The following is a 64,835-nucleotide window of genomic DNA, read 5'->3' on the forward strand; positions in this document are numbered from 1 at the left end:
TCACTCCATAACCATTAAGTTTCAGTGTTTAAAACAAAAAAAAAAAAACAACAAGAATGAACTACTCTAACTTCACTTTTACAATGGAGAATTACCTAACACCAAAAGATTCAAAGGGAAAGAAAAGAAAGAGACAGGGTAAAAGAATTAAAACCTTTGCAAATCAAATCTAGCAGTAACACTGAAATAAAACCCTAGGAAATGTTTATTTACCACTTCTATGTATATGACATCCAGACCTACATATCTAACCCTAATCTCTCCCTGGAGCTCTAGTCAAACCTGTATCCTCTACTCTTTTAAACATCTAGAACCTATCCTATAAGCATCAGAAACTCAATGGGTCCAAAACATAACTGATTATCTCTCCTCTCCAATCCTCCCCGAGCTGCCCCAACTCCAGCTTTCCTATTACCTTTGAGGGCAACATCCTTCCAGTCACTCATGCTCCCAACTTATCATTTTAGACTCCTCGTTCTCACGCCCCCTGTATATTCAGTATACTGTCAAATCTTGTCACTTATACCTTCCACATTTCTTATTTACATTCATTTCTTTCCACTCACATAGCCACCAAGTGCAGACCCAAAAGTCTTCTAACTCATCTCCTTCCCTTGAGTCCCTACTCACTCTACCCTTCTTCCACTTGGCAGCAAAGTGATTTTCCCAAAGCACAGTTCTGACCATGTCACCCTCCTGCTCAATAACTCTAGTAGCTTCTTATTACCTTCAGGGGCAAATATAAAGTCATCTATTTGGCATTTAAAGACCTTCAAAACATGGCCTTTTCCTACTTTTCTAGTCTTCTTATACTTTATTTTTCTCCACATACCTGTGATTCAGCTACACTGGACTATTTGCTGTCCCTTACACATGACATTCCATGCGTTCTCACTGGGTGTCCCCCATTCCTGAAATGCTGTCCTTCTTTACCCCTTTACTTGGCTTCCTTCAAGACTCAGCTCAAATCCCACCTTCCTCAGGTCTATCAGGGTATATATACTGTATATACAGTTATTTACATTTTGCATGTACATATTTACATGTTGGCTCCCCCATTAGAATAAGTTCCTTGAGGGCAACAATGGTGTTCTTGTCTTTCTTTGTACCACCAGTGCTAAACACAATGCCTGGCATATAATAAGCTCTTAATAAATACTTGCTGGCTGACTGACTGCAAACAAAGTGAACATCTACTAATCCTGCAATGGCTGAACAAACTACAGTATGGGACTATAATGAATTTATTCTTGTGCCATAAGAAACAATATAAGGAATTCCAAGAAATGTAAGAAAACTTGCATGAACTGATGAAGAGTGAAGCAGAACCAGAAAAATATAGATAGAGATTACTACAACAAAAATAAAAATTACACTGATAGGCAGCAAAATACTTATTAATTATAATGACCAATTTGGATCCCAGAAAAGTTATTATGGAATATCTCCCTCTTCTTATCAGAAAGGTGAGGAACTAAGGGCAAGAAATGTAGTACATACTGTCAAACATGCTCCCTTTTTCTAATGGTTTTGCTTTATTACAAGAGAAGGAAGTGTTAAGGGAAAATGCCTTTTGCTTTATACTTTAGTCATCAAAAAAATTTTAAAATATTAACAAATATTGGGATTTACCAGCTTATCATATTTATCAGCTGAGACAAAGGAAGACAAAACAGTACAAAGACCAGAAAAAAACCATAACTAAGAGAATTCCGCTTAGAAATGACACAACACACCCTTATGCTTATATGTCCTGTTTTTCATTTTTTTTAAACTATTTGGTAGTATATGTGAATAAATTAACTAATTCTTATCCTTTTGTTATAAGTATGTCTTTATATAAAATAAAAATGAAAAAGTAAAGAGGGAAAAGATAAATAAAACTCCAAAACACTGATTGTCAGAATTCACTTAAGTATCAGTAAATCTGTGAATATTGAGAATTATAATCTACATATGCTTGCAAGAAAGAGGACAAGATAATTATGTTTCCTCCTCACCTTCACGGCTCCGAGCCATTATTATTAGTTGGCAGATTACATTAACCATTTCTTGCAGTAAGGCAGGGCACTTTTTCAGGATAAATTGCTGATCTACAAAATAATCAAAGATCTCAGGGAAATCTTGCTAGTTTTTATAACTAGATCATCTTTATCAACCGTAGCAACACGAACTATGCAAACTCACTTCCCACATGCAAGAAAAACTTAGATACTTGCTTTGATTACAATTTTATAAGGTTACCTTAAAAAGTCTTCCTAAACTTTATCATAATGAAGTCAGGGAACCCTATGATCCCTCAAATCCAAAATTATAAAGAATTTTAACATGAATCTTAAGCTTAGGAACTTACTTCTCTACTTTTTTCTCTAACAAATTTAATCCTGCTTTACTTCAGAAGCTTGAGTAATTACCATTTGGTGAAATTTCCATGTTAACTACAATTACTGACAGGCAAAAAACTAAGAATAGATATCAAATGAACTCATTCAAACAAAGAGTATTTTTTAAAAGTGGAAAAAGTACTACTCAGAGTAATATTTAACTCTGTCATCCATCTTTACTATACCAAATACAGAAAATATTATTCCGGCATCCATCATATTTTTAACCTACACAAAAATGATTTTAAAAGAAAGATGGACACATTCAACACTGAAAATTGATGAGAAGACACAAATGTTTATAAAGATCTCAGCAGCCAAGGCAAAATAAAGCTTATTTCTGACTTGAGTCAATAATAAGAACTGCCATGTTAATTCATCAATTAATCAGTATTTAACTGTCTAGTTTTCAGAAACACTTATTAAGATTTCTTTTGTGGATTAAAAAAATGTTTTATAAATACTTTATCATTTGTAAAATTTCCATTTAAAAAGATCCTAAAAATAAGTAACTTTCCCAAAATCACTGATGCTTCAAAAGACTCTCCAGTTCACTTTAAAGTGTTTCTGGACCAATGAAAATTTTAATGGGAACTAAGCAAAGAAGCTTCAGTACTGGCCATGGATCTAAAACTATAAAAACGTATCTATAAAATCATCAAAGATCTCAGGGAAACTTTTCTAATTTTTATGACTAGATAATAACATCCACAGAAACATCCATAGGATCCCCTACCCTACCCCAACCACTACCCTCCCACGCTCAATGTATAAGATTGTTTTTGTAGAAAAGAGGGCCATTATTTCAAGGCTCTGAAAGACAAGCTTTTTTTTTGTTCTTTTAAGAAGGGCTACAAATAACTTGAAAGTAACCTTCCCAAAATTAGAATTGTCACCTTGAAACAAAACACTAAATTTTAACACATCAAAATACCTGACGTATTAGGCTATTTGTAAAGTAATTACATAGCATATAGATTCCTTTTTAAAGGGTCCTTGAGCAATTATTTGATTGAGCAGAAATGAATAGCTATGTAAACACTATAGCATGAGGTCTAATTAAATCTGATGTTTTGGTCCCACTAAAGTCTTTTAGATGTTAGAATCATAATTACCTTCTTCAAGTGTTTCAGGAATTTTCATCCTAGCAAGATGAGAGAGTAAAAGAACTCTGGCCTTCAAGCTGTACGGGCAGGTAAGTGGAGGCTCATTCTTCTTTAAATTAATACTGCCAATTTCTCTGATCAGCTAGGTAAATGAGATAAATACTTAACATATTTACACACACACACACACACACACACATACACACATTCACACACATATATATACACACAGTAGCACTGGATTTAATATCCAAACGTTAAGCAAAATACTTTTGGAAATGACCTAACCTGGGGTATTTGAATATTATCAGCTGGTCTGCTTGTGGCATCTTTATTATACTGAGGATCAAATTCAGAGGCTCCAGCTAATACCATTATGAGACCTGCCAAAACAATAAAAATTAGAAAAATAAATCAATTTGCATATTTACTAAATTCCCCTAGACAACTTCATTAACACTAGAGCAACAGATACTACTTTGTAACATACATCATGATACGTTTATTGAAGCTTCAAAAATGGCAGAAACAAATTTTCACTCTTTACTATGTATGCCTAGGGTATTATTTTGAGAAAGAAATATGCCTCACTCTTAAAATTAATATATCACTACAACTCAGCAGAAACATATATCACTAACTTCAGAATCCAAAAGGATCCGTTAAAAATAAACAAATTCTATTCAAGAAGTTGCACCCAAGTGTCCCTAAACTAAAAATGGGATGCAAACATCTCTTTACCCATTGCAAAATAAAAAGTTCATGGAGGCAATAAGCCAAATATATCCAAAATTTTAACCCATATCAACCTAGGTAATACGAAACCATGGTTTCACTGGGCATTGTCTGGGTGAAGAGGAAGACCTTTTTAGCAGCTCTTAAGCAGCATCGATTTTGAAGTTATTAAAACACATGCTACTGAAATATTAAATACAATAATAAAATGTCAATGCCCTGAAAATGTCAGGCACCTGGAACAAACCAGAAATGCTATTACACTATTGTCAAAAACCCCTTAAATTCTATCATAAACCTGCAATACCTTCAAAAAAAAGTAAAAAGCTTATGCTTAACACAAGTCAAGATACTATATTACATAGGAAGACAGAAATCTAATAACTCATTTCTCAAGAATTTTAGATGTGTTTACATCTCAGTCACATGTGCCTGATTATCCATCTAGAAAATTATTGCCTTTCCAATTTCCAAGGAAAATGATGTGAGAATCAAGAACATAACTATAGGTAAGTTGAAGACAAGTCCAAAAACCTGCTTGGCATTTCTGATTTTTAAAAGATACATACTAATAAAATACAACAATGTGAAATGTGAACTTGAAATATTTTTGTTGTCCTGCTAAAGAATGAGTTCCGGGGCAGCTAGGTGGCATAGTGGATAGAGTTCCGGCCCTGCAGTCAGGAGGACCCGAGTTCAAATGCGACCTTAGACATTTGACACGTACTAGCTGTATGACCCTGGGCAAGTCACTTAACACTGCCTCACCAAAAAAAAAAAAAAGAGAGAGAGAGTTCCTCATTCTGCAAAAGGACATATACACAAAAGTGAGTAGAAGATACAGGAAAACAGATATGAACTTATTGGAGATGTCCAGGAAGTGTAACAGGAGACAGTGCCTCAGGATATAGTGAGTTCTTTATCACTGAAGGTCTTCAAGCAGAGACGCCTAATTGGTGAAAGGTTACAGAGGGAATTTATGCTTCAAGTAGGGGTTAGACTAAAAAATCTGAAGCCCCCTTCAAACTCTAAGATTCAATAGTTCAGAAATGCTAGAAGTTATGAATAAAATTTAGAAAGAAAAGTAGTTTTGCAGCACAGAAATGTACCTTTAGTGAAGCATATCCACGAGCAGGAGGAAAATAGGATAGTCACCTTCTTAAGCCCACATACAGTCTAGCAGTTTTCTTTCAATACGCTAAATATCAAGGATCCTTTTATGTTTATTAATACAAAACTGTACATCTAGTTTTTATCATCAAATTTCAGATGAAAAAATAACCAAATGAATGAATAATGCAAATACTGAAATTGAGAAATTTGAAGTATATTAGCATCTTCTCGGAACTTTAGTAATTTAAGATAAACTATTTAGAATAGTCATGATATTGGAAATTAGAATTTCTCCAGGACAAGCATTTCTCTAACACAGTTAACAAACATAAAACTGAATTAACTAAATATAAAATGCTACAGTATTTGTAGATTTTTAAGTACAGAAAGGATGTAACCTAAAGTACAAAACTAATGACAGAACATCACATTTGCTTTACTCACGTTTCATATCCATGTTCCGGGTTTTATACACAAAATATGTATAGATTTGAGTTGTGCGGATTAAGATCTGGTCTCCACTATAACGTATTGATCTATACCACCAAGAGCCCTAAGACATGAATAAAATAATATGAAAGACTAAACTGACAGCAAATTTCTTGGATAAAAACTCCAAAATGAAAACCATGTTTAAAAATAAAAGTTAATGTCATGATTTTCTAAGAGCCAACATTCTCCTCCTTCCTCCAATGTCTCTAAGTCAACAGATAACAACTGAAATTTAGTGTAAATATCAGTTTATTCCACATCAACAATTAGTCGATGCTGACATTAGACTGAATTAAACTTAAGTCTTTTCTGTGTTTATCAATGAGTTAAAAAAGTTTCAGCTAGAATTTGCTTTGAGACAAGAGCATAAGATAAAGCGTGTCCTAAATAAAATTCTAGACCAAGAGTTTAAGCAGAACAATATGTTCAAGAAGTTAATTTTAATGTTAATCAAGTGAAAAGTAACTTTAGATAAAATATCATACAAAATAAGGTTTCCAGCTTTTAAGCTCAAATATTTAATAACATCCTTTGTAACTGAAATTCACAAATATTTCACCCTAAGTTTAGTACTAAAAACATAATAAATTCCGATTTAAAATTCTTACCACTACAACTGGAAGGATAACCATAAAAGCCAACCCATACACAAGTAAAACCTGGGGTGGGGAAAAAAGGGAAAAAGAGTTACCGACATCATGAAGAATACATGAATTATCATAAATGACACATTCTATAGACAAGGTTAGGAAAAAAGAGATATAGAGTAAGAGACACTGTCAGGATCTACCATCAATTGCTAACTTGTTTAGAAACCCCTATATAAACTGCTGAAATGTTCATTTCAATCTCATACATGCTTAATGGTATCCTGATGATTGGCATTTAACTCCACCCAGTAGGTCCTGGATTCCTGGCCTTGGCCTCTCAAATGCATTGTCTTGTCTGGCTAGATTCCTAACCTATCACAGTTCTGACTTTTAGAACTGTGTGATACTTAAATCTTGTCCTATCATTCTAGATTCCTAACCTAGTGCTGCTTCCCCTTATTTCTAATGACTGTCTATAGAGTCTACCTGGCAAGTCCTGTCCCATTCCATGCCAAAGCACAACAAACATGCCTATAGTAAATTAATAAGACTGTAATGGCCAGTTACAATGATTCTTACAGATCTGTCACTCTGCCATAAAACAAGATAATATTTAATAACTAATTACAGACATTTTCAACTGAAAATATTTTTAAACCATCGGATACGAATCAAAGCAGGCTAGTAAGTAAAAATGTTAAGTACGTCACACATAGGATGAAGATTTACGACCTTATGGATCTAGTCCAAGCCCCTTATTTTACAATAACTAAAGATGAAAAAGTTAAGTGATTTGCAGAGCATTTTCACAGAGGTAGTTAATTAGTACAGATGGGATTCAAAACCATGTCCTCTTATTCCAAATCCATTGCTAGCCATTTAACCATGCTGCCTTTCATCTTCTCTATCTGATCAAGAAATAAAGTAATTCCCAAGTTTTTTTTAAAGTTCCAATGACTTCTTATTACTATTTATTCTGACACTTTATTTCTTCCTAAAATTGCCAATAGAACATATTTTAAATTCGGGTAATTTAAATTCCACAAGGCAGGGGCCAATCAATGGGTTAGAAGTTATTCTCAAATTTTCCAAAAGGAACTACCACCCATTTTAGACTTTATGCATACTTTTAGAATTTTGGCCATCAAAATGTACTCTCCCACCGCAGCAGCAATAAAAATGAACCAATTCCCTCGCTCATTAGCTTAAGAATTACACATTATATAACAAAGAACAGATGGTGGTTGTTCAGTTGTTGTTTTTTTCAGTTGTGTCCAATTCTTTGGGACCCCATTTGGGGTTCTCTTGACAAAGATACTGGAGTCGTTTGCCATCTCCTTCTCCAACTCATTTTACAGATGAGGAAACTGAGACAAACAGGGTTAAGTGATTTGCCCAGTCACAAAGCTAGTAAGTGTCTGAGGCCAGATTTGAACTCAGGGAAATTTGTCTTCCTGACTCCAGGTTCAGCACTCTATCCACTACAACACCTAGCTGCCCCAACAAAAACAGGGCAACACACTAAACTTGTGTCTAGCAGTCTCATATCATACACAATCATCATATTTCTTAAATTTTTAACTGAGAAAACTTACCAAAATGGAGTTTTTCTGATCCACAATCCAAGCCGGCAAAGCAATTCCAAAACTTGTGGCTAAAAGAATAAAAACATCCAAGCTTCTAAAAGGAATTTCAACTTGTTATACAAGGCTTTATTAAGGACACAAAAAAAGTAAAAGTACTAGAGAGTACCAAATTTATGATTCTCAAATTTACAAGGTAATAATCTACAGATTTGAATGGAGAATTTAGGACTCAACTTCTTGCTGAACTCCAAAAAAAAAACTAGTTTTTTTTTCTATTTTTGGACCTGAATTTTTGTAATAATTTAAATAGAAGAAATTGAATTTTCAACCGCCTTTCAAGTTAGCTTGAAGCGATTTAACAATTACACCAATTATTATATTTACTTCTTGACTACAGTTTTTCCTAGAAATTTTGTGGGCCTGACTCTTCAAGCTAGTTTCGTGGATAAAGGGAAAAAACGTATTTAAATGACACTTAACTTTACACAGGATATATGTTTCATTCAAGCTTTTGAAATATACATATTCACTCTCTTACCTTTTAAAAAAGCAAAGATATGCTTTCTAATCTAGTTACAAATTTTGCAATATCCACTCCTATAACACTGGAAATTTTAAGAACCATTACCTTGTGGCCCATCTGGATTCCCATATTCTTCCCAATTTTTCCGAGATTCTTCATCAGTTAAACTAGCATTAAAAAAAAAATTCAAAAATCAGAAAGACATGCTAACATTAACAAATACTCACAATAGAGCCACCTTGCATTTCCAAGATGCACAATTTTCGAAAGTGTTTTCACATACTTTGCCTAGCATGATCTTTACAACAACCTTGAGAAGTACACAGGGCTATTTTTATGATTCTTATGTTGGAGATGAGAAGCAGGGAAAAAAAGTCAAGAGCCTGGTAAAAGGAGCACAAAAAAAATGGAAAAAGATGTACAAAAATTCACTAAAGAAAACAATTCCTTAAAAATTAGAATTGGGCAAGCAGAAGCTAATGACTCCATGAGACAACAAGAATCAATCAAAGAAAATCAAAAGAATGAAAAAAAAAAACAAAACAAGAAAATGTGAAATATCTCATTGGAAAAACAACTGACCTGGAAAACAGATTCAAAAGAGATGATTTAAGAATTATTACCTGAAAGCCATGATGATTAAAAAAAAAAAAGAAGCCTGGACAGCACTTTCTGAGTATGCTTCTATTTGTATCAAGACTCCCTCAGTTCTTTCTCTGGGGATGGACAGCATTTTTCATTATAAATCCTTCAGAGTTGTTTTGGATCACTGTATTGCTGAGAACAGCCAAGTCATTCACAGTTGATCATTTTTATTGCTCTTACAGTTTACAACGTTCTCCTGATTCTACTCATTTCACTTCGTATCAGTTCATGTAAGTCTTTCCAGATTTTTCTGAGAGTATCTTGCTTGTCATTTCTTATAGCACAATAATATTTTATTACAATCATATACATAGCTTGTTCAACCATTCCCCAATTGATGGGCAACACCTGCATTTCCAGTTCTTAGCTACCACTAAAAGAGCTGTTATAAATATTTTTATATTTTTTCCTTTTTCCTTTTTTTAAAAATCTCTTTGGGATATACTGGATCAAAGTGTATGCACAGTTGGTATTACTGGATCAAAGGGTATGCACAGTTTTATAGCCCTTTGGGCATAGTTCCAAATTGCTCTCCCAGAATGGTTAGATCAATCACAACTCCACCAACACTGTATTAGTATCCCAGTTTTCCCACATCCCCTCCAACATTTACCATTTTCCTTTTCTGTCATATTAGTCAATCTGATAGGTGTGACATGGCACCTGAGAGTAATTTGCACTTATTTAATCAATAGTGGTTTAGAGAATTTTTCATATGACTACAGATAGCTTTAATTTCTTCATCTGAAAACTGTCTTTCATATCCTTTGAGCATTTATCAATAGGAGAATGACTTATATTCTTATAAATCTGACCCAATTCTCTATGTTTGAAAAATGAGGTCTTTATCAGAAACACTTGAGGTAAAAATTATTTCCCAGCTTCCTGTTTTCCTTGTAATCTTAGTAGCCATGGTTTTTGGGGTTGTTGTTTTTTTAATGAATGCTAAAAATTATCTTTAAGTGTAATTGGGGAAAAAATAAAATATTATTTAAAAATCAAAAAGAAAAAAATAAAGAGAAATGCTGGGGAAACTGAAAATCATTCTCGAAGAAACTGGCCTTGATTATTACATCTTAAACTATTTCTTACTTCATATTTCACACTAAATTCAAAATGAATGTGACCTGAAGATTAAAGATCATATCACATAAAAATTAGAAGAAAAGCAGTTAGTCAATAAATATTAAGTGTATATTATATGCCAGGCACTATGCTAAACAGATTACACACCTTTCATAGCTATGAGCAAGATACATCTGAGAGGGTAGGAGGACAGAAAACTGGATCTCCTCACCTTGCCAAGACTAAAGTAGAGCTGCCACTCAGAGGCCTGACTCCACTACTGATCAGCATAAGAGTTATGACCTGTTCCATTTCCAACCCAAGCCAGTTTATCCATCCTTAAGCAGCCCCTCCTTCCTGGGGGCTTACCATGTTGGTGCCAGACTTAGTGAAGACATGCATTCAGCTTCAGCTTATTGCAGCTGAAAACTCCCAAATTCAAGTAATTCACCAGCCTCAGCTTCCCCAAAGATAATCAATAAAATTTATTTTAAAAAATAAAAGGTTTTATAAATCTTGAAGAACTATGTAAGTGAGCTATTATTACAGCAAGAGACTAATAGAAGTGACTATATCAGGCTGAAGAATTTGAGTGAAACAAAATCATTGCTTAATAGTCACTGAATAAAAACACAAAAGTAGCAAGGTTCTGATAACAAAATTTCCTTGGAAATCAATATGTAAAAGTATTTTGCTGATGACAATGAAAAATACCAAAATTACAAAACTATTTAAATCATAATTTACAAAGTTTTTGAAATAAAGGAATACAAATCAACCTAAACGTTTATGTAAAAAAGTTTTATAACTCTACCCTATACCCTAAACCTTTTGTTTACATCTTTACTATGTGCCTCTAAGCTACAACAGTAAAGGGAAATCTGCTTAACAGCAGATTGTATACATACAGGAGTTTTCTAGTCATATATAAGAATCATATATTCAACACCCCAGGAAATCATCAAAGGACTTTATTTTGACAGTCCTATAACCTCTCCACTCTGGAACACTATGAAAAAATGCTATAAGAGAATGAGAACATAGCTGTCCTATTTTCTATACCATCATTGAACATATAGTTGACTCTGAGCTACTGTAGCAATAATAAGCAAAGGATTAAAATACTATCATCATGCTTTTGCACAAAAGACCTAATTAGACTTGTCAACTGTGACCTGTCATTCCAGCATCTAACTTCAATCTGCAAGTAAATTACTTCTCCACGGACCTTTTCCCAGGAATAGATATTTGGGGCTTCAAGTATATAATGGTGGGAGGGGGAGGCTGAGAAGGGGAGTAAGGACATGGGAAAATCTCGTTTTGTTTTTAGGAGCAGAACTGTGGGAAGAGAACTATGGAGAAAAGAAAGGAAAACACCTTACAGGCAATTTTTTTTTTTTAATTACTTAAAGGTTTAAGACACAGTGACTCTGAATGGTACCACTGGTAACCCAGTGATACAGGGCAAATTATTCTACTTTCTGAGCTATGCCATTCACAGTACAGCAAGTAATCCGCAAAGACTAAACTATTTATTTAAAATTATTTCCATCACAGCATCACTGGTCCTACTTCTTGGAGTAGGAGCTGCCAGCATACAGCATGCATGAATCAAACTCTCCTCAAAATACAACTATTCTAGGCCATAACTATTTAACATATAAGTGAATATGGATAGGAATAAGAAAGAAGAGAAGCTTCTGGCAAATCTATCACATCTATCCAGTCCTGACAATCCCTATCAATCACCAAACTCACTTTAATAACAAAGAGAAAAAGACCCTTTGTTTTCAGAAAAAAATATTGAGAAGAGAAGGAAAAATGGAAATCACAGTACACAAACAATCTACTAATCCTCACCACCATTACTTAACTATTAGATTACCGAAAGGATCTTTTTCAAAGGGGGTAAAGATGAGAGGGATCACAGTAGGGTAAAGTTTCTTAACCTGGGTCTGTGAACTTTCAAAAAAAATTCTGTTAATTGTATTTCAGCATAATTGGTTTCCTTTTGTAATTCTAGGTATTTTATTTTATGCATTTAAAAACAGTATTCTGAGAAGGAATGAAGAAGACTGCCAAGGGGGTTCATGGGAAAAAATGTTAAGAATTTCTGCAACTGGAAAGGTCCCACATATGAAATTATTCTGATGTATTAGCAAATGTCTGCAGGAATCATTTGGCAACAAATACAACTCAATAAAATAGTGGAAAAGATTAACACATATACAACACCTGTACTGAACCATTCTAGTTTAGGCAATGTAGGAAAATCAAATTAGAAGTTTTGAAAGCCTTCTTTTAAGGAAAAACTGATGAATATCCAAAATAAAATCCTAAATACCCAGGTAGAAAAGGAGTAAGCTATCAGAGTAAGGATAACAGAAAAAGTATGAGACTAAAAATAAAAGACTCAACAGCAGATCAGATAGAACTTTTAAAGGAAGAAAAACAAAGAGAATGTATACATCCATCTACACACACACACACACACACACACACACAGATAAAAAGATAAGCTAGAATGACATGTTAGAAAGACGACATTAAAGCTACAGGGTAGAAAGGCAGGTAAGGAAAGAAAAGAAGAAATGGAGACAGGGAGGGGCCTAACACTTCCAAAAAAGCTTAACATGTCATTTTATTTATATCATCATTCAATAATTCATATGGCAAATATATCTGTCAATATGTAAACTAAAGTTACTTGAAATCAAGGCTTAAATAGCCCTTTGGAATAGTCTGCCAACCAGTGCCATAGATGAGAGCTTCAACAACACGAGAATTCAACATTTTATAAGAAAAGTAGTAACCAAATAAGCACTTTAATTTCTTTGAGAATGTGAACAAGATACTTACGCAGCATAGGCCTTTGCTATTCTCATGAACATAACTTCATCTCCTCCTTTATCTGGATGATATTTAAGTGACAGCAAACGATATTGTTTCTTAATTTCTGCTACTGTTGCCCCCTAAAAGAAAAAAAAAACCTTAGTACTAAGTAAACGAGACTGCGCTATACAATCCACCATATTACATAATCTAAAATGCATACAGCAATGAACTAAGAAAAAATAGTTCTATCACTTGTAGAATCCACAGGTGACATTCCACAAAATAAAATATTACACTCAGATTTAAATATCATGGAAGTGGAAGTGTTTTAGAGTAAATTAAAGTTTTTAACTAAAAGAATCATCAAATGAAATAGTTTAATTATCAACATAAAGATCAGAAGACTTATTCAGTTCCATCTGTTTGCCAATATTTCTCTGACCAACTTAATGTCTTGACTAATAATTACTATTAAAAATTTTCTTTATGCTTTTACTTTAGAGTATTAAATTTCCAAAAAGTTATCATGTTTACTGATAATTTTTTCACTTATTTCTAAATTATTTATAGAACAATTAATAAAACCTGAAAATTTCTTCTATGTAATAATACAGGGAACATTTCATAGCATGTAATCCAAACATTATTATATAAACATGTTTTGCAGGCTCAACCTGTGCCACTTAGCAGTTTTTCTGTGTTGAGGTATAGGGAAAGTGGAAGGAACTGGGAAGTAATAGGAAAGAAATTAAGTCCTGTCTGTGCAACCAACAGACCTTGGACAAGTCTCAATTTGAAGGAGGCCTCATTTTCATCATTCATAAGATAAGGCAGCCAAATTAGACCACCTTTCAGACCACCTTTCAGGTCCCTTTCCATTCTACAATGCTAAGCACACTCTAAAAGAAATTTCCAGTTGTTCATCAATCTGAAAATAGCACCTCACATAGGAAGGAGAATGGGGAAGAAGAATATCAAAGGTGAATTTTACATTTCCCCCTATATTTTCCATCATCAATCTTAAGTAATCTTAGCCTTCAAGCGACTCTGGATTTGTCCAACTACTTACTGCAAATTACATCACTGAATCCTGGTCCTATTCATAAGACTATGATCAAACCATAGACGGAATACCCTCCCTACTCACCTCCACTTCTCAGAATGCCTAGTTTCCAACAAACTCAGCTATAGCACTTTTTTCTACATGAAGCCTTTCCTGATTCCTCTGTTGGTGTCTTCTTCCCTCCCCCCCAAAAGTTAACTTGTATTTATTTTTATGTATTTTGAATATATTTATACACATACATGTTCTCTCCTCCAATAAAATGCAAGATCCCTGACAGTAGGAATGTTTTTATTTTTGTATCCCCAACACTTAGATCATAATAGGTGCTTAATAAATGCTTGTTGACTAATCTGTGTTGTTCACTTTAGGTTTAGGTCTCTTCCAGCTCTAAATCTATGATTCTAGCATCTTAGACACCTGTGCACCTCAGATTCTTCTATTCTATTCATTTAACCATCTTTGCAGATATTTAAGAAAAAAAAAAAAACTTCGGCCTACTTAAGTATTTTACCAGCTCACCAAATTCTCAGCAACAGAATAACTAAACAAACAGTAAAAATTAATCCTGATGAAAATAGCCTGGAAAAAAATTTAATACCAGAACTGTGAGTTGCATTTCTAAACTTTTATTTGCCCACTATCTGATTTCTGTTCAAATTTGCATCTACACTAATTGTCATGGGTTCATTAAAGTAATGTGCATTACGCAAAAATCACTACTTACAGGATCCAAATTTAAGACTTCATATGGGTTGTATTCTTGATACTCTCTGTCTGTTTTGGAAACTTTGTATGCAAGGAATAAAAACAATGCCCACCCTGCAAGCAGAATTATCTTCCTGTTTGGGGGGAAAAAATGAGTATGATGTAAACAAATTTATATATTTTGATTTGTTTGAAAACTGCAAGAAAAAACAGGATGATCAAAACAACAAACACAAAATCTGATTCAGTTCAACAAAATTATGCTATAACATTTAAACTCAACAGCTAAAATTATTATTTAACAGGCTAATCCACTTACTAATTATTGGACCTTTTAACAGAAATAAAAACAAGGTGCATACTTGGGTTTGGTGATTTGTACTGGAAACTCGGAAAAGTTAACATAATAGTTCCACATTGGGTATTGAGACAAGGAACTATTGGAATCCAACTAGAGTAGCCTTCAGGGTCTTTCCTAAAACATAGTTCACAAATTACTTGTTTGGGATTTCATACATTTTGTCCTTGCATTAAGAATGGGGAAGAAGACAAATTAGGAACTACAATGATTATTTTTATTTTAAAAACTATCCTAGGATTAAAGAAATATAAAGGTTCATGATGGCTTTTTAACTATCTAAGCTAGTATCAGCATCTACCTTTTCTCTGAAGTTAAACAGCTTTTAAGCTTTATTTTCATTTAAAGTGAATCAGAAACTGTTTAGTGTTCCCAGTAAAGTAACTTATAGACAAAATAACATTCAAGACGTTCAAAATATCATCAAGTATCAATTTAAATACCAACAGGCAGCAGAACGGGAGAACAAAAATGATTTACCTAAATGTCTCATCATAATCTTCATTGAACCATACGTTTGAAAGTCTAAATTTAAAATGCCGCCAGTAAAATGCTATAAACAATTTTAAACTATTCATTAAAAAGATTAATTCTACCTTTTATTTTATATAAATATATTTTAATAAATATATTTTAAATATATCTATCTGAGGACTAAAATAAAGTTAATCCTTTACAAATACTAAGAAAAACCACTTTGAGTTTTTTGTGGGGTTTGATTTCTGTTGTAGTTATTGTTACTGTTAACACAAAACTGTTTTGCAAACGGGGAGGCATTTTACAATTAAGAAAGAAGACATTTCCCTATCTTTTCACACATTTAAAAGAAAATAAAAATTTATCCAAATTAAAATACCTGAAGGTACTAAAATCAGAATGTTTCATTTAAACATTTAGCCTTTTAAAAAAAAAGTCTTGGATATCAATAGTGCTAGAAATTTGTTTTAAAAAGCTTACTTAAATGTATCAATAATAGCATAAAAAAATGAGGAAAAATTTGGCGGTCTCACCTTCACTGGTTCCTTTCACTCTTTCACTCATAAATGTTGGGATTTTCCAAGGTTCTATTCACAATGCTCTTTTCTTTCTAACTTGCTGCATACACTCCAACTTAAACCCCTATGGATATATTCCTAATCTAATCTTCAATCCTGTATTTCTAATTGCTTCCCAGACATCTCTACCTCAATATCCTTGTCATATCAACTCGATTTATCCAAAAATAAGCTCATCATTTTAAAACTCTTTCCCACTAACTACTACTTCCCAAAGTTGTCTGAATTTGTTTTCTCATTTGTACAATGGAGATAATCATATCTGTAGTAACTACATCATGGAGTTGTTTTGATGCTCAAATGAGATGATATAAGGTAAAGTATCTTACAAAATTTAAAGCACTATGTTAGGTATTATTAAGCACCTACTTAAAATATTAAGCACCTACTAAAGAATGCTGTGCTAGGCAATGGGGATACAAAACTTAAATATCAAACAGTCCTTGCTCTCATGGAGCTTTTATTTTAATGGGAGGAAGGCAGGAACGAAACAAAGAGACATCTACAATATATGCCATTACATGACAAACACATTAGAGTTGCTAAGTAAAAAGCTTTGTGAAGTCCAAGGAAGGTTTATTACTGACAAGAAGAATCAGGAACACTTAATAAAGGAGGTGAACTGGGTTTTAAAGGTTGGGTAGGAAATCAGCAAAGAAGAGAAAAGGGCATTCCAGGCATAGGAAACAACACAAACAAAAGGCATGAACACAAGAAGGCTTCTCCTAATGCTCCTACTTCCTATTAATAGCACCACCAGTCTCCCAGGCAGCCAGGATCAAAACATCAATTACCTTTGACTCCTCTCTCTCCTTTAATTCTCCATTCTAGCCACCAAGTCTTTCAACTGATTCTCACCACCATCATAATAGTTTACTTCTTTCTAGAGCTAAGACGCTTTCAACTGATTTCCCTGCCTTAAGTCTATCTGAGTTCCAGTTCACCTTATGTATCATTGTCTCAATGGTTTTCCTAAAGGACAAAATCTTCCCTATCTCCCTTCTCTACCCTCCACAAAGTTTCCAAATTTTTTTTAAGGCAATTGGGGTTAAGTGACGTGCCCAGGGTCACACAGCTACTAAGTGTCAAGTATTTGGTAGGAGGCCAGATTTGAACTCAAGTCCTCCTGACTTCAGGGCCTGTGCTGTACCCACTGCGCCACCGAGCTGCCCCCTTAAAGCATAGGTTTGATCATTTCACTCTCCTACTCCATAAACTCCTGTGGCTCCTCCCTTTTGCCTGAAGGATCAATGGAAACTCTTTTGGGCATTCAAAGCCCTTCAGAATCTGTTCCCAACTTACCTTTCTAGCCTTATTATATATCACTCCCCTTCAGAATACAGTCAAATTACCATTCCTCACACATAACACTACAACCCCCATTTTCATGTCTTTGCCTAGGCTCCCCTCAATGACTGGAATTCACTCCCTCCTCACTGCTACATCTTAAAATCCCTAGTTTCTTTCAAAGCTCAACTCAAATTTCACTTTCAACATGAGGCTTTCCCTGATTCCCTTAACTGTTAGCAAAATTATCTCCTTATATGTTTTCTTTTCCAATAGAAGGTAAGTTTCTTGACAGCAAAGAATATCTCATCTTTGCATCCCCAGCACCTAGCACAATGCCTGGCATATAGGAGGCACTTGTTGAATGCTTACAGACTGATTTATCTACTATTTACTTAAAAAAAAAAAAAAGTCCAAATTCTTAGCCTAGTATTCAAAGTTCTTCAAGGCCTGGTCCTAATCTATTTCTCCAACCCCCTGGCCAAACTGGACTATCTGACTTTCTCCTGATATATTCCATACTTCCAGCCTCCTCTCCTTTGCTCATACTATTTCCTCTGCCTAGAATATCTTCCTCCCAATTTCCACTTGGTTGAAATCCTACACTCTTCCTTCAAGGTGTTACTCAATCCCACGAAGACTTCCCTGATACTCCACCCCAATGCAGAAACAAACCAATCTTTCTCTAAACTTTCACAGTTTTGTCTGAAGCCCTCTTAGAGCACTTATCATATTCTGCCTTTTATAATATTTACTTATGAACATGTTTAATCTTCCAACAGCAGGAACTCAATTTTTTCTCAGCACAGTGCCTTGCACTTAGTAGGCAACTAAATACTTTCTGAATGAAGAATTGATACTTACTTTATTGTGGGAATTACATTCGGCTGTGGTTTTAATAACCGCAAACGATACCATAAACATCTTCCATATACTTTTCTGATATTTTTTAATCGAGTTTGTTCTGTCAAAAGAAAAAAAAAGAGAAGAGACAGTTACTTTTACTTCAAAGTGAAGGCAAAAGCAGTTACTGTGTTAACCTTTATACCATGTTGGGATAAACAAATACTGCTATTCAAATTTTTTAAAAAGATCACAGAATAGTTTAAGATTTCGGCTATTGCCAATAAGAATAAACCATCTATTTGATAGATAAAAATTTGAATAGTCTAAAAAAAATCCAAACTTTAAAAATTATTTTTCCTATGAACCTTGAAACAGAAATGATTATTCTAACTGGAATACTAAATAAATTTATCTAATATTGGCCTTCACCTCAAAAGGTTTTTAGTTGTAAAGCCAATTATTTCTAATAGAATAGTTTATTCCTCTTCAATTATGAAAGAAAGAATAAAAGGTACAAAACATATCAAAGTAGAATTGAGATTTGCTAGAGGCAGCTAGGTGACAGCAGTGCCTTTGGATATGGAGTCCAGAAGACCAGAGTTCAAATTCAGTCTTAGACACTAAATGTGTAACCCTGGGCTAGCTATTTAACTTGTCTGCCTCAGTTTCCTCATCTGCAAAATGGGGATATTATAATAGCACCTACCTCCCAGGAGTATTGTGAGGATAAAATAAGATGACAGTTGTAAAGCATTCTATAAACCTTGAAATACTGAATATTTACAAATAATGATAATATTTATTTTACTAAATAATATTTACAAATAATAACACTGAATAAATGTTAGCTATTATTAATATCACCACCAAGAAACCTGATGAACTGACAGTCTTCAAAAGTGAAAAATGAGGGGCAGCTAGGTGGTGCAGTGGATACAGCACTGGCCTTGGAGTCAGGGAGACCTGAGTTCAAATCCAGCCTTAGACACATAATACTTCCTAGCTGTGTGACTCTGGGCAAGTCACTTAACCCCAACTGCCTCACTTAAAAAAAAAAAAGTGAAAAATGAAAAAGAAAATCAAAGAGCTTATCATGACTTCCCCTATACTAAAACACTATCAAAACACATTGATCAATTTCTTCCAATTCATATATATGTGTTTAGTGCCATTCTGAAACTTTAAAGGAAGCTTTTTATATATGTATATATGTATAGATATATCTACATATTTTGTTTGTATCATTTCATATGTGTTTGTACATATACACATACATATAAACCTAGAGACATCTATCACCAGCCAAATCACGAACAAATCTTTAGTTTAAAATGAGAACTTTAACAGTGATACTGGAAAACTTGGAAAAGACACAATTCTAGTTCACACCCAGAATCTGACTAAAGTAGAAATGTCATATACCACTTCATTAAACTCACTATTAAATAATAAGAAGTAGCATAGTTTAGTGGAAAGAGGGATGTATTTAAAGTAAGGAAACCTAGATTCAATTCCTGCCTCAGATAAGGCTGTATGTCCACCCGACTTCCTCAATATTTCTAATACCTCACAAGATATTCGTAAGTAAAACACTTTGCAAATAGTAAGCCTAATATTAAACAAATTGTGAGCTTATTACAAAGTATACTTTAAAAAAAACAGTATGTAAACTTGGATTCATGAGACTTCAGAGTTCAAATGCTGCCACTTAAAGAGCCATTATGATCCTAAATAAAATACTCATTAGATTTATGGGATTTTAAAGTCAGAGGAATCTTAGAGATGGTTTAGTCCAGGGATTAGCTTTTTTTTTTTTTTTTAATCTCACAGACTCCTTTGACATTCTGGTGAAATCTATGGAACCCTTCAGAATAATTTTTCAAATAAATAAAATATGTAATATTAGAAAGGAAACCAATTATACTGAAATATAGTCATCAAAAAAATGTTTTAAACAAGTTCACAAATCCCAGGTTAAGAACCCAGGATAGTCTAATCTGACCCTCTTGTTCTATAAATGAGGAAACTAGAGTCCTAAACTACAGTAAGGACTATAACTTGCCCACAGTCACACAGATACTAAGTGGGAGAGCTACAATTCAAAACCTCAGGTCTTCTGTTTTTGAATCCAGGGTTTCAAGAAATTTTCGATGACTCCAAAGGGAACAGAATACTCCAAAGCACTATAGCCTAATGTTCAAATCATTCAAAAGTAAAGATCCCTCTTTTATTTGAAAATCTATCTCAAAATAAAATTAAATCTTTTCCATCAAGATCTTTATGAACTGGGCAATCTGCCTTAAGCTAGCAGAACAGTAATTAGTCACTATTAAAAAGTGTCCACAACTCAAGTTTAAAGGCTTACAGCCCTTGAAGTAAGATGTAACCCTGTTACATTTCAAAATACTTCAGAGTTGGTTAAAAAAAAAATAGAAAGAAAACTGAACTAAAAATTAAGATAACCCTGGTTCCATTGGTAGTTCACAAAGCAGCACAGATTTAGGCCGAGAGAAGGAACTTCAGAGGTCACATAGTCCAACCTCCTCATTTTGGTTGTACTATTATTAACTATGTGATTTAATCTTTCTGTGTCTCAGAAATATCATCTATACCTATTTCAAATACTTTAACATTGTCAATAAACATTAAGGATCTAATGTGAACTGGGCAAAGTACATATTCAGAATACAAATACAAAGCAAACACATACCACCTTGTACTAAATACCAAATGAGTGGTACAAACAATAAGTGTAAAGGAAAGAGTAATATTCACTAAGAACTGGGATATCAAAGATTTCATTTGGTAGTTAAAATTTCACCTGGGCCTTGAAAGAAGGATAAGACTTAGCTATAAAAGGAACAATAGGTAGAAAAGTCTGGCTAGAACAAATGTACCAGGTGGTAGTAGAGTGGAAAGTAATAAGTATATGGGGGCCAGACCACATAGATCCAGCAAGCAACAAACATTTATCACAAGTCTCCTTTATAATCAGGTACTATGGTAGGCACTACTAGGAATAAAGAGAAAAAACTCAAACAGTTCCTGTTCTCAAGGAACTTACATTCTCTATCATGGGAAATAAATGTGTATATATCTCTACACAGCCACACACAAAACATACAAAGGGTAAATGGGAGCAGTGGGCACATACTTGAAACTGGAGAGATCTGGAAAGGCTTCAAGTTGAAGGTGGTCTTGAGCTAAGCTTTGATGGAACTAGGGATTTTAAGAGACAGAGGTGAAAAGCAAATGCAATGAAGACATGGGGTGTATAGTCGGTACAACTGCACAGAGATTAAAGACTGAATGCTGTGCAAGTAGAAATTAAGAAGTCTAGTTTGGCTGGATCATAAGAGTATGTGAAAGAGAGTACTATAAAACAAGATTGAAAAGGTAGGTTGTGAAGAGTTTTAAATACCAAATTGAGTTTGTATTTCATCCCAGAGATAACAGGGAGCCACTGGACTTAAGACAGTTCTAAATTTAAGGCTGAGAATACAGGTTTTATATCTGGAAGACTGTAGTGTATGCTAGAATTTGCATGCAGGCTACTTTGTTATGATAACCAACTAGTAGTTTATAAATTTATAGGCCTTAATCATTACTTAATTTTAATTTACCTACAAATTAGATAACTTAAGAGTTTACTTCCAAAGACAGGAAAAAAGAATGGTAAATGGAAGTGGGGGGGGGGGGGACAGGAAGAGTTGCCTATTTCTCTCTCACACACACACACACATTCTCTATATCTATCAGACTGGTATAGTGAAAAGAATACTAAACTTATCAGTAGACTCAAGTTTGAATTTCAGCTTTTACTTACTATCTGCATGATCTCAGTTTAATAGTAAAATGGGAGTAGAACACTTGTACTATTTATACAACAGAACCCTTATAAAATATTTATAAACTCTCCACTCACTCTGCTGCCACTCTAGTTCAGGCCTTTATCACCTTTCAAGTGGACTACCTACCACAACAGTCTCCTTTTTAGTTTCCCTGCCTCAAGTCTCTCCCCACTCCAATTTATTTTCCACACAAAATTCTTTTTCTAAAGCACAGGCCTAATTATATTACATGTACACATACCCTTCTTCCTACTTCCCCTGCCCCCCCCCACACACACACCCTCAACAAACCCCTGTTCCTCTAGGATCAAGTAAATAAAAATTCTTATTTGTGGTATTTTAGTTCTTAACAGCCTGGCCCCTTCTCAGCTTTCCATGCTTGTTACAAATCACTACCCTCTGAGGTCCATCTACACTGACCTACTTGCTGTTCCTCACATATAACACTCTACCCTTCCATTTCAGGGCCTTTGTATTGACTGTCCCCTGTGCCTGGAATGCTCTCTCATCATGTTCAACTTCTGGAATCCCATTTCCTTAAAAACTCAGCTTGAGTGTGGAAAACCTCTCTACATAAAGCCTTTCCTGAGCATGGCTAGTTCATACCTGAAGCATAAAATGAGAAATATTGAACAAAATTCAGGCCCTACCCCAAAGAAAATTAAAACATTCCCACAGGGAAAAAAACTGACAGATTCAACAGAACAAATGAGGAGATTTATGACAGTTATGCAGTCCTGCACATCAACAATTCTAAGAACTAAAATACCTATGGCAAAAATGAGGCTGTGACTACATATGCCCAAATCTAAAGGGGTTGGCATAAAGCTCTGCCTTATTCACTGGGCCATCAATGCTATATGTATCAATACTAACTGATATATGCAATTGGTATATACTCACTGGCCATCCTTTGTTTTCTTACCAAATCATCCATTAACCAATGACTCATTTATAAAAAACTATCATTACCAGAAAAAAAAAATATTAAGCACCTACTATTGGTGGAGCACTATGTTAAGTAAGCATTTCCTTTCATCTTAAACCTCTCCAATACTGGCTTAACTTTCACTCATACCCAGGACTTACCAGTTATGGTGGGGGAGACTGGAATAACTCCTTGTTCCCACAGCCATTTCCAAACTCTCCTACCACCTTCTCTCAGCACCCTCTCCCTCCCTGGGGTTCACGCTATCCAAATTTATGACCTAATCGAGACCTTGGTTACTGTTATAAATTGCTCCCCAGAATATTCTCCTTCCTTCCTCAAGTAGTTCAAAGCCTCAGTAAAAGTCTCACCACCTCAACTCCTGCCCTCTTACCTAGGGAACTTCAATACGCTTAGCTATGTTCCCGTGAAATACGCTAATTACCCAGTTACCCAATCTACTCAATTCCTATAACCTACTACTCAACTCCACCTCAGGTACAAAGAGATGATCATATCCTAGATCTTGACATCACTCATAAACGTTATAGTTCCACATTCATTAACACCAAAACTCTTTAATCTGACAATAATTTTTTATTATTTCATCTTCCCCTCTGCCTTACAACTCCTAGGGGGGCTAGGCAATGGGGTTAAGTGACTTGCCCAGGGTCACAAAGCTAGTAAGTGTCATGTGTCTGAGGCCATATTTGAACTCAGGTCCTCCTGACTCCAGGGCCAGTGATCTTATCCACTGCGCCACCCAGCTGCCCCTTCTCTGAATATATTCTTGATCCCATTTCCATCTGGTCCCCAGTACCATTCCCATTATCTCTTTAATCTTTTAATTGCACCCTTTCTACTAGCTTCCTGTTGACCTAAAATACAGTTTTTCTCAGCCTTAAAAAAATCCTCAATTGATCTGACTATCCCATCAGGATAAACTGCTTACAAAGGCATATATATCAGGTAACTCCTCATCTCTTCTTCCACACTCCCTTAAAATCCCAACTAAAATACAACTCTCTACAAGAAACCTTTTCCAATTCTCCAATGTTAATGTCTTCCATCTGTTGATTATTTCCAACTTATGCTGTATATGTGTGTGTGTACATAGTTGCTTTCACGTTGTCTCTACCATTAGACTGTGAGTTACCAAAAACGAGGGACTGTCTTCTTTTCCCTTCTTTGTATCCCTACCTCTAGTACAATGCCTGGCATATGGCACTTGACTCCACTCTCTCTCCTCTCACTCTCTTCTAAAACCTTCACAAAGTGGTTTCCTGACTCATACAACTGAAATTACCCTCTCAAAAGTTACCAATGTTATCATAATTGGCAAATCTATAGGATTTTTTTTTCCACAATCCTCATCCTCCTTGATCTTTCAATTACCTGTGACACTGTTAATCACCTGTTCCTTCTGTGTACTCTCTCCTCTCTACGTTTTCATGACATTGCTCTTGCCTGCACTTTTCTGATCCCTCCTCAATCTCCTTTCCTGGATCTTCATCCAGCTTATGCCTATTAATTCTGGACCCTCTTATTCTATCCCTGTATATTATCTCTATCACTCACTTTATCAGCTCCCACAGATTCAACTACGTCTATGCAGATAATTCCCAGATGTATATATGACCCTAATTTCTCTCCTGAGCTAGTCCTGTATCACTCCAACACTTGCCTTTTAAACACCACAAAATGGGTGTCTCCCTAGGCCTCTCAAACTCAAAATGCCCAAAACAGAACTTACTATCTTTTTCTACCCTCTAGCCTTCCAATTGCAGTCAAGGGAACACCATCCAGATTCAAAACCACTGTCATCCTTGACTCCTCACTTGCACTAATCCACAAGCAAATCTGTTGTAAAATCTTGTCATTTCTACCTTCCCAACACATATATTTTCTCTCTATTCACAGAAGCCACATGAGGACCTAAAACATGAACTTATTACTTATAACCTAGACTATCACAATGGTTTCTCTGCCTCAAGTCTCTCCCCACTCCAATTAATCTTCCACTCAGCTACCAAAGTGATTTCCTAAACAGATCTGACCATTTCACCACCAATCCTCCCTCATCATGAGCTCCAGTAGCTCCCTATTTCCTGCAGGATCAAATATAAAATGTTATTTGGCATTTAAAGCCCTCACAACCTCGCTTCCTATCTTTCTAGTCTTTTTACACTTGACTCCCTCCTTCAGGTACTCTTATGATTCAGCCTACTCTTTATTCCTCATACCCAAAACTCCATCGTGCAAATCAGATATATGTTAGATATCATAGGTAGTTTTAGATATACTGAATTTAACATGCTAAGTGAAAATATAGGTCTGAAGATGAGGAAAGCACCACTGGATAAGCAGATTGGGAAGTCTTCTGATTAGAGAAGCTACTTCAGGTTCTGGAATTGCAAAAGATTGCAAAAGAAAGAGAACAATGAAGGCAGAAGGCACATTCTTGAGGAACATCATCAAAAGAGATGAGAAAGGAAATTCAGAGAATTAAAAAGAATGTAATAGATCTTGAAAGTCAAAGATGGAAAAAGAAGACAGGGGTGTTCAAGTCTGTCAAATAGCAAAGAAAATCTGATTCAAATCAAGAAGGATTATGACTGAATAAAAAAGTAAGGACGCCACTGGCCATGAATATAGTTGGTTTTAGGATTTCTTAAGAGTTTGGGAGATACGTTCCTAATTTGTGGATAGATGAGGAGTCAAAGAAAAGAAACTGAAGAGGCACAAGAGAACGGGGTTGGTTACTGGTGCAGCTATCTAAAAGAAAAGAGATGAAAAGCACTTAGCAAATGAGTAGGGACAGCTATTCTTCCGCATCAAGAAGGAAGAATTCATAATAACATAGAAGTTTTGAAGGAGGGAGAAGAGGAAGCTCCCATAGAATTAGCCTCCAGTCTCACTGAGAGGATAGAGGATAAGTCATCACCAGTTAGGTAAGAGGGTAGGGGAAATTAATGAAAAAGGAAACAGTTGCTCTGGGCAATGAAATAAAAGGTCAATATGATTAGAACAAAAGTACTGTCAACAAGAAGTATCCAGCATAGCTTATACACCACAAATTTCCAATGGGTGAAATCAGCTATATTTTGAAACTTTCTCCATGAATATGCACAGTAGTCCAAGAGTAATGGTGAAGAAATTTGATGGAGTAATTGGGATAAACCAACTGCATTAGACTTTGAAGGAAGAAAAGTAAAGAAATGGTTTGGAAGCAGCAATTAATATTATTAGTTTATGATGAAACCAATTAAGTATTTTATTTTTCTGTTCTTTATTTTCTTCTGATCCAGGCACTTCTCTCACTTTAAGAATCCTTCTCCATGTATCTAAAGGAACCTGTAAAGCCATTACAAGTAAGTGAACTTATTAGTGCAAAATAACTGATCCATGAGAGAGGTTTGGGGAAGGGGGGGTGAATGTTTTCCTTCTGAAAAAGCCATTTGGGGAGAAAATAAATCTTAGTTGTTTGTGACACACACTAATAAGACAAGAGCTAAATACCTAATATGATAGTAAATTTCATATTTTTAAATTTCACTCCTTTCCTTTTCCCTACAAAGACTTCAAATTTGGGGGGATTTTTCTTTGAAAAGATATTGGTTATTATTAGTCTCCCATGGCAGAGTGCTGTGGGAAATTAAAAAAAAAAACATAGAAAAAAAAGCACTAAATTAACAATCATCAAAAGCCATATGCTACTACTTAGTTTTGTGCACATGAAAAAAATTGATTAACTTTTCTGAGTCTCAATTTCTTTATCTACAAAAAAAGGAATTGGACTAGATCATTACCTAAAGTACTATCTAACTCTAAAATCATGTTGTTGTTTTTTAATTACAGATATGAGCTCCATGAGTTTCTCTAGAAAAGTATAGTCATGGGAAATGGTCACTAAAAGGATCCCAAAAACATAAGGAGCTCTGTCTTTTTTTTTTTTTTTTACTATAAAGAATAAAACCCATAATCTATAGTAGGGGTTTCCCAACCTTTATCAGTACCCCTACCCCTTGGCTTTTAGTATACCTTCCCAAACTCCCAATTCAATGTGAAAGGAAATAAATCCTGGCATTTACCATATATGTGCAATAAAAAATGAAACATTAATTTGTAATAATGAAAACTTTATTCAGTATATAACATTTTCAGTAACATAAAGTCATTAAATGTTTATCAGAACATAGTCAAATAGATGAGTGAGGCCCTTGACTCTGTTCCTTGTCAACCAATAGTTTTATTCTTAGTAAAATTTGGAAAGAAATGCCCATATGATGAATTCAGCCTCCAGTTTGTTTATTGCTTTTGATGACTGTTTCAGGACAGGGAATCTTGATTCACAAAAATTATTATAAATAGAATTAAAACCTTGTGAGAATATTTAATAAGAATATGACATGCTTCTCCAAGGGCATGCCAAAATTTATATAACTTCAATAACTGGAAATTAATTAGCTCATCTTTCACTGGGTCATTTTTGCTGACTTTTTCTAGTTCAACAAGAAAAGGATTTCATATTCCAAATATTATCCATATCCCCTTAACAAACTTCTCATATCGCCTTCAGGTAAAATGTAGTTGGGAGCCTCAAGCTATCACAATACTCCCAAGATACAAAATCAGTGCTCCCACTTACACGTAATTCTCTAAACTATTATTTATTTTTCCTCCAATTTTCTTTTAATATCATGACAATTGTGTCTTGATTGTGGTAGTGTACCAAAATAAGACAAATAGTGAAGTAAGTATAAGTAAGCTATTTTCGTTATTTTAGAATGTAACTACGAAAGTATTCTACTGTCCAACTGAGTTCAAATTTATAGCAATAAATACTTCTTAAGCACACTTACAATCTGTCAGGACAGCACACTTAAGACCTCGAATGAAAATTCTCCTCCCTCTCTCTCTCTCTCTGTCCCCTAGATACTACAATTTTTCTGATCCTTTCTATCCCTATGACACTACTCATCTAACTTGCTGGCTAATCATTATAGTCTAGTTGTGTCCTAGGACTTTAGAGGCCTTTAAACAAACAGAAAAAGTTGTGCACTAGGTCCTAAGTATACACAAATGAAAAATGACCCAATCCATTACTTCTTGGATAAATGGTAGGATGAATAACATATATACCTAAATATCATACAAAGCAGATAAAATATGATACAGATAACTAGAGATCCAGAATATTTTGAAAAAAGGAGAAAATACATTCAACTTGGAAGATCAGGGTTTCATGAAATCTTAGATGAGTCTTACAAAAAGAGAAAGCTTTCTTTATATAGTTCTAGACAGAACATGCCAGACAGCCTTCATCAAATCTTACGAAGGTAGGAGATAAAGAACAAAATCAGGAAACAATGTGACTGGAACATATGAGTATGTGAAGGGAAGTAATCTGAAATAAGGCTAAAATGATTTCCAAGTGGTTATGTCTTCAAGTATGGTCCATTTCCCATTATCTCCTTAGCACTCGCTTACACAATAAAATCCTAAGTCAGCAACAAATCCTCAAGTCAATCAGTTTAAGTACTTTCTTAACAGCATGAGGATTTAAGGATATAACCTATATACAGTAGACAATTACAGATGTATTAAAAAAAAAAAATACAGGGTCTAGCTTACGAGAGAAGTCTCCCCTAGAGGTCTGTCAGTTATAGATACCTCTGTCTAGTTTATTTCTGCCTAGGTCAGTTTTCAAGCTCCATCCTGTTTAAGCTCCTTTAAGTGAAAAATTAGGCCTGGGATGATAATAATAATATTAACAATTAAAATACGAATAGTTAAAACTGTTGTCCTTTCCTTAACTAGAATTATTTCTCAAAATATTTTAAACAGCTTTCATAAAATTAAACTTTTATGCACACACAAGATCATCAGCATAGTAATAATAGAAAGAACATTGAACTATGACATCTGGGTATCAAGTTCTGGCTATATCACATGCAATAAATGCTAATTGGCATGACCTTGGACAGGTCACGTTCTCCCTAAGTCAGAGTACCTTCATCTATAAAATTGCCTTTTAGTGGGCAAAGAGGAGAATCATTTGGACTAGGTCAGGAATTCTTAACCTGGGGTCTCTGAATGTGTAAGTCAATATAACTAGTCTCCTCTGTAAGCTTACATATCTTATTTTGATTTATTTAGAAACATTCTGAGAAGGGGTCCCACTGGCTTTACCAGACTTACAAAGAGGTCCGTGACACACAAAAAAAAAAATGTTACAAATCCCTGGACCAGATGATCACTCAGACGCATTCTAGCGCCAACATTATATGATGAATTTGTAGTATCTCTGTACTTTAAAATGTCAGAAAATTATCCCAAATAGATACAATCCAACAATCTATAAGTAGATCCCTTAACTGTCAGGTCATTTTCTTTATATTTAAAGGGACTTTAGAGATCAGCTAGATCAACCAAATGCTTTAATTTTACAGATGAATAAACTGAAGACTACAGACTGTGATTTACTCACTGTAACACAGTTTATAAAGAGAATACCTAGGAATACAACTCAGGTCTCCTTACTCTTTCCACTATCACACACTTTTCATCAGCATTTGTAAAATGTCATGTTTAAAATTTTTATTTTATTAGTTATTCACAGAAGCAAGTTTCTGAAATATTATATCCATTTCGGTGCATTAGAAAAGATACAAACTGGACTTGGAGTTAAAAGACTTGGGATCAAGTTCTAAGCTGTAAGACCTTTGGCAAGTAACATCACTACTTTTAAGTCTCAGTTTCCTCATTTGCAAAATGGGCACACTATTTGAGGTACATACATCACAAGGTTATTGTGAGAATCAAATGATATATCACTTTCTAACCACAAAGCAATTAATGATCTTAAATCATATTTCTTTGATGTAAGTTACAGTTATAAAGACCAGATTTTCCAGTATGGCTATCTACACTTATCATAAAACCACAGAATTAAAAATGTGCATGCATTCACAAACACATGGCCTGAGCAAATATTGTGGGAGTCACCTCATAATTAGGCTTTTATTGTGAGGTAACTACCATTCTTTATTATTAATAACAAAACTAATATAATGATATTAAAGTCAAGCAATTTGATGAGGATGAGACAAATAAAGATAATTAATTGTTCCTAACAAAAAGTCAAGTGAAATTAAAGATTATAGGCAAACTACATCACAGATAAACTGACTGTGCTGAGTCTATTATATAATGTCGAGTATAGGATATGGGTCAGAAGAACTGCAAACACCCATACTGTAGGACGCAGAAATGTTTATGGGCCATCTGTTATACATTCAGAGTGATATTTGGAAAACAAACAGAAATTATCAGAACTATTTTGAGAAGGAAAAAGGGGAATAAGGGGAGGAAGTTCCAAGAGAATAAGGAAGCTGGATATCTCATCAAAGCATTATTACTCTCTACTCAATCTTTCGTCTTCTCTCCTTTGTAAAATACCAATCTTTGATGAAGTGAGAAGTGGCCTTCTTCAATAAGCCAAAATGGGGGGGGGGGGGTAGATTTGGAAAAGAAGCAGCAGAAAGGGGAAAAGAACAAAGAGGACAGAAATCATAGAAAAAAGTTAAGGCATACCAACTGAAAAAGTAAGTAAAATAAATTTTAAAACCGATGGGGAGTAGAAAAAAAACTGAGCAGAAAAGGTTTAGGATATATTTTTCTAGTTGACGTAATCTAAATCACTGTAAGAAAAAAGTATGCAAATCTATCTCTTAGTAAGATCAAGAACTTCTATTTATCACAGAATGTAAAATGCAAGAAAATATCAAAGTCACCATTTTTAAACTGTCAAAGATGGGACGGGAAAGGTAAAGCATTTTAGGAAAAGGGAAATTGGGGCTTTGAACACCAAAATCCTTACCAGGAAAATAATGCTGTACTAGGAAAATGGAGAACTAGTCTTCAAAGTCAGAAAATCCAATTTCTATTCCTGCACCCAAAGCAATATAGGAAAGAAATTTTTAACAGTGTAAACTGGGTCATCTTGCTACCAGCAATACTTTTTAATAAAGAATGTGACCAGAGTTAGTGAAATGGTGTAACATTATTCCTGAAGTCTGGTATACAGAAAATAGTCTTATTCTCAATATGAAACAAATGCAAAATGTAAGAGGTTTAAAAAAGAAAAACCACTTCTTTATCCCTAGATATAGTAAGATTAAATTGGAAACCACAAATACCTAAGGTAAAGTGAGACTTATCTTTGCATTCTAGGATGTCTTGAGCTCAAACAAGTATATGTTATCTTTTTCAAAAAAAAAAATATCTTTTTACTTTAAAAAGATATTACTCACTTACTAGCTGTGTGACCCTGGACAAGTCACTTAACCCCACTGCCTAGCCAAAAAAAAAAAAAAAAGATATTACTCTGGGGGCAGCTAGGTGGCACAGTGGATAGAGCTCCAGCCTTGGAGTCAGGAGGACCTGAGTTCAAATGCGACCTCAGACACTTGACACTTGCTAGTTGTGTGACCCTACCTGGGCAAGTCACTTAACCCCACTGCCTAGCCAAAAAAAAAAAAAAAGATATTACTCTGGTGTTTTTTGCCAGATCTCCCCAGTCTACTACACAAATCAACACATTACTTAATCTAACAGTCCAATGCAATGTACTGTGAAGCTGGAATAGCACTTAATTCTGAAAAAACTGATGAAGGCTTCCCTTTCATTAAATACACATACAACACATGAAATACTTTTGTAGCAAGACTCAGTACATCTCTGAAATCTTTCATTTAGTGGTAACATGATATAGTAGAAAGAATACTAATTAATATATTTTGAATCCCAAGACCCGAGTTCCAATCAGTTCTTGCCACTTATCAACTTGCAACATTAGGCAAATAATTCAGCTTTCAATGCTTCAGTTTCATCATTTGCAAAAAGGGAATAGTTATACTACTTCCCTTGCAAAGTTGTTGAGAAAATCAAATGGGAAAACATTGAATTCTTTGTTCAATATAGAGCTATTTAAAAATCAAACCAATGATCTTTAAGGTTCCTTCCAACTCTAAAATAAACCAATTATTAAGCACCTAGGCACTGAGGATATGAACACTAAAGTGAAACAGTCCTTGCCCTTGATGTGCTTATATTCTATAGGCATATATACAAAATAGACATAACAAGGTGATTTGGGAGGAAAGGCACTAGTAGCTGTGCAATGTGAATACAATTCATGAAGAAGATAGCATCTGAGTGGGCCTTGAAGGAAACCAGGGATTCTCAGTGCCAAAGGTGAGGAGATAATGCATTCCAGATACGAGAGAAAGCCACTGAAAAAGGCAAAGAGGCTGGAGATTGAGTGTCATGTATAAAAAATAATATGGAAGCCAGTTTGTCTGGATCATACTATGTATGGAGGGGACTACGGTGCAATATAGCTGAAAAGGTTAAGTTTGCTTCTAGAGATAACAGGAAACTTCTGAAATTTATTAAGTAAACGAGTAACATGGTCAAACTTGACTTTTAGGAAAATTCCTTTGGCAGCTTTGTAGAAGGAGCGGAGAAACTTGAGGCAGAAAGACTAGTAATTAGGAGGCTGCTATAATAGTACAAGTGAGAAACGACAAGGACCTGAAGTAGAACAGCGGCTGTGAGAAGACCGAAGGGGGAATATCCAAAAGATGGTATGTATAGAGAAACAAGATTTGGTAACTGACTGGGGGGGGGGGGTGAGTCAGAGTGAGGACTCAAGGATGACACAGGGTTTGCTAGATGGTGGTCCCCTCAATAGAAATAGGGAAGTTCAGAAGAGGAGTGGGTTTAGGGGGAAATATTATTAATATGGCACTGTAAATGTTGAGTTGGAGGTTTGTATAGGGCATCCAGTTTGAAATGTCCAGTAGGTAGATGATTTATGTGAGCTTGATATTCAAAAGAGACTAGGGCTGAAAATATAGATCTAAGATTCACTGGCATAGAGATCGTCATTAAATTCAAAGGAACTGATGAGGTCACCAAAAGAAAGAGCACTGAGAGAGAAAAAGCACCCTATAATGTGTGGTAGAAAAATCATCAGACATGGTATCAGAAGACTGGCTCTGTCACTTAGCACACCTCATGCAAGTCCCTTAACCTCTCACAGAAGCACAGGATGAGAACTGCAAGGGATTTCAGGAGTCACCTGAGAACAATAGTAGCTGTGTAATGAGAATACAATTCATGAAGAAGATAGCATCCATAGGTAAGAAGTAAGAATCCCTTCTACAACAACTGGTAATCAAGTCTCATCCTCAAAATCTACAGGGAATGCAACCTATTCAACTTCTGAACAACTCTACTTATGAGGGTTTTGTTTTGTTGTTTTTTTTTTCCCCTTACAACAAGCTGACATATGCCTCTCAGCAACTCTGCTCCAGTGCTCCTAGAACAGCCCTTTGGGCAAAGCAAAATACATGTAGGCCCTTCCACATGAAACGCCTCTGAAAGGGAGGACAGCTAACACATCTCCAATGAGCCTCCCATTTCCATTAAACACTCAACTTAGTATAGCATAGTTTCAAGACCCAACATCCTGGACCATTCTCTTCAAGGAGCCCCTCAAAATGAACTAAGTAATACCCCAAATGTGGTCTGACAAGAGTCAGTATAGTGCACTATTGCCTCTTTTATGCTTCTATTCACTAAACCTAAGACTGCATTAGCTTTTTGCCTGTTTTGATACATTGTTCCAATCTCAGTTCTGTTGCTTACTAGCCTTAGTGACCTTAGACAAGACAGTTAACCTTCTGAGGCCTCAGTTTATTCATTCACAAAATGAAGGTGTTGGACTAAATAACTTCTAGGGTTTCTTACAGCTCCAAACCAATGACCTATCTGGGGAACTACTCACTATAGGCTTCAGTTTCCTCATCTGTAAAACTAGAGGGTTGTACTAGATGATTTCTAGGGTCCTTTCCAGTGCTAAAATTCCATAATACTATCATATATTCACAATATGCGCTTTTTAAAGCAAAGTCTTATATCAGCTACTTTTTATGACATGTAAAACTCCATAAACCAGTTTACTAATAAAAGAAAAATTAAACATATACCTGCCTCAATAAGGGATTAACACAGTCCATTCTCGATCAGAAATAGCAAAACCCACAGATAAGACTAAGACTTCATTATAGCCAATAGCTTGCTTCAGCTCTCCCTTCCAACAATCTGTTGTGGTGATTCTCATCTTCTTTTCCCTCTCTGGTCCATACCCTGGCAATATAATAATAATCCACATTTATATAGCATTTTACAGTTTAAAGGTGCTTTCCTCACAACAATCCTGTGAGGTAGGTAATGCAAGTACTAAAACTGAGAAAACCAAGAGAATTTAAGTGACTTGCCCAAGGTCACACTGCTAGTTAGGGAAGGAACTAGGACTTACAATCAGAGTATTCCACCAGAGTGTCTATAAATGACACACAAGCTGTGAGCACATTCCAAAAGATAGAAAAAAGGGTATAGATCATCAAAACTACAATAGTCTCAAAAGAGCTGATTTTATGTTAAGAATCTCACTCAAGTTCCAAGGTCAAAGGTAGTGCTCATCCACATTGCTGACAGGAGGAAGTAAGAAAGAAATTAAATTATGAAGTCACTTATGTTAACAATTCTCATATTGATGAGAAGAAAATATAACTGAATTTTACTCAGAATAGATGGCTACCTAACTAGAAGAAAGTAGTAAGGGAAAAATAATATGTTCCACAGAGTCTAACAACTTTGAAACTGGTTAAGTAGTATTTTATATGTATTCCAAATATCTGTTGTAACCCTTAACCTAGGGGAAGAATAAAAAAATATGTCCTTGAAATCTGTTACAAAATCCATACCCAGATATTTTACACTTTACTCTAGGTAAATAATCTAAAAGTAAATAATATTTGGAAAGCTATACCCTCTCTTAACTGTAAGAGTTGAATGCAAATATGTATGATGATCAAATTCGCATGGCATAGCATTAAAATACACATCTTATTTTAAAGGCAATAGATATTTTAACATATTTCTGAAGACAATGTTAAATTACATTACCAACATCCATAAAAAGCCAAAGCATAAAAGTTTGGAGAATGTCAGAAACATTAGATGATGCTGAGTTAAGGTGACACTCAACAGTTTAGGAAATGTCATACAGATAAGGCTCTTAGTGTAGTGCAATTTTACAAACACAGCAAAAAGCTACTATTAAATGATCATGATAAACTAATATTAATCTCAGATTAAATTCAATTCTGAAAAGAACTTATGAAAACTTCTAAGAACGTCACAGTAGTCTCCCGAACTTAGAGCCTTACTCAAGGAAAATTCCAACATACTACACTACCGGAATCCCTATACTTTACCAAAGATCTTTAATCTCAAAAATTAACAAATAAACATTATTAAAGTTATTCATCTTTCTGAGTCTGGCAAACTTTTCACTCTTCCATATTATCACATAAATCAGGCTACTTCTTTAGATTTCACTCTCTGATGAAGCCTCCAGTCATTTTATTGAACAAATTTGCAGGTAACTCTGAGAAAGGAAGATAAATAAAACCTTTCTTTCACCACAAATGTGTATTCGTTACAGTTGCATTGAGCACATCAGATTTTTTTTTAACCTTTTGGGTATCATGGATCACCTTTGGCATCTCTTCTCAGAAAACCTATACCAAAATACAGTTATCAAAACATTTCTTTTAAAGTAAATGAACTCCAGGTTAAAAACCCATGTGATAGAAGGATTTCATTATTGACTTTTTAGAGTCGAGGTAACTTAAATGACCATGCCAGACCTGCCAATGATAAGCCATTTAGCTTCTCCAAACTTCAGCTATCCCAATCTGTCAACTGAGAATGGTACTTAAGGAGTTTTATACACTCCAGAGTCTTATGATTTCAAAACATCAAAGTGATAGGACCATAATGGCAGCCTTGAGAGGAAGAACTACATATAACACAGAAAACTAAATCTTTTTGAAGATTATTAATATTCACTTTTAAGGCTATAACTGCCTACAGAACTGGCTTTTTGATGCAGATGATGGTCATGGAAAATAGACATCTCCAGCTGAACTCTTTTAAAATTCATTTCAGTTAATATTTCTTAAGCTATTTTGTTCTTTTTTAGACTTAATTTATTCAGTTCTAAAAATCAAAATAAGTTTAGTCAAAGGCTGCATTTAACTTACATATGGCAATTTCATGTGAAATTTGAGTACCGTATGCTTCAAGATAGCACAATGCACCAACTTCAAAGTAATATTAATTCAAAATGTGCTTTCTAAGTTCAGAGAAGCATCTTTTTCATACCAGCCTGTTATTATTATAAAGGCAGTCTAAGCTACATGGAAGTTATTAAAGAAAGTAGAAAGAAATGCTGTTCCTACATTTTAACATCTATTATAATAAAATGTGGAATTGTCTTTCTTCATTTTCACTATAATGAAACAAGCCAAAGTCCAGATAGTGGTCATATTTTCACTAATACATTCCCACAAGCAGAGAATGAGTGAAGTACTTAAAGGTAAGGTAAGAAGAGCAAAGAATATTTATTGTGAAGTTAGACTGCCCAATCTTCACCAGCCAAAAGTTCCAGCTGTTTCCAATACCACTTAACCTGCAGGGTTGATCAATTTGAGTACACTTGATAAGGATAAATGGAGGTCAAACTTTGTGACCAAAACTAAAAACCACCATATAAATCTTTCAGACAAATACCAAGTTTCTGGATGCTATAGAAACCACAAAAACCTAAATGCTGACTGATTACTGACCTCTGAAAACAGTGCATGATCCTAACCAGAACAGATAAGAATGGTCACAAATTTTTAAAAAACCAATACACTCAAATATAAATGCAACATCTTTAAAAATGTGATAAAATTAAGCATTCACAAAGAGAATGCTTTCATTGCAATGGGCCTAAGTTTATGAATAGTATACAATTAAAACATTATCCAAAGAACTCAGGTTTGAATGCACTCAGTATAAAAAAACATTATAAGCCCAAATCTATTTTTCCTAAGTTAGCCACTGCATCAGAAAACCATTAAGATTAGTAACCCCAGGCAGGTTTTTGCATTTAATATATAGGTATCTAATCTTATTACAATCAATTAACACAGAGATGAGCACATTCACTAGCATTTGGTTCTATTATATCATGCAAAATTCTATATGGTTCAAACCAGACTGTCAAACCCATCAAGTTCTGAGCTGAATTACAACTCCACTATCATCAACTTTCCCCGAAGAAATGTGTGCAACCTAGACAGCATTTTACTTTTGCAACACCCACTGACCCAAGAGAATTTGAGCTTAAACAGGTTAACATAGTTATTGGTTGAAAAGTTTTTCCTCAATATTTTTAACGCACAAAATCGTCTAGTCACTAATTTTTCTTGCAACCTATGCCACAAACAACCTATTGGGCCCGGAATATTGTTTGTTGTTTAGCGGCCTCTGATAGATTACTTCACTTGCCATGTGTTTTAGAATAATTCACAAATGAAATTCAACCATTATCCCCAAATTTTTCTAAACCACCCATCTGAGACTGTCTAAATAATTGTATCTACCTGGAAAGACTTAGGCTTAACAAGACTAGCTCCCTCACAACCACTAATAAGGTCAGTATTTTAAAGGGACTAACTCCTTCATGCTTTCACTTTTTCCATATAAACAGGAAAGCCTTGATCTTGGAATGAGAATAATGGCATAATTTCCAACTCCAACTGCTCAGGCACACAAAATACAGGCATGAAATTGAAAAAAAATCAATTCCGAAGGTGGGGGAGATTAGTGAAAGGGAAGCCAGCACAGTTAGAGCAGTAAACATGTCATCCAGCCCAGAAGGTTCACAAAACATCTGGAACAGCTGCACCAGATATATTTGGGGGGGGGAGTTTCTAGGGATGGTATGAAGGGATCGGAGAGAGTTAAAAGCTGTGATTATGCATCAATAACTCTTTTCTTACCTTTCTAATTTACATCCCATTCCCCCTCCAAATCCAAACCCCACTAATAAACCAGCCAAAAGTAGAGAGGAAAAATAAGAGAATGGGGAGGGAGAGAGAACAAAGAGAAGGCTCCACGAGTGCCCGGAACAATAAGGGAAGAAAAGCGAAATTCCTCTGGAAAGACAATGGTAAGGGGGTAGGGGGGAGGGAAGACCCAAAAGAAAACACGCCCGCTGGGCTGAGCCAGAGGCCTGGAGCCCGGCCGGGCTGGGTCAGGCCTGGCCGGCCAGAGTGGGTGGGTAGGTAGGTGAGTGGGTGTCACAGGGCCCCGGAGAGGACGAAGGGGTTGGGCAGGACCGACGTGCGGGAAGGACGGGGCCCAGGTGCGGCGAAGTGGGGCCGTCCCGGGTCAGGCCGGGCCGGGCCGGGGTAGGACTCACCGGCGTTCTGGTCCCGAGGCCACAGATAGTAAGTGGCCGGGATCACGATCAGCCCGACGAAGGAGGTGAGGAAGTAGAAGAAGGTGTTCCCGCTGTCATCGTACTGGAACTGCTGCCCGGCCATGGCGACCTCCTCCTCCTCCTCCTCTTTCTCCTCCCCCTTCTCGCCGCCACGACCCCGCTGCGCGGTCGCGGCCCCGGCGCCGGTCCCGGTCCCAGCCCCCCAGGCTTCGTGTGGCGCAGCTAGGGCTGCTCCGCCGCCGCCGCCGCCGCCGCCCCCCACGCTTCACTCACGGACACGCCGCCGCCGCCGCTGTCTCCACTTATCGCGAGAGGGTACTTCGCTCCCTTCCCCCACTTCTCCCCCACCCCCTCACTTCCTCCGCCTCTCGCCCGCACGCCCTAGCTAAGGAGACGTGGCGTGCGCAGCCGTGCGCTCCGGTCCGGGGTGGGACCTCACGAGGACACCGCCCAACACACGCAACGCCCCGCCCACCGCGGCTTTGCTGGGAAGCACCGCCCCTTGCCCAAACTCCGCCGCCCTCCTTCGCGGCTCCTCCTTCCCTGCTCTAGTAGCGTGAGGGTCTGGGAGGAGAATAGCGGAAGCGGTGTAGGACGGGAGGCAGTTAACATCTAGCGGCCCCTCCAGCTGGTGCTTGCTACTGAGCCGTTCACTTCTGCCTTAGCAAGCTTGCCACGTGAGCCTCGGGCCTCTCTGGGTCACTGCAGACCTACCCCTCCGCCTTGTCGGTGCAAGCCAAAAAGTACCAAGGTTTCTGTAGGTCGTTCCGGTTTTCCCTCACACTTTCAGCTTCCTCATGCCTAAAGTGAGGGGGATGGTTCTGGGAGGGAGACGGCACAGATGCCGTGGAAAACTACGAGCAAGACATTGATAAAAACTTTTTTTTTTTAAAGAGTTCACATAAAACACGTTTAAAACTTTTAAAATGCGTTCTTCACAACTATTCTGTGAGGTAATTTACTTCAGCTTGGAGATGGGAAGACCCAAATTCAAATCCAGTATCAGACACTTCCTGGGTGGGTGACCCCGGGCAAGTCACTTCATTTCTGCCTCAGTTTCTTCATCTGTAAAATGGGGATAATAATAGCACCTACCTCCGGAGATTGTTGGAAGGATCAAATGAGATGATAATTGTAAACCTCTTAGCACGGTGCCTGGCACCTAATAAACGCTAAATAAATGGTAATTATTATTATTATAGGCAGCTAGATGGCACAGTGGATAGAGTGCTGGGCCTGGAATCAGGAAGACCTGGGTTCAAATCCAGCTTACTAGCTGTATGACCCTGGGCAAGTCACTTAACCTTGCTTGCCTCAGTTTCCTCATCTGTAAAGTGAGAAGGAAATGGCAAACTACTCCAGTATCTTTGCCAAGAAAACCCCAAATGAGGTTGTAAAAAGTTGGATACGACTGAACAAATTATTGTTATTACCTTGCCGGGTTGTTGTGAGGATTAAGTGAGATGTTCAGTTCTGACCTTGATGCTTACTAATTATATGATTCAGGGCAAGTTACTCTTCCCTCTTCTTCACACACATTCACTATCTATCTCACAGGGTTGTTGTGAGAAATACACTCTGTGGTTTTTAAAGGCCACTATAAATCCAAGTTATTACTGAAATGGAAATAATACCTGTCGGACTTATATCACAAGGTGGTTGGGAGGATCAAATGAAATAAATATGAAAATTGCTTTGAAAAAGTAAAAAGCATAGTAAAACCAAGGTACGATTTAACATTGGAAACTAGAATAGATATAAACAAATTTTAGATGTAGAGGCTTTTTAACCACGTAGCTTACATATATATGCTCCTTTGTTGGGAGAGTGAAAGAAGTTTCCTTGTTACACCCTCTCTCTTGTAATCTAAACATAATAGATGGACAGATCTGTAAGGTGTCCAACTGGTTTTTGTGAAACTTTTCCAACTTGTGAAAGCAACATAAGAACAACTCTGGTTTTTATAGCACTTCAAGGTTTACGGAGAGTTTTTCCTCACGGCCACTCTGGGAGGTAGGGAGCCCAATAATTGCTAACCCCATTTCACAGATGAGGACACTAAAGTGTTACCATTGCCCATGATCACATAGCTTGTAAGTGGCTGAGGCAGAGTTCAAACCAGAGTCTCCTGATACCAGGATCAGCACTCTATCCACTCTACCATTCTATTTATTTTATTTCTATGTTCATATTTGTTCCAGGCCCTCTACTATCATTAGAAGCTTGTTTGTTTAGCATCAGATTTACATTCATTCATTAAATAAGTCAAATGGTACAAATAAGTTGTTTATTAAACATCCATTTGGTGCAGATCACTATGCTTAACTCTTGAAGTAATGCAGAGTTTATTTGTGACATGGTCTCTTGCCCTTAAGTTGTTTACAGCCAAATAGGAGATATAACTTTAATATTCAGTATTAAAATAGTAATAAAGGTACAAATAAACTACTATGTGAGGTCTTTCATTCTCTTGAGATATAAGTACAAAATGAATTCCACATATTACGCTTAAGTTTTACTCATGACTTGTTTATCTGCAGGGGTGGGGAACCTGTGGCCTAGAGGCCACATGGGGCCTTCTAGGTCCTTGGATGCAGTCTTTTGACTGGGTCCAAGTTTTGCAGAACAAATCGTTTTATTAAGGGGATTTGTTCTGTGGAGTTTGGATTCAGTTAAAGGGCCGTACTTGAGAACTACCTCTGCTTCAGAATCATTCCTAGATATAGCTTGATCTCAATACTTTCCGTATTGGAGTTATTTTATGAAATATTTTTCAGTTCATATTTATAGTGTGGTATCAAGTTCTTTCTTAGTTGACATTGAAAGGGGAGAATTGCTGGGTTTTCTGCTTAATGACAATATTACATCTGCTGGTATAATCCAAGGCAGCCAAGTAAATGAGCTTCCACTGTATGGTAAATGGCTTTGCTAGTGGTCATTACATTTTTTGCATCTATCATCAACTAAATTTTTTTATTTTGCAGACCATATTTACTTTTATCCATTCCCTTTCTTCTTTTGTATTTCCTATACACCTACTCTGAGAGGAAAGTTAAGAAAAATGTTTCCTCTGCATAATTTTCCCATAGACTTTTTTTTAATCTGCTTCAAACCTGCTTCTTGAAGGCCTGAGCTTACATGATTTCTTCATCATCCATTTTAGAGAGAAATAAATCAGGGAGAAATAGGGGTCTGTGTGAGTAAATATAGTGCTTGTGATTTTTCAATGCCAATCACAATGAACACCTTGCTTTGTTCCATACCTAAGTTAATCATCTTCTTGGCTGAGCTGATATGAGCAGTTGCTGTGAAACATTTTCTGTTTCCAGTTTAATTTATCGGGTCATTTGAGGAGTCTCAATTGGGTTATAATCTACCGTCAGTAACTTTTAATGGTTTAAAACTGGTTATTTCAAGTGATCAGCTTATATAGGTTATAAACGGACTTGCCTTTAAAAATAATACTTCAATTTCACAATCTGACAGCAACATAAATCGCTGATATTAAATACTCCCCCTCAACTCTTTTCTTATACCACAGTGATCTCTTTATTGAAGTTTTAGAATGATGCATACCAGGGCCTAAAAAACAGAACAAACCAGAAGTTGGAACCAATGATTCATTTGCTAGCATCCAAATCAAATCAAACCAAAGTATTTTGCAGAAGAAGTTAGCCTAAGAGGGATGGGAAGCTTTAAAAAATTCTGAAGACAAACACAAATTATTCTGATAAAGAGGGAAGAAAAAAGAAGCTACATAAAGAGGCCAAGGTTTTTGTTATTATTATTATTATTATTATTATTAGTACAGCAACCAATTCTGATCTTAAAAAGAGTCATGTGGAAGGTGGAAACAAGAGGAAGTAATTGAGAATGGATGGATACAGAAAACTACCATGGTCCTGTGCAAAGTCCAGAATGAGAGAAGGCTGGTGATAAATGATAACAACAGACAAATTTCTTCTAGCTATCATAATAATAGGTTATATTTACAAAGTATTTAAAATTTAACAAAGTTTTTTCTACACATTTTCTCATTTCATCCTCAAAACAGCCCTGTGGGGCAGGTACTATAGGTATCACTATCCTCATTTTACAGATGAGGAAGTTGAGTCTAATATGGGTAAAATGACTTGCACCTAGCTAGTAAATGTAAATGGGATAGTTGGACACAAGTCTTTACTAACTCTAAGACCAGCATCTTTTTCACTACACTGAGTGCAAAAGGAAGATCATAGAAGGAATAAGGCTTCTACTTGGAGCATATGGGATGATAATGACTAACGATGGTGAGAAGACTGAACTATTCAATTCTTTGACTGGGAAGCATAAACAAAAATTATTAAACAGGAGTAGGAATACAAAATAAGTGAAGATGTGATGAGAAAGTGTCAAGCAGAAAGAGCATCTAACTGTTTTCAATGAGTTTGAGTCATTATGACCTACAGTAATGAAAGAACTGGCAACTGTGATTGTTTAGCATAGTGGCACACAGTAGGTTCTTAATTAATGTTTATTGACTGACAGAGGCATTGTTGGTGATCTTTCAAAAACTGTGGGAAAAAGGAAAGGTCCTATAAAACTGGAGAAGGTAGGGCTGTATCCCAAAGAGATCATACTAATGGAAAACGGACCCGCATGTACAAAAATATTTATAGCAGCTCTTTTGGTGGTGGCTAAGAATTGGAAATTAAGAAGATGCCCATCGATTGGGGAATGGCTGAAGAAGTTGTGGTATATGAATGTAATGGAATTCTATTGTGCTATAAGAAATGATGAGCAGGTGAATTTCAGAAAAACCTGGAAAGACTTGCATGGACTGATGCTGAGTGAAGTGAGCAGAACCAGGAGAACGTTGTGCACAGTAACAGCTTGACTTCTACTCCTGGTAAAATTCTGAAATACATTATTAAACAGAATAGTTTATAAGCATTTAAAAAGAGAAGCAATAACCACTAAAAGCCAGCATGACTTCAACAAGAACAGGTCATGCCAGACTAACCTCGTTTCATTTTCTTGATGAGATAATTAGATTGGTAGATCAGGGGAATGCTGTCTAAATAGTATACTTAAATTTCAGCAAAGTATTTGAAAAATCACTCCTGTTATCATTGTGGACAGTATGGAGAGATATAAGCTCAATGATAGAACTGTTAGGTAGATTTGGGACTGGTTGTATGACCAATCCATGATTAGTCATTAAAGACTCAATGTCAACTTGGAAGGCAGTCTCTAATGGATGACCCAGGGATCTTTCCTTGGCCTTGTTTACCATTTTTGTCAATGACTTCAGTGATGGAATAGCTGGAATACTTGCGATGTTTGCAGGTGACAAAAACCTTACAGGAAAAGGTAATATGATGGATGTCTGAGAGAGAAGCATATCAACCAGGTAAAACAATAGCCTATGTCAATAAGATCAGCTTAACAAAGACAAATGTAAATTTGTATATTGGGTTCAAAAGCTCAACTTTACAAGTAAGGATAGGGAAAACATGGTTCAATATGAGGGTTATTTAAACATACACACACACACACACACACACACACACACACACACACACCCCATTGGGAGTTTTATCAGACTGCAAGATCAACAGTATGATATGGCAGCCAAATAACCTAATTCTCTCTTAGGCTGCATTAAGAAAGGCCTTGTTTCCAGTGTAAAAGAAGTAAAATTTGCATTTTATTCTGCCCTGGTCAGGTCTTATCTAAAGAACTATGTTCATTTCTAGGCATCACATTTTAAGAAAGACAGATAAGCTAGAATGCAACTACAAGAGGGTGAATAGGATGGTTAGAGGACTAGGGAATATGCAATACAAGTATCTGTTAAAGGAACTAGGAATTGTCATCCTTAAACAGAAAAGATTGGCAGCATTAGAGGGAGGCAAGTAACATCATTATGATCTACATTTATATAGCACTTTAAGGTTTGCCAAGCATTTCTCTCACAACAGCTCTGTAAAGTAGGTGGTACAAAAATGTTTATCCCTGTTTCACAGATGAGAAAAATGAGACTCTGCAAAGTGATTTATGCATATCACCTAGCCAATAAGTGTCTGAAATGGAATTCAATATCTGGTATACTATGTGGCCTCCCAACACCCAATAGCCATCTTCAAGTATATGAATGACGGTCATATGGATGATGGATCATATTTGTTCTTCTTAATATCAGTGGGGGAAACTTGGAGCAATGGATGGAAGCTGCAGAGAGTCTAAATAGGATGTCAGGAAAAACTTTCTAATAATTAGAATTATCCAAAGTTGAAGTGGTCTGCCTTAGGAGGGAGAGGAGTCCCTCTCACTGATGGTATCTTTAAGCAAGGGCAAAATGACCATTTTTCCACTATGTTGTAGAAGGAGTTCTTAGTCAGGTATGGGTTGGACTATATGACCTTTGAGGTTCCCTTTCCCTCCAGTTCTTAAATTCTGTCATATAAAATATATGTTATATATAAAATACATGCACATTTTATATATAATATAAAGATAGAATGGCAACATATGTGCATATGCATATGTATGTATGCATATGCATATGTACATTAATGTATGCATACACATATACATGCATGTACTCATACAAATATACATACATTATAATAGAATGACATCTCCCTAAAGGGGAGATGTAACTGTCCTCACTCAGGGAAACCTAGTATGATCGGGCCTTATTATCCCTGATTAACGTCAGCTACATCTCCCCCTCAGGGTTCTAGGAGTATCCCTGAGAGGTTGAAGTGTTTTTCATTAATGCTATATACTAAAGCCCCGATTCCCAGTGTGTTCACACACACATACACATACACACACACACACACACACACACACACACACACACACACACACAGAGGATAGCCACAAGTGACTAGTATTTCAGTTCCCTTTAAACAATTAACATTAATTAACTTTTACAAAGGGATATATACCTTGAAGATACAGCAAGAACAAAAAACTAAATACTGCCCACTTCCCAAAACCTCAGGGGTGCACTCTGCTCTGTATCATTTTGGTCTCTAGGGAGAATGGACTAATACTTAAGTAGGTTCTAGATAGCACTGATCCCGCCACGGTCACATATCCAAATACAGCATAAGTCTAAGTTGCTACTGGGCTTGGTCTAGGTCACAGGGATGGGGAACCTGTAGCCCAGAGGACACAATTAGCCTTCTAGGTCCTCCGCTAGGTCCTAGGGGCCTTTTGACTGAGTCCAAGTTTTACAGAACAAATCTTTTTATAAGGGGATTTATTCTGTGAAGTTTGGATTCAGTCAAAGCGCCAAATGTGAGGCTAGAGGGCCACATGTGGCCTCGAAGTTGCAGGTTCTCTACTTCTGATTTTAGGAGGTTTCCCCTTATTGATACATCCATGCTGGGCTGGCTGTAAAACCCAGTAAAACCCAGGATTGACTCCCTAGACTTTCAGACTCCAGAGCTTCTTACCTTTAAAAGCTCACAAGGTCGTAGCCTCCAATTTCTTTCATTTAAAATGAAAGAAAATGCCAAGGGAAGCAAAGAACTGAGACCCATATTCATGGGGCTACATGTCAGCCTCAGAGGGAAAGGGCACAAGATCTCTCCCCTTACCTTCTTATAGTATTGTCTCTCACCAGATAATGGCAATAAAGGAGTCAAACCCAGATAAGAGGCCCAACGAAGAGAAAGGAAAAGACTAAGGCCTTTTGAAAGACCCCTTCCCACCCTCACCCCATTCTGGTTCTGCAACTGCAGCCATAGGCTTCTGTCCACCACTTAGATTGAAGACCATAACCAGTTACAAAATGTCTACACATGATCCCAAGTCTCTCTAAGGTACTTCTGTCATGTCCTCAAGACTTTTCCAGAAGCAGGCTCCCTAGCCTCTTTCAAGTGGGGAATTGCATCAGTGGCCTCTGGACATGCTTACGTATTTATTTCCTGAACCATGAACCAAACATACATTTCAAGTAACAATGATGCTACTTTGAAACCTAGAAACAACTCTATCCCTATCTATGTGTGTATGTATATATATATATCTATATATGCATATATAATCACATATATCTATATACATACATACACACACCTATATACATATACACACACACACATATATGCTTAAAATTATTGAACCGGAATAAACAAGAAATACCAAAATATTCTCCAAATTAAACCTGAACCAAACTGATCACTAATTCTGTCTTGTTCTTTGATCTGTACAGTGTTTTGTCATCGACATTGTTATTTATAATGTTACTTATAACATGATATTAAAAATAATGTTACTTATATAAGTTTTTATTGAATGTGGACTTCCTCAAATATAACATTCCATCTCCTGTCCCTGTGCCTTTGCATGGGCTAGACCTTGTGGTAAGAATTCATTCCCTCCCCAACTCTGCTTCTTAAAATGCCTACTTTTTTTTATTTGGTTGGTTTTTTTTGTTTGTTTGTTTTTAAAGCTTACTTCAAACACTACCTCCTTCTGAGGCTTTTCCTGATCTCATAAGCAGCTAGTGCCTTTCCTATCAAATTTCCTTGTATTTGTTTCATGTATATTTACGTGTGTCATTTATCCATTGTGATAGGGCCAACATTTCTCTGCCACCACAATTTTTTTCCCTCCCACCCGGAGCTTGAGGAGACTTTACTTGAAAGATGACAAAGTTCCAACTCCCCCCCACACACACACACACATGTTGTCCTTAGCTTTTCTGACACAAATTTCTGGTCATGTAGGAACATAAGAAGTCCCAACCACATACAGTCAGTCTGCCACTCTCAGGCTTGATGGGTACTTAAGACCACATGAGTCTCCATTCCCTGACGACTTGCAGAGATGAGGTAGGGGCTTCATCCAGGAAAGCTACTGTAAAAATACAGTGCTACTGTATCCTTGTTGTATATTTTTGCTACATTAGCACAAAATAAACCTTTGTTAAATGTTCGGTGACTTGTGTTTCATTTCGTCTCAACATCTAACCTGAGCTAAGAGGGTTCTGTAGTTGTAGCTGCACTTACACTTGGCTTAGCTTTAGGTGGTGCAGTGGATAGAGCGCTAGGCCTGAAATCCAGAAGGCTGGTCTTCCTGAGTTCAAATATGACCTCAGACACTTAAGACTTGTGTGACCCTGGGCAAGTCACTTAACTGTTTGCCTCAGTTTTCTCATCTGTAAAATGAGCTGGAGAAGGAAATGGCAAACCACTCCACTATCTTTGCCAAGAATACCCCAAATGGGGCAGAAAGAGTCAGACATAACTGAGAATGAACAACAATAATAGCAGACTGCAACAAGATGAGATGATCTTTGGCTTCCAAAGGGGCTCAATTGGAGGAAGACCCTGCAAAGACAGAGGAAGAGGGCAGCACAATCAGAAGGTGTGACACTCCTAGACTCCATGTTGACAGAACCCTCCTAATTTTGTATGGGGAGTTCTCTCTATAGGACAGGGAGAAATCTCCAGCTCAGTCAGAGAGATTAGCTTAGTTGGTGCTGGAGGAGGCTGCCCCAGACAGTAAAGAATGGCCAAGGTCAACATAACCTATATGTTGTGAATAATAAATTGGACTGCCAACAAAATAAGATTTAACATAAATTAGGTCAGCACATTTAGCAACTAGACAATGAGTTTCAGCTTGTAGGGATTGTGCAGTAAGAGCCACGGGAAGCTAATGGAGCTGGTGGCTAAAGGGAAGGAATCTCTTATGATAGGGGTAGAGACTCAGGGTCCCCAGCCAGGAACTGATCCAGAGGTTGTAATTCCTCCTGAGACAGGAGCCTCAAGTCTAGACAAAGAGAACAGACTAAGGAAAGAAACTAGGGAACTCTCAGAGTAAGAAAGCTCCAGGCTTATCCTATCACTGCTCCCCGGAGGAAGAGGGTAACTCCTTGCCCTCTAGAAGCCGGCTGTGGGCAGACACTGGAGCTAGAGAGTTGCAGGAAGAATTCAAATGTGGTCTAATGGAACCAGTGCTAAGAAGCTCTCTGCTGTGAGCTTCCATGTCCTGAGGAAACTCTCTGAGGACCTACTTTTTTTTTAAACAGGGTCAACTAAATTTGTTAGAGCCTCCAGAAGGAGGATGCTTTGTCCCTTTTTAGGTAGCTGAAATAGGGAGTTATTCTTACTGGGACAGCTAGGTGGCATAGCCTGAAGTCAAGAAGACTCTTCTTTCTGAGCTCAAATCTGGCCTCAGACACTTACCAGCTGTGTAACACTGTTTGCCTCAGTTTCCTCAACAATAAAATGAACTAGAGAATTAAATGGCAAACCATTACAGTATCTTTGCCAAGAAAACCCCAAATGGGACTGGGAAGAGTCAGACACAATCAAAAAAGACTAAAAAATTACAACAGACTTGTAAAGACAAATTCCCCTCCCAGCCATTTCACTGATGCAGATCTACAAGTGAAGTGCTGAAATTCCTAAAGGAAATGGGTTTGATAGATTGAATTTATGCCCTCCCCCAAAGCCTGCCACACCCTGTGCCCAGCTAGTCTCAAGGGCAATTAGATCCTTCCTTCTGGGAGGGATCCCCACTGAAATGACTTCAAACTTGAGCTATGAGTGTCCCCACACATAACCATACAAGTGTGGGCTATTCAATTTGTGAAATAAGAGCAGAAAGTCAGGACAGTTGTAACTTGGACAAATACTGCTGTCAGTGAAAATAGGCACTCTAGAAATGGAAGGAAGAATGACAGAGCCCCAGAATCCTGAAGAGGAGTAGAGGGGGATGACATATCCCCAGGAAGGGGCTGTGGATGTGGAACCTGAAAGATAGGGTTTATAAGAAAACAATTGATGGCCAGCCCATGGAAATGTTAATAACAGTGTACTGAGAAATTAAGTACCTGGGTACTAGGAGCCCTTCAACCCCACACAAGCCTGAGGTACCCTCCCAAGCCCCTGCCCAATTTAGATCATTCAAGGGACACTACAGAAGGCAGCCTATAGAGAAAAAAGGATTTTATAGGCTCAGTATGTGTGTGGGCCTTTCAGCAACCTCCAAACATATTACTGTGGGTAGGAAACCTTAGAGTTACCTGAACCACCTCATGTTGTTAACACCACACAATATCTGGTCTCCAGAGTAGTAAAAGACATTTCTTCTCTACTGAGGAAGATAAAGAGAGCTGGAGTACTTCATTATACCAGATCACCTTAGAATAACCCTGTAATACTTGCAAAGATGGTACTTGGCAGCTTATAGTGGACTACAGACCGCTGAACAATCTCATCATGACTATCTCTGCAGTTGTTTCTCTTCTTGTCAATATTATAAAGTAACCCAGACCCAGGGAAAGTCGTATGGAGCTATCAATTTTGAAAGTGTTTTTTTCTGACTTTTCTTTGTGTAACACTATAAGGAACAATTTGCTTTCATTTGGGAAGGAGTATGACATACCTTCACCATCCTCTCCCAGGGCTACCTGAACTCTCCACACTACCACATTGTGGCAAGCAGAGACTAAAAGAGGCCTCCCTTTCTGAGGGCATTGATGCATACCCCTACATTGATGACATAATGTTGACTGGACCACATAAAATCACAGTGGCAGAGGCTCTAGATCAGATGGTGGCCCATTTGAGGGGTAAGTGGTGGGAAATCAAACCTAAGAAAATCCAGGGTCCAGTCTGCTCAGTTAAGTTTAGGGGGATATAATAGGTGAGGAAAACCCAGACCATAGGTACAGTCTGTAAAAAGTTATTGACACCTGCTTTCCTCAATCTAAGAAGGAAACCCAGAGACTTATTGGACTCTTCAAATTTTGGAGAACCCACATTCCTTGCCTGATGGCCCCAATGTACTGGGCCACTCACATATCTGTATTTTTCAAGTGGTACTCAGAACAGGCTCTAGACCTGGAAGCTATAAAACCAACTGTCCAGCAGCCTCTCCCCTCAGGCCCTTTTCACTCTGGAGGCCCATGTTTGTGGAAGCTGAGTGGAAATTTTGGCAGATACCAAGGAGTGGTCAGAATAAGCCACTGTTAGGCATCTAGAGCTCCAGGTTCCCCAAAGTGGCCATTTATTATACCACTTCTACAAAGCATTTGCTTACCTCTTATTGAGCCGTAGCTGCTACTGAACAGACAACGTAGGATCATATAATCACCCTTTGTCCAGAATTGCCTCTCATGGATTGAGTGAAATAAAATGGTCCCTCTAACAAGATGAATAGAAGAGGTTTCTATTGCTAAGTAGGAAGGGTACACTAGAAATCATGATTCTCTCTGGTCTTAGTTGCTCCACAAACAGGTGGTGACTTTAGGGCCTCCAATCCATACCCTAAAACACTTTCTCCTGCAGTGGGCTCCCACCCATAAGGATCTGGAGGAGGCTTCCCCAAAAGGTAAAGAAAAGCCAAGGCCAGCATTCCCTAGATGTTGTTAACTGTTCTACGTGAGTTGGACTGCCAGCATAATAAGACTGAAAGTAAATCATGCTGGTGCATTCAGGAGCTAGAGACTCTTGGCTTTTATACTGATGTCATTTCACCTGACTAACTGATAGTCCCAACTGCCACAAGAGAGGTATCCACAACTGGAATTCAGCAGCCATTAATCTGGTAATAGGAGATACCCTAGGGAGTAGAAGTACTGGCAAGTCTTCCAATTGGCTGAGCTCCAGGCTGCATAACTGGCACGTGAGGGAACCTTAAGGGATGAGACAGAGAAGATCTTTATCTGTACTAGTTTCTGGGCAGTAGCCATGGGTCTGGCCAAGTAGCCTGGGGACTGGAGAGCTAGGCAATCAGAGACTTTCTCTTTTGGGGTCAGGATCAATGAAGGAATTTTGTCTTCCACTGCATACAATTGTTTGTGGGGGCATGTCAGCACCTATAAGAGATAGTCTAAACAATCAGGTTGAAGCTGTTACCAAAATAGCAAGAGGTTAGGGAGTGGATCCAGTGCCAATATGGACTTTGGGGATTGCTGGGTACTAGACTATATTGATCTCTCTCGTTAATAATAAGACAGGTATTCTTAACACAAGTAGCCCTCAACCTGCCTCCAACTGACAAAATTGTACTTTCTCATCTTAGGGCAAGAGATTTGGCCCTACTGTTCGACAGCTGTATCATTATCTGTCTGACTACCCATGTCGGATGTCCAACCTCTCAGAAGCTATGTCTGTGACAAATTGATACTACCCTGTAAAGGGGAAGTGCTATCTTGTCTAGCTTGAGCTCCTGACCAATACTCTCCACCAAGAAACCAAAAGACCTAAATTAAATAACAAAGTTTTTAAAAATGTTTTGGCATTAAACAAAAGTAGCAAAAAACAACAACAACATATGAAATGCTTATTATGTTCCAGGCATTGTTCTAGGTGCTAGAATACCAACAAGAACAAAAACAGTCTTTTGTCCTGAAAGATTTTACATTCTACTAAGAAAAGACAACATGTACATAAGTAAGATAATATGAGGTGATTGATGCAGAGACAACAGTAACGACTGAGGGTGTCAGGGAAGACTATAAAACAGAGCTTTTAATTAGAACAGAAGAGCATGAGAAAATCTCCCTATTCCCAAAGAGGCACAAACTCCCATAGATTTCCACATTGCTAGGAGGAAAGGCAGTACTCCTCATACATTCCATTCTCCTAGATCCGTCAGTTCAAGGCAGCAAGTGTGTCTTCTATCACTCTGCAGCATTTGCAGCAAATGCTACAAATCAGGGTTTGATTTATTGATTTGTTGACTTAAGACTTAAAAAATGGTGGGAAAATGGTAATAATGCACATTATACTTCAAAGTGTGTCCTATATTTTCAGAAAGCCAGTTGTTAAACATTTACCAAAGAGATACAAATAAAGGCAAAACAAAAACACTTTCTGCTTTCAAAGGTCTCATGGTCTAATGGGGGAGAGGACACATAAACAACTATATATAACAAGACATAGACAGTATAAATTGCAGATAGTTGACAGAAAGAAGGTATTAGCTTTAAGGGGAATTGGGAAAGGTTTCTCACAGAAGGTAGAATTTTAACTGGAAACTGAAGGAAGTTAGGAAGCAGGAACAAGAAACAAGGGAAAGAACATTCTAGGCATGGAGAGCAGCCAGTAGAAATGCACAGAGAAGTGTCTTGTTAGAGGAACAGCAAGCAAGCCAGTGTCACTGGATTTCAGATACGTGGCAAAAGGGAGTAAGAAGTAAGAAGACTGGATGATGTAAGGATACTGGAAGTATCTTTGCGAGAAGACTAAAAAGGGAGAAAGAGACTTGATTATGAAAGGTGTTACAAGCTGACAAAGTTCATGTGTCCAAATGTAGCACTGCTCCTGTATGAGTCTTCCCTCGATCAAACTATTGCTAGGCTGAATCTGGGAGATTGCTCCTCCCTTGACATTTGACACTGGGCTGGCTGCAAAACCTAAGTCAATGGACTCAACCCATGAACTCTCATACATCAGAGCTCCTGACCTTTCAAAGTTCACAAACAGTCTCCAACTTCCTAAAATGAAAGAAACGTCTTCTTATAGAGCTTTATCACATAGCTGTTTTTGCTGCAAATAGTACAAGCAGAGCAGGGGCAGAGGATTGATCCAATGCTACAACATTCACTTCCACAGATGATACACTCCCTGGAAAAAGTCCCAGACTCTCAGCTGTACTTTCTTGCACTAGCATTCCCAGCTCCCTTTCTGCCATAAGTCAATTTCACTTTCTCTTTGAGTATCACCATGGCTAACATGCCATAGTGTCACTACCTATCTCTATCTGGCAGCATCCAATTTAGAGCTGGTCAGAATATGTGAGTGTATTATCCATCTTTACTTGGAACCATGGTCCATGCCTATGATTTTGGAGTTCATTGGTAACAGCCCATTTTAAAGCCCACTTATTATTTAACAGCCCACTTTAAAGTCAAAAACTCCAATCCATAGATAAGATTACAGGTCTTGTAATAGTGAATCCTTCACAGGCAAATGTTATGGGTTTCTGGTAGAATCATAACTAGGAATTCTGGTCCCCCGGTAAGATTCAGTTGATCAGCGTGGGATGTCAGGGGAGAGGTACAGAGAGGACTGTCTACCTTAGTCGGATGTAGTCATGTTGGGAGAGGATGACCCATTTCCTAGAGAGTTCATATCCATACTCCGCAAAAAAAAAAAAAAAGAAAAAGATGACCCTGAACACTCAACCTCTAATCCCTGGGAAGTGGTGAAGTACAAGTAGCAGAGAGGATGAAGCAAGGAAAAAATGTGGGGCCTAAAAGATATGCAGAATGGTGCTGCATAGTACAAGGCTATAGCAAGCAAAGCATGAGATACAATCTTCAACCCCACCCCTCACTGGAATATTGGTACCCTGGTGCAAAGTCCTAGTCACATTGTCCTATTTATGGCTCTGGCTTCTGGTGCTCATTACTCTCCCAGTATAAAAATGCTTCTAAGCCCTCTAGGCTTGCTTTAGTATGTAACACTTGCTTGGACCTGCAAAAGTCAACACTATGTTGGTGTATGTAAATAAAGTCCTTAAAGATTTCCTCATATTTTTGTGCCAGTGATTTAGAAATGGTAGCAAAAGTTGTTACCTTTTTCCTTTCTGCTTTCAATTCTTCTAAGTTATGTATTTATAAGCAAGATTGTTTTAAAAAATCTTAATAATAATGGCATAGTTCTCCACAAATTTATTGTAGTTGTCACTGACCCCTGTGAAAAGTTTTTTGCTTTTGAATTTTTTTTTGATAGAGCCAGGAGATGAATACCTCCACCTTCTCAGGTCTGGCACTCACTCCTTGATGAGATATTATATAACTTGTGTTTTTGACAAAACCACTATGGAACTAGAACTAGTCAATTAATAACTTCAGACCAATGGCTTCTGGGTGATTTGATATCTTCAGTAGCCTTTCTTCATACTCTTACAACTTCTTTCCAAATATGACATGATCATGTGCACACATAACCCTCCTCATATCAGAAAAAGAAAAAACCTAACACTCAAACAAAACAGTATAAGCAACATTTCATACCCATTGTCTCTAAACTGTCCAGTGAAAGGAGAGGAGTGAATTTCCTCATCTCTTGTCTCTATAATAGTAAGCCTCTGATCTCCAGTGAATCAGACAAGAAGAAGCAATGAATAAAGGCAAGGACTAAAAGAAATTCAGGGTCCACTGGGGATGGTGCTACATGTTATGAAGTTATGGATAGTAAAGCATGAGATGTAGGTACCCTTTGGGATGTTGACACCATAACAGTTCAATAATTTTCCACTATGTTCATGGACCACAATATCTTTAACTATTTCCCAGTTGATGGACATCAACTTGCTTCTAGTTCTATGTTCTATCCATTGTTTGGTATATATATATATATATATATGTATATATGTATATGTATAATATTTTAATATAACAGTATATACTTATATAATATTATGATAATTTTATCATATAATCTGTTATATAATATATTATATAATATTATATAACAAGATTATATATGTATATATGTATACATATATATATGTATACATAAAATGTCTAGCCACAGTTGAGAAAAGACCCTTCATCCACTTTCTTTCATTTTTATGCTTAGGTTGTGCCTTCTTTTGGTACTTCTTTGGGAGCAATGTTATAGAGATATACCCTGCCTCTGTAGGTTCTACAGCCCATCTTCTTAGCAGTCACAGCTCCTGAAGAGAGAGACAAGATATTCTTGCCAACAAAGTCCTCTATATAGTCAAATAGTTCAACATCAAAAATGGATATGGCTTTATCAATGAAAAAGACATTAAGGAAGATGTATCACCCTCTTCTTTGCTAATGAGCTCTAAAAACCATTGGGTCTTTCAATCTGACTTGCAGCTGAAACTTCCTAATTGTGCTGTCTTTCCTACTAGAATGTGAGCTCCTTGAGAGTAGGGACTATCTTGCTTTTCTGATTGTATTTGCAGTGTTTAGCATAGTGCTTTGTACATTGTAAGGCCTTAATTAATGCTTTTATATTCATTTATTATTGTGGCATGTGATGAAAGATGTTGATCTAAATCTATTTTTTCCAAATGGTTTTCCAGTTTCCCCAGAAGTTCTTACAAAATAGAAAGTCTGTTCCCAAGTAGTGTATGTTGTTGGGTTTGTTGAAGGCTGAGCAATTGAGTTTGATCATTGAATGTATGGAGTCAAAAGATGTATTTACTATTGATTAGAGAAATGCAAATCAAAACAACTGTGAGGTACCACATCACATCTATCAGATTGGCTAACATGACAAAATAAGAAAATTATAAATGTTGGGGATGTGGGAAAATTAGAACACTAATGCATTGTTGGTGGAGTTGGGAACTGATCCAACCATTCTGGAGAACAATTTAGAAGAATTCCAAAGGGCTATAAAACTATCCACACCCTTTGATCTAGCAATAACACTACTAGGTCTGCAACCCAAAGAGATCATAAAAAAAAGAGAACACACATGTACAAAAATATTTATAACAGCTCTTTTTGTGGTGCAAAGAATTGGAAATTGAGGGGATCCCATCAATTGGAGAATGACTGAACAAGTTGTGGTTTGTGAATGTAATGGAAAATTACTGTTCCATAAGAAATGGTGAGCAGGTAAACTTACTTGGAAAGACTTGCATGAACTGATGCTGAGTAAAGTAAGCAGAACCAGAGAACACTGTACACAGTAATAGCAACATTGTGTGATGACTGACATTGTTAGACTTAGCTCTTCTGAGCAATGCAATGATTTAAGACAATTCTAAAAGACTCATAATGGAAAATGCTATCCACATCAAAAGGAAAGACTATGGAGTCTGGCTGCATATGGAAGCGTACTATTTTCTCTTTTTTGTTGTTTTGTTTTTTTTTTGTTTTTTCTTTCTCATGATTTTTCCCTTTTATTCTGATTCTTCTTTCACAACATGACTAATGTGGAAATATGTTTAATATGATTATACATGTATAGCCTATATGAGATTGCATGCCCTCTTGGGGAGGGAGGATTGGAGGAAGAGGGGAAAATGTAGAACTCAAAATCTTATGAAAGCAAATATTGAAAACAAAAAATAAATAAATAAATTTTTAAAAATAAAAAAAAAGTTGTGTTTAATTCCCTGCTGTATTGCCACCTCCTTAGACAAGTCTCAATTTCCTTAGGCCTTCTTCATCTTAAAAATGAGGGGTTTGGACTAAATGAACTAGTTATATAAGAGCATGAAAGAAAATGTATGTCAGAGCATACATCAAGAATATGACTGTTATTGAAAAACAAGATATAAGTAATATCTATAGCACATTACATGTAGTATATCAGAACACAGTGGGCCTTAGCTTATCTATCTATTAATTTTTGTTTTAACTTTTTAAATGAAACTTCAAAAGAGATTTAAAAATAGAATTGGTCCCCAAAATCACATACCCTGCAAAAATGTCCACTTTGTTAGAAAACAGAATTTAGAAAGGTACAGGACTATGAAGATACTCTTGAAGTCACTATTTCTAATGTAGTAATGATTTCCAGAGGTGGTGGACTTGATGATGATATATATTCAGCAGAATTTAAGTAGTTAGGCTGATGGAAATTATTATTAGAGTGCTTCAGATCAGGAATAATGAGCTAGGGAAGGAATCTGGAATCACTAAAATGACTGCTTTAAAGGGAAAATGTATGATTTGTACATTTTTTCCCATCAAGCATAAGAAACCAATGTTTGACAATTTACTTTTAAATTAATTCACACACTCTGAGGGGAAAATAGTTTATATTAGTTCTTATAGGCAGATGTAACCAATAAAATAAAGTATTCCCTACCTACTTTTAACTCTTAAAACTAACATTGGATTTCTTTTTTCTGTTTGTTTGTTTTTAGGCAATTGGGGTTAAGTGACTTGCCCAGGGTCGCACAGCTAGTGTCAAGTGTCTGGTCTGAGGTTGGTCAGGTCTTCCTGACTCTAGGGACAGTACTCTATCCACTGTGCCACTTAGCTGCCCCTAACATTGGATTTCTTAAAAGTCAAAACATAGATTTAGACCTGGAAGGGGCCACAGAGGTCATCTACTCTAACCCCATCACTTTCTAGATGAGGAAAAATGAGGTCTAGAGATTAGGTGGTACACTGGTCACATGAGTAGTAAATGGAAAGAGCACTGGTTTTGCTATCAGAGGTTCACTCGTTTTCAGCCATCTCTGACTCTTCGCTACCCCATTTGGGGTTTTCTTGGCAGAGATACTGGAGTGGTTTATCATTTTCTTCTCCAGCTCATTTTGCTATCAGAGGACTTGGAATCAAATCAAGATTCTGTTGTTGTGTCTTAGTTTTGTCACCTTTAAATAGTGGAGTAGAGCAGACAGGAGAAAAGTGGGAAACTGAAACAGAGGTGAGGAGGTGCAAATAGTATTTTGAAGAATACAAAATAAAAATTTGTCAGGCATTTACTCTGACAAGAAAGGGCTTCATACATATTAAATATGTGAATTAACCAGTCAAGCAAATTAAGCTATCACAGTTCATTGATAAATGAAGGGAAACACTGACCACTTTTCTTTTAACCATATTGAAGTATTGCATAAATGGTAGATATCATAGACATCTTAATGATCTCCCATAAGCCTGATGACCTAATCTAATTCTTTATAGGGGGAGGAGGAGGGAGAATAAAGTAATATCAGATCAAGTAGAACACCAATCAAAGTAATAAAGCATTTTTAATATATAGATAAAGAACAGGATCTAGAGTCAGGAACACTTAAGTTAGAATCTTGCCTCAGACAAGACTTGCCTAGGCAAGTTATTTGATTTCACTCTATCTAGTTTCATTATCTATAAAAATAGTGATGGAACCTACCACACAGGGTTGCTGTGATGATCAAATGAGTTAACATATGTAAAGAAATTTGCCAACTTTAAAGCACCATATAAAAAGTTATTATTATTACTAGGTTATATACTTAAATTCTCTACCTTATTGGACTACAGTTCAGAGGACAGGACAAAGAGATCATGTCCAGAGGGTGTGACCAGAGAAGTTGTCATGGAAAAGGCTGGAGACTTCGTACTTGATAGGAAAGTAGAATTTGGATTGTCTCAATGGAGTGGAGAGAATATTATAGGCAGGGCCATGGAACATACAAGGGTCCAAAGCAGGAATGCAGCATACCTTCTCAGGGGACAGAGGGGAAAACTCTGATAAGATTGGAGGGTTCTAGTAAGGGAGCAGAGAGATAATTATCAATAAAAAGGCAGGTTATGAATTTCCTTGAATATTATTGATCTAAAGACTTTTTTATTTTATCCTGCAGGCAATAAGTAGCCATGCTCTAAAATTCAAAGGAGGAAAAGAAAGGAGTGTCAATAGATTTTTTCCAAAATAAATAGTAGAGAGCAGAAGGAAATTCAGAAGGATACACAAACAAATTAGCAATGCTGGAATTACAAGGTTAAATTTGAAATATAAAAAAAAGAATCTCAAACTATATGGAGTTGATATTCATAATTTTATATGGAACCCTCTTTTTCTGTTCTTTTTTGTATAGAGAAATGTTCGTGCTAGTTGATGTTAGTCAAATTTGTAATAAGAGGTAACATTTTAAAAAATAAGAAGTTTTTGTTCTTGTTCAATTATTTCAGTCATGTCTGACTTTTTGTGACTCCATTTGGAGTTTTCTTGTCAAAGATACTAAAGTAGTTTATCATTTCCTTCTCCAGCTCATTTGACAAATGAAGAAACTGAGGCAAACAGGGTTAAGTGACTTGCCCAGGGTCACACAGCTAGTAAGTATCCAAGGCTGGATTTGAACTCAGGTCTTCCTGACTCCAGGCCCAGTGCTTTATCCACAGCACTACCTAGCTGCCCTAGACAAATGGTAGGAAAAGAAAAAAACCTCTGATCAGAAGATAAATGATAGACTAACTGAACGATGTCACAGCAGGCCTGTGCTGAAGTTTGGTTATAATGTAATAACAAAATGATTATGAACCTTCATGTGGTGTAACTGTACTCAGCCTTGTATCTGATTTAAGCTTACTATATTGATTCAAGCTATATAGACAGGTGGTATTTGTTGTTGTTCAGTCATTTCATTCATATCTGACTCTTCATGACCCCATCTGGGGTTTGTCATTTCCTTCTCCAACTCATTTGACAAAGAAGAAACTGAGGCAAACAGGGTTAAGTGACTTGTCCAGGGTCAAATAGCTAGTAAGTATCTGAGGCAGGATTTGAACTCAGGTCTTCCTGACTCCAGACCCAGGGATCTAGCCACTGAACCAACTTGCTGCCCTAGACAGATAGTAGAAAAGGAAAAAAGCTCTCTTTGCACAGCTTCCTTCTACTTTTGGGTCTCTTGTGCTTCATTTGTACATTTTTTCTTCTTTTTTTCTTTTTGGGATGAACCTGTGATCTCATCATTAGAGGGAGCTCATGGTATAGAACTTCCCCACGTGTATGCAAATCAATAACTCATCTGTAACTTAGAATCTTAAAAAGCTTCCTGGAGGATCAGAGAGGTTGTGACTAGTCTAGGATCATATGGTCAGTATGTCATAGGCAGCCCTCAAACCCATCTTCCTAAGACTAGTCCTCTAGCCATTACGCTGTACTGTCTGGTCACACTATTCTATCCATCTGTAACAAATGGACAAGATATGTGTATTTAGGGTAGAACCCCATTATAGTAGTATTATTTAATTAATGCAGAATTCTTACCTTGAAGATCCTAGTGCAGTCAAAGGCACTGAACTTCCTATGAGTTGGGAAACCTGGATTCTGGTCCAGTCTTTTCTGCAAACTAGCTATGTGACCTTGGGAAAATCACAACTCTAAACCTCGTTTTTCTCTTCTGTAAAATGAGGAAGTTGGTCTAGATTATATCTCTAGTCCTTTCCTCTGCTTTTCATTCTTTTCTTTTTTTCTGAATGGTCAAGTACCATACAGTAAGGACTCTGAGGCCAAGGGAGGTAGAATAATTTGCTCAAGGTCACATCATTAGCCAAGGGCATAGTCAGTTCTCATATACAAGTCACCTACCTCAATGTCTAGCGCTCCTTCCATATACCTTCTTAAAAGACAAAGGACCCAACCTCAACTCAATAACAAAACAAATTTAAAAATTGATTTAGCTTTGACTGAATTCAGGTTTCCCCATACTACCCATCTAGTTGGTCAAAGTCTGCCTTTGGGTTGGGCCAAATATTCCATTCAACTGTGAGCTCTTTAAGAGAGGGAACTATTTTTTTTATTTGTTTTCCCTTCCTTTGCATCCACGGTGCTTAGCACAAATTATGGCACAATTTCTGTTGTTGCTGAATTATTTTTCAGTCACCTTCACCTCTCCTGACTCTGATTGGAAGAAAAATAAATAATAGATTAACTGAACAATGTCACAGCAGGCCTGTGCTGGTGTTGCTTATAATGAAATAACAAAGTAATTACGAAGCTTTATTGGTCAGTGGCGACTTTATGCAGTGTAACTGTACTCAGTCTTTTATCTGATTCAAGTGCACCAAGGACCTATATAAACAGATGTTTTTTGTTATTTAGTCATGTCAGTTGTGTCCGAGTATTCATGACCCCATTTGGGATTTTCTTGGCAGAGATCCTGGAGTGGTTTGCCATTTCCTTCTCCAGCTCATTTTATGGATGAGGAAATTGAGGCAAACATGGTTAAGCAACTTACCCAGGGTCACACAACTAGTAAGCATCTGAGGCCAGATTTGAATTGGCACATAATAAGTGCTTAATAAATACTTATTAACTTGACTTGTATAGAGTTATAAACAATTTTATTAGGTACAGTATTTTTAAGAGGCATATTCTCTTTCCCCTTTAAAGATTTTGTTGATGCCTTTTATTTTTACATAATATTCATTTCCAAATATATTCTTCTCCCACCCATCCAGCAAGCTTTCCCTTATAACAAAGAAAAAAAATCAACTGGAAATTACTGTGCCTGCCTTCCTGTAGCTCCTCCAATATTAACTATTTCCATCTTTTATCATTTTGGTCAATTTTCTGGATAAGAAGTGAAACTTTAGGGTTGTTTTAAGTTTTTTTTCAGATTACTAGTGCTTTGGTACAATCTTTCATATAGTTGTCAATAATTTGTACTTCTCTTGAAAATTACTGTTACCCTTTGACCACTTATCTATTGGAGGATGGTTCTAAGTCTTATATATGTATTTGATTAATCTCTTATTTATTTTGGAGACCAGAACAATATCAGAGATATTTGATGCAAATGTTTTTCCCAATTAACAATGCTCCTTATCTTAGATACTCTGATTAAATTCATATGAAAGTTTTTTAAATTTCATGTCATTGAAATTGACTATTTCATCTTTTGTGATCTTGAATTACTTTTTATTGAAATTCTTTAATGTTTTTTGTACCATCAGTTTATTTTTTTTAATTTAAATATCCGTGTTTGAGAGAACTGCTTAAAAAATAACTAAGCCATCCCAATCTTCCTTAGAATCCTATTTCTGGGGTAGAAGACAGCCAGCAGATGGCAATCAAAGAATACAAAATATGAGCTCATGTCTTCCTATTGACAAGCAAGATAAAGTGGTTAGTTGAACAATTGAAAATAATTCTCTGTATGTGTGTGTGCATGCATGTGTAGATAGATAGACAGATAGATAGATAGGTAGGTAGGTAGGTAGGTAGGTAGATAGATGATAGATAGACAGATAGACAGATAGACAGACCTTGGTCATTGAACCAAAACTTCTAGCACTCCAGAGAAAAGTATACCTCCTCCTATTCATTCTATTTATGACAGTAGTTGGTATAGAGAAAGCTCAGTTTCTTCATCTGTAAAAATGAGTTGGTTAGATTCAATGACCCTCTAAGCTCTTTTTTAGCTCTAAATCTTTGGTCTTTCTTGATTATATAGAAGACACAATTCTCAATTATTTACAGACAGGGAAACTGACAATATGAATAATAACACTTTCTATAAGTTGTGCATTTGTCAGGCTTATTCAGGAATTCTATTTATTTTAGATCCCTATTTAAATGTATTAATTGCATTTCATATTCCTGAAATGAGTTAAGATATTTTAAGCATTTTGCAAACCTTATAGCACTAGTTATCATCATCATTATTATGATTATTATTGGAAAGCAATACAATTTTAGTATGATATAACAAGAATATCATTGGTAGACAGAAGGAACTCTTCTTGTTCAAAATAGTTCAGAAAGGAGCTCAATAATCTTGGTTGTGGGACTGATGCCAAGTTTGGGATTCTACCAAAAATCAGGTTTAATTCGATTAAACAATTGATCAGCTCCTATATTAATGATAGGTTATTATTATTTATAATAGCACCTTAAGGTTTACAAAGTACTTTATGTATATTATCTGATTTCAGCCTCACAGCTACTTTGAGTGGTAGATAATACAGGTATTATTTTCTCATGTTACAGATGAAGAGTCAGGCTTAATGAGGTTAAGTGACTTTCCCATGATCACACAATTAGTAAGTGTTGGAGACAGCATTTGGATCTAGGTCATCCCAACTTAAGATCTAGTATTTTGCTGTTGTTGTTCATCCTTCATTCTCAAAGAGTACCAACAACATCAGGAGGGTGATGTCTTGACTTGCAAGTGAATTGGATTTGAGTGAGGCAGGACTGTGCAAAGTCATCAGCCTCACTCTTTCCTCCAGAGTCATTTGGAGTCCAGTGGCAAGATATAGGTCAGCAAAACTGGCAATGGCCCTGGATACAGTGGGAGACCTTGGACTTTTTAAGCTAAGGTCTTTCCCAGGTCTAAGTTTGTCTAAATCAATGTCCATTCAATAGTTAAAGGCTAGGTAAGAAATGAGGCAAAAGATGGCCTAGTTTGCCTTCACAAAAAGAAAAAAAAAATCAATCTGGGAGGGAAAAACCAGCAGAGTATAAATTGCAATTGCTTCCAGTATTCTACCCATTAGTTCACTTATTTTCTGTACATGTAGAGGGGGATGGGCTGGAGGAGCAGACCTGTGATTTCAATGGGTTGGGGAACTCCTGATAAGGGAACTTTTCTACCAATGCAGGTCAGCCCCTGCTTATCAACTTGTAATCTTAGAGAGTTCGATGATGTTTCAGGGTTAGCCAAGAGCTTAATATGTCACTCAACTAATGCACATACTGATGCACCAGGCACTGTAAGGGGTATCAGAAACAAACAAGACATAGGTTGTGTTCTCAAGGATCTTACAAACTAGGTTAAGAGATAAGGCAAGTATAATGTATTCATTAACACTGAGCATTTAGTAAGTGTCTACTACGTGCTAAACATTGTGTTAGGCACTGGGAATCCAAAGACAAAAATGAAACAGTCCTTGCCCTCAAGGAGTTTACCCTCTATTTGGACAAACAACATATACTCATATAAATATTTAATGGGCGGTAATCACAAAACACAATTCCCCTTTGCTAAAGCATGGTCCATTGGTCAGGATGAGCTCTCTGGCACCTGCACCTTCTGGTACATCACAGCCACATGTGCTGTGCTTTTGGGATTTGGTAATCTGAGACGATGCAGAAATCCTTTGGTCCCTTGGTAGCAGCAGTGGGAAAGGAGACACATCAAAAGAGGATTGGCTCCTGAGCAGGAAGAGCTGCCCATTCAGTAAACGTTAAAGGGAGAGACATCTTCCATTCTTTCTCTCTCTTCTAATCGACTAAGCAAGCAAGAGACTCTATAAGGCCCTCTCTTGTATTTCCCTAAAGAGGTGTCTATTACCCCAGACACCTATGGTGGCTGACATTTTTTTTAAAAAGTTTTGAGTTCCAAATTCTATCCTTCCTTCCCTCCCTCCCCTCCCCCTTTCCTGAGACATTAAGCAATCTGACATAGTTTGTCTGAGTGTAATCATGTAAAACATTTCCTTATTAGTCATTTTGTACAGTAAGACTCAAATAAAAAGAAAGAAGGAAGGAAAGGAAGGAAGGAGGGAAGGAAGGAAGAAAGGAAGGAAGGAAGAAAGAAAGTAAAAAATAGCATGCTTCAGTCTGTATTCAGACAGTATCAGTTCTTCCTCTGGAGGCAGATAGCATGCTTAATCATGAATCCTTTGGGATTGTCTTGGATCATTGTATCGCTGAGAATAGCTAAGTCATTCAGTTCTTCATCGTACAATATTGCTGTTACTGTGTATATCGTTGTCCTGGTTCTGCTTACTTAATTTTGCATCAGTTCATGTAAGTCTTCCCAGGTTTTTCAGAAATCATCCTGCTTGTCATTTCTTATAGCACAATAGTATTCCATCACAACTATATATCACAGTTTGTCTAGCCATTCCCC

The 64,835-nt window shown here is 36.7% G+C and overlaps 1 protein-coding gene across 1 annotated transcript; it reads right to left on the reverse strand.

The window, feature by feature from the left end:
* Nucleotides 1-2,000: 2,000 nt before the first annotated feature.
* LOC114040528 (translocation protein SEC63 homolog) lies at nucleotides 2,001-38,759 on the reverse strand (the record flags this gene model as incomplete). Its single annotated transcript, XM_027858652.1, has 11 exons — nucleotides 38,562-38,759; nucleotides 18,410-18,509; nucleotides 14,865-14,979; nucleotides 13,099-13,211; nucleotides 8,635-8,696; nucleotides 8,016-8,074; nucleotides 6,439-6,489; nucleotides 5,783-5,891; nucleotides 3,779-3,873; nucleotides 3,500-3,632; nucleotides 2,001-2,093 (listed from the first exon to the last, which is right to left on the reverse strand). Coding segments are annotated over exons 1-11 (1,054 nt in total), but the record flags the coding sequence as incomplete, so codon positions are not given.
* Between the last annotated feature and the right edge of the window lie 26,076 nt (nucleotides 38,760-64,835).

Source organism: Vombatus ursinus, unplaced genomic scaffold, assembly GCF_900497805.2.
Source record: "Vombatus ursinus unplaced genomic scaffold, bare-nosed wombat genome assembly UNPS02013364.1, whole genome shotgun sequence".
Taxonomy (NCBI): Eukaryota; Metazoa; Chordata; class Mammalia; order Diprotodontia; family Vombatidae; genus Vombatus; species Vombatus ursinus.